The following is a 51570-nucleotide window of genomic DNA, read 5'->3' on the forward strand; positions in this document are numbered from 1 at the left end:
AGCACCAACCTGCCTTTCTCCTTCACCCCTTCAACCATCATGCCCTGGGAGGCCACAGTAGTCACTGCCTTTCCCACAACGGGCTTCCTCTCTGTGGAAGAAGACTCCAACCACCCCTGTTTTGACCTCAGTCTGTACTTCTAATCGATTCTTTCCAGAGTGACTGTTAACTCAAGCAAAAGACCAGGTGGGCAAAGTATCCCCGATGGGAACTGAAACTACCTGCTCAAGCAGTGAAGACTCTGTGTGATTGAGCCAAAGACAATGATCGACTGGATCTTTACCACCCACCCATGTGTACCCACCGACCTTTGTCCCATGTTGTTCTTAGATGAACCTGGAAGTATTTTCAGCATGTTAGAGATCGTCCTTAGACGCCAGACCCCAGTCTTCCCAGTGCTAGCCTCAATGAAATAAATTCCTTTCTTGTTTCACCACATCTCATCTCTCTGCCTTTGGATTTTGTCAGTGGCCAGTGGCCGAACCTGGTCTGTTTGGGACCCCCAGAGCCAGGTGCTTTGGCATCTTTGGGCTCCAGTTCATCTGACATCTGTAGGACAAGCATGTTCCAATACAATCAGGCACAGATTTCAACCTCCTTGATTCTGTGGCAGCCCATTCGTTCAATAATTATCATCATTTTTGTATGACCTCCCAAACTGCATGAAATACTTTAAAAATGCATGTGAATTTTAAAATTGCATGTTTGTATACATGCCTTTGGGAAAGAACATGTCTTTATTGAGTTTCAAAATAGGATAGAAGTCTCTAACTTCATAAATTTGGTCTCTGTCATGAAATATTATTGACCCTTCTAGGTACGGTTAGAATTTTCTTATGCAGTGGGGGTAGTTGGGAGGATGGGGAAGAGTAGCCCAGAGAATGTGACCCAGTCAGGTGCAAAAGAATCTGATTTTTTTTTTTTTAAGGCATTACCAGGATAACCAGGCATAATTAAATAGTCTTTTTTTTTTTTAATTTTTTATTTTATGACAGTGAGAGACACAGCAAGAGAGGGAACATAAGTGGGGAGAGTGGGAGAGGGAAGCAGGCTCCCTGCTGAGAGGAGAGCCCAATGTGGGGCTCGATCCAAGGACCCTGGGATCATGACCTGAGCCGAAGGCAGCCGCTTAATGCCTGAGCCACCCAGGCACCCCAAGAATCTGATTTTTGCTTTCAACTGAACTTCACCTTATGAGGCTTCACAGCCGTGCCACACAAAATACCTCTTTAATATTTTTATTGATAATATCTGGAGGGGATAACATCCAAAGGACGCAAATCCAAGTTGAAAAAGGCAACATCATGTGAAGAAGGGTCAAGTAACAGGACACTTCCCGGGAGCCTCACAGAAGTAAAATCCTCCAGAGCTGTGACTGATTCACATGTTTCTAGAATACTGTCACCTGTTCCCTGTGCATCTAGATAAAGCTTCAAACATTAAAAGGCACCTTGGAGATAAGCTCAATTCATCGTTCTCTCAAGTAGAGCAACTACTCTACATTTTACAGGTATGCAGTGCTGATGTCTACAGTAAGAAATGAAACTTTCTGGGGTTTTTTCCTCATTCATTTTCTTTGGATGGTTCATTTTTCTGAATCAACCACACTTCGTTATTTCTATCAAGCAACTTGAAAGGACTGTTGTAGACGGCTGTGTAGTAAACCTTCTCATTGAAAACTTTTCCTTCTTCCCTCAAAGTACTTGCTAATGTCAAAAGTTGTTCTTGATTTTTTTGAGCACTAGAGAATCCATCGAAAGCCCTGCGAAGGAGAAAGTAAATAACCATGAGTGATGTTCCTGCCGATGTAAATGTCAGTCTGAAAAGGACACTATGAAGGCTGGATCAGGTGCAGCTTCCCGGCCCCTCCCCCTCAGCAGCTGACTTTCCCAGCACCGCCTCGCCACACACGGAGGAGACCCAGGAAGAGGCATACGTCCCAGCTGCTGGCAGGCAGATTTGGAACTTTCACCATCTCGTGCTCTAACTCTTGCTTCTCAGACTTTCATGAGTGTGTACAGGTCACCTGGGAATCTTGCTCAAATGTAGACGCAGGAGGTCTGGGGTGGATCCCGAGAATCTGCATTGCTAACAAGCTCCCCATGATGCTGAGGCTGCTGGTCAGAGGAAATCCCCTTAGAAGACTCCCTTTCAGGCTTCTAATTTTTTATGGGATCATTCCCTTCCCCCCATCCCCCTTAAGAAAAGGGTAGGTGCCACATTACTGAGGACTATGATAGAGTTTCGACCCTATGAATTTATAGTCTAAGAGAAGAGGGGAACATTTTGGCAGCTCTTTACATATAGCCTGAGACGAGATTTAATGGAGACAGGATCGATATGCTTGGGAACACCGAGGATATTTCTGAATCAGGGGTAAGGGATGTTGTCTGGGTTCGGTCTGGAATGGTGGATGGCTTTGCTGGGCAGGAAAAGGGGAAGGAGAAGAAAAGCAACCAAAGTTCAAAAACACAAATTCATAGTGAGGCACAAAATGAGCTCTGAAAGGTGAGTCAGAGCCGGAAAGGGGAATCTCATATGATGGCTCAGGGCCCTTTTGAGATTATTGTGAAGGATGCTGAGCACAAAAGTGCCTTGATCGATCTGGGAAAGACAGATGGAAAAGAGACTGGAGGGAAGGAGCCAGTTCAGAGGTTGCTATGGGGATGGGGAAGAAAAGACAGTCAAAAGATTTAAATAACAAGTGGGAAAAGAGAATCGAAGTTTAAGTGTAGATTTTCAAGTATATAAACAAAACTATCCTGAGGTTAAATCATGACAGCACTCAGACCTAGCTAAGTTGTTGTTATGTATAGATGATGAATTTGACTTTGAAGAATAGGAAACAGAAAATCATGGATATTCCCAATATGGCTTCTTTTGCATAAGTTCTATTATCAATGTGCCAGCGGAAAAGCTTAGTCCTACCATTCTCCAGGTAAGATGTAAGGTCTCAAAGTACAAACCATGTGTATTTCATTCAACGATGTTCATGAGACACCTAGAATTGTTCCTGGCACACAGTATCTTTTAAACCCTCATCAAATAGTGTAGGAATCTAATACGCACATGTACATGAAATAAAATGCTGAAGATAAATTGATAAAACTGTTCTAATTTTCAGAATGTTGACCAATAATGATAATTCTGAACCATATGTTTACCTCCTAAATCTATTATTTCCTTAATGAAGAGCCAACGCTTAGTCTGTTCTGCCTAAAGGAAACTTGCTTTCAGATCCTATTTCTGCCCTGACATCAAATCTCGAATCCCCCTAGTTAGAAATCATCTTTTGTTCTCCGAATACATATTGTTCTACAATGACCCATCACAGCTTTATTCAGTACACAAACATATGAGTCTCTTCCCACGCACCTGCCTTGCTAGGAGCTGCAGGGTATGAACAGAGGACCATGCTCCTGAATTGTTGAGAAAGTTACAGTCTGTACCTCTATCACTCTAATTTAGAATAATAGAAGAACAGAGTGACTAGCTAACTGGAGAAACTGAGGAAGGCATCACAGAGGAGGTACCATTTGATCCAAGTCCTAAAGGACAAAAGTGGATGCTCCAGGAAGAGGAGAAATGAAGAGCTAGAACTAGTAGCAAAGTCAGGTGCACGTTTTAATATTTTACGGAAATCAACTCATTTAATCTTCATGGCAACCCTATGAGATAGGTTGTTACTATAACTATATATATTTTACAGAAGAAGAGCTTTGGGCAAGGAAAATCTGAGGAACCTGCCTGAGGTCACGGGTAAAGACATGTGGAAGGTCCTAGCCACAGTGATCCAGTAACAAAAAGAAATAAAAACCATCCAAATTGGCAAGGAAGAAGTAAAACTTGAACTATTTGCAGATGACATGATAGTATATATAGAAAGCCTGAAAGACTCTGCCAAAAAACTGTTAGATTTGATAAATGAATTCTGTAAAGTTACAAGATACAAAATCAATTTACAGAAACCTGTTGCATTTTTATACACCCATAATGGAACAGCAGAGAGAGAAATTAAAGAATCAATCCCATTTACAATGGCACGAAAAGCCATAAGATCCCTAGGAATAAACCTAATCGAAGATGTAAAGGACCTGTACTCTGAAAACTATAAAATATTGATGAAAGGGGCACCTGGGTGGCTCTGTTGGTTAAACGTCTATGTTCGACTCAGGTCGTAATTCCAGAGTCCTGGGATCAAGCCACATGTTGGAGGGAGGGAGGAGGTCCCTCCTCAGTGGGGATTCTGCTCCTTTCTCTCTCTCTACCTCTCTTCCCCCAACTCCTGCTTTCTCACTCTCCCTTTCTCAAATAAATAACATCTTTTAAAAAATAAAATACTGATGAAGGAGACTGAAAAGGACACAAAGAAATGGAAAGACATTCCATGCTCATAGATTGGAAGAACAAATATTGTTAAAATGTCTATATTACACAAAGCAATCTACATATTTAATGCAATCCCTATCAAAATACCAACAGCATTTTTCACAGAGCTTGATCAAACAGTAAAATTTATATGGAACCACAAAAGACCCTGAATAGTGAAAGCCATCTTGAAAAAGAGAACAAAGCTAGAGGCATTTCAATTTCAGACATCAAGTTACATTACAAAGTTGTAGGAATGAAAATAGTATGGTATTGACACAAAAATAGACACATAAATTAATAGAACAGAATAGAAAACCAGAACTAAGCTCACAATTATATCATCAATCTTTGACATAGGAGGAAAGAATATTCAATGGGATATTGGATCATCTCTTCAACAAAGAGTACTGGGAAAATGGGACAGCAACCTGCAAAAGAATGAAATTGCCACTTACTTGCACCATACACAAAAAGATTCAAAATGGGTTAAAGACCTAAATGTGAGACCTGAAACCATAAAATCGTAAAAGATAACACAGGCAGTAGCTTTCACATTGCCCGTAGCAATCTTTCTAGATATGCCTCCTAAGGCAAGAGAAACAAAAGCAAAAATAAACTATTGGGAATACATAAAATTAAAAAACTGCAAAGTGAAGGAAACAATCAACAAAACTAAAAGGCAATCTACAGGATGGGAGAAGTTACTTGCAAATGACATATCTGATAAAGGGTTAGTATCCAAAATATATAAAGAACTTAGAAAACTCACCACCTAAAAAAAACAAATCCAATTTAAAAATGGGCAGAAGACATGAACAGACATTTCTCCAAAGAAGACAAACAGATGGCCAACAGACACATGAAAAGATGCTCAATATCACTTATTAGGGAAATGCAAGTCAAAACTACAATGAGATACAACATCACACCTGTCAGAATGGCTAAAATCAACACAAGATACAACAGGTGTTGGCAAGGATGTGGAGAAGGGGGAACTCTCTTGTGCTGTTGGTGGGAATGCAAACTGGTGCAGACACAATTTGCACTACTAGTTATTTACCAAAAAAATACAAAAACACTAATTCGAAGGGATACATGCACCCTGATGATTACAGCCTGATTATCTACAACAGCTAAAACAGGGAAACAGCTCAAATGGGTGAATGGATAAAGAAGATGTGTTATATATACACAGTGGAATATTACTCAGCTATAAAAAGAATGAAATCTTGCCATTTGCAATGACATGGATGGAGCTAGAGAGCATTATGCTAAGCAAAACAAGTGAGAGAAAGACAAATGCCATGATTTCATTCATATGTGGAATTTAAGAAAGAAAATAAATGAGCAAAGGGGGGGGGAAGAGAGGCAAACCAAGAAATAGACTCTTAACTATAGAGAACAAACTGGTGGTTACCAGAGGGTGGTGGGTGGGGGAGGGGTGGGACAGGTGATGGGGATGAAGGAGGGCACTTGTTGTGAAGAGCTCCGGGTGATAGATGGACGTGCTGAATCCCCTGAAACTAATATGACACTGTATGTTGACTAACTGGAATTTAAATAAAAACTTAAGAAAAAGGAGAGATGTGGAAGAACATGGGCTGCTTGGGGAAGAGTGGGAAGGTTGCGGAACATAACTAGTGGGGAGACACGGCTGGGCCACGTTATAAAAGACATTGTGAACAATCTGAACTTCCCCCCACAGCAAGTGGAAAGTCACAAAAATTTCTAGTGAAGTAACGGGTTGGGGTTTTTGTTTTGCTGTTGTTGTAGTAAGAAAGACCATGGATTCCTATGAGGAGCACGAGGGGAAGGACAGGTTACTCCCAGCAGCCGGGAGGCTACTGAAGTGGAACAGTCAAGACCTGAGATGAAGAGACATCCGAGCATCTACTGAGTGTCCGGCATTGTGCCGAGCCCTGAGGGATACAGAGATGATTAACGTGTGGTTCCTAGTAGATGACGACCTGAAGAAGTCACAGGGAAGGGGAGAATGGAACAGAATTATGGATCATTTCCAAGGAGACTGGATCGGATCTCACAACCAGTTGTCAGGGAAGAGTGCACTGATGATGGCCTTGGAGTCCTTGCTGGGGAGGTTATCTGGTGGAGGAAGGTCACTGCTCACATACATTGAGGACTGGGAAAAGGCTCATTTGTAGAGCTGTTGAGTTTAATCCCCATCTACCCCCCCAATGGAAATGTCCAGCAATTAGGGTAATCAGGGCTGGATACACCAAATTTTGAGAGTCACTAGACACATGTGGTTGAAGTTTTATAAACAGATCACCCAGAGCAAGTCTGCTTTGATGTGGGGGTCAATGCGAGCTGTCAATATCACTTCCTGGGTGAGAGAGAGGAACAGGAGGAGAAGAACGGCAAGACAGCGACTTTCTGAGACATAACAGGATGAATCAGCATCAAGAGAACAGACGAGGCAATACATGAAGGCCCCAGGGGTCACACGGGCAAGAGCGGTCATCACATGACAGGCAAGGGCACTGCTGACGGTGACGACGGCGTTCCCAAGGAGATAGTACGGGCTCCTCCAGACTGTCCGTGGAAACAGAGACAGATTCCTTTAGCGGGTGAGTGGTAACAAGAGGGAGAAAGGAATAAAGTGACTCCAGTACGAGAGTCTTAGCATGTTCTGTGCATGTTTTATATTTCAACAGAGAGAATTTAAGAATGTGTTGAACAGGTACTGGAAGCCAGAAATAGTACAAGGAAACACTTGACTGAAGAGAGGCAATGACTGCCAGAAACAGCCAGCATCCATTGGGCTGGGGCACAGAGGAAGAGTCTGGGGCTATCAGAATCTAGAAGCTAGGAGGACGGGTACTGTGCCCTGTGTGTTAGGACTTTTGTTCAGGGTTACCTCAGTGGTAGGTGGAGAATAATGTGCATCGTGTCTTAGCTGTGTAAGGTGTGCAACAAGCTCTTCATTACATGAATTGATTGTATCTTGCAGTAGCCCCTTAGTAACACATAAAACTAAGCCAGGAGGGAAACACCACGAAAACGCGTTAGACCTCTTTTTTGACAGAAGGGTGAAAAGCCCGCTGAAATTGCAGAGGAGCAAAACCGAGAGCAGGCAAGGAAAGCTAGCAGTGGGCAGGGCCATAAATTATCTACCACTTACCGTACAAACACAGTCATTTCAGCTCTGTCTTCAATGAAGACATCTGACTCTGAGGGCCGGGGCGGATCGGATTGCTGCTCAGAGGGGATGTACAGGGAAATGGTAATGATAGACTCGCTAAAAGGACCTGAACCGGGCTCCACGTAGCTTGTCACCGGAGCTGTCATCTTTATCTTCATCTCTGGACCATAAAATAACATATTTAATGCCATGAAAAGACTGTGAAAACAGATTTAGTTTCTTTACGACTACTTCTAAAAACGTAACCTATTATTTTTTGGTTGGAGTTTCCTGACTTACATTATGTTACTGACTTAAAATTTACCTTTGAGATAATTTTCATCCTTAAAAAATAAGGGCAAAATGATTCAATTATCCTCTGGCCACATTAAACACTTTCTCTACTATTAATATTTTTGGTTAATAAAGTCTAGTTTTAGGGATGGAAGGGAAAATTAGAGATCATATAGTCCAGTCTTGGCTGTCTGTCTGTCTTTCTCTCTTTATTTCTCTTTCTCTTTCTTTCTTTCTTACAATTCAGAAACTGAGATCCCACAGGCTAGGTGACCTGCTAAAACACAAATAGCGAAAGAGACCAGCCCAGATATCTTGAGACCCTGAATCTTGGGTTCTTTGTACCTTCCTGCTTCCTGATGACTCTTAACCTACCAGTCACCAAATTACCTCGAAGCACTAGCCATGAAATGGACTTAACAGTAGTTACACAGAGGCCTAGCTCATCCAGCAGAAACAGACAAGAACAGAGGCTGAAAAGCACTAGCCTCCTCTAGACTCTGCTCAGGATCCTGAGCAGAGTCCCTGTCTTCACACACTAAGTCTTTGATGATCTCATTATTTTTCTATTCTAAAGTATCTCTCTTTAATAAGCTAAAACACAAGAATAAGCCAGGGGACTCGACCACAATATATATAATTATAAGGTAAACTGTCTTCACCTTTCTCATTTTTGCCTTGAATGTAGCCGTTCAGCTTTGTAAAACCGGTCTGGATGGCTGAATCCCAGTCCATGGACTCAACGGAAGTGCTGACCCACTTGGCGGGTCCATAGTGCCGGATCTCGTAACTTCGCTAAAATGGAACAGAGAAAACTGGGGGAAGCAATTCAAAGAAGGCAAGACGTGAGAGGCAACAGTCCAGGTTCTTTGATCTCAGGTCCACGTGGGATGGACCCCTGGTTCTGGTTCCTTCGACCTGGCGGGGCCCCTCCCCCGAGGCTCCCATCCTCGGATGAGAGACTGTGGAGGCCTCCGCCCCCCGCAGAGGTCCGGAGTCGCTCCGTTGAGATAACAGCTAGCATCTGTTAGGTCCTCTGGGCTGGAGAGTCCTCTGCGGGCTCTGAGACCTGATCAATTCCTTTTTCTTTTTTTAACCTCACAAGAAACTGAGATGTGGCCAGTTGAAATGGAGATGTGGCCATGACCTAGGGTTATGGCTAACTGACCGAATTTTCCCCTCTAAGCAGGAACGGACTGGGGACCCAGACAACTTTTTTAAAAAATTGAAGTTTTTACTTAAATCTGCAGGACCCTCCGGTCCCACTGCAAATCCTCCAGCGCGCTCCGGCCCGCACCCAACCGGCCGCGCCCGCGGGAGGCGCCTACCTGGGGGCCCGCGTCCTCCGGGACCGTCCACCCCGGCGTCTCCACTGCTTGGGCCGCCGCGCGCTCGGCTGTCGCGGGGTCCGGCTCCAGCACCTCCGCCATGGGTGGCGCCGTCGCTCGGGGGGAAAGAGGCTGACGAGCCGAGCCAGGAAGGGGCCGCCCCGCTGCGCGCCGCGCCCGCCTGCCCCGCCGCGAGTCCCCGCCCCGGCGCTGCCCGCAGCCCAGGTCACCCGGCCGACGCGCGTCCCTCCTCCCCGCAGTGCGGGGGACCCGAGTTCTCAGGAGCCCGCCTGCGCTTGGGCCGGGAGGGGGCGCTGCGACCGCGAGGGCCCCCCGATTCCCACGCCGGCAATCTGGCGGGGCCGCGTCCCCTCTGCCGGGACCCCCCACTCCTGCCCCGCCCGAACCCCGCAGCGGTGAGGGCGGGAGACAGGATTGCAGGGTTCGCTTAGGCCGGAAGTCCTTTGGGATTCCCTCCCGTCCCCTGCGCGCAGAGGTGTGGGCTGTGGAAGCCGGGGGTGGAGGACTCAGAGACTGGCTTGCGGGGTTTCTGGTGTAACAGGTTTGGGAACCTCTCCGCGGCTCCACCCGCTCAGGAAGCCTGTTCTGCAGATCGGTCGACTCCCGGGGATCGGCGTGAGCTCGGCCTGCACCCTGGGTGCACTCAGTGGAGGCGGGAGGGAGCCTGCTCGCCCGGTGGGAGGGTGGACAGGCTGCCACCTGGGACCTTGGCTGTATCTTCTGCCCCACCTCCCACCCCCTCCCGCCGTGGGCCCAGAGCTCTGTGCACGAATCGGATCCCGGGCGCAGCCAGAGACATGAGGTCTTACTCACACCTAGAAAGTGTCCATGGTGCCCAACAGCCACCAAGGTCCGCCGGGGGAGGAGTCAGATGGGGCTACAGCCAGGCCTGGAGACAATCTTAAACTGTCCTGGTTTAATGACCTTTCCCTGAAATGCTGAGGCGGTCCCACTAGAACTATCAGGCTGGAGGGAGGGAGGTGAAAGGGGGGCAGAGAAATGAGGGGGTACAGCGACAGGACTCTGTGCTTCTAAAACTTTGTGGTTGGATTTATTCTTTATTTTTCCTAAGAGCTTTACTGAGATATAATTCACATTCTATCAAATTCACCCATCTAATGTGTACCATTCAGTGTTTCAGTGTATTCACAGTTGTGCAACCATCACTACAATCAACTTTACATTTTTCTTAAAGACTTTTATTATTTATTCCACAGAGAGATAGAGAGCACAAGTAGGCAGAGCGGCAGGCAGAGTTAGGGGGAGAAGCAGGCCCTCGGCTGAGCAGAGAGCCTGCTGGAGGGCTCAATCCCAGGACGCTGGGATCATGACCTGAGCGGAAGGCAACCGCTTAACTGACTGAGCCACCCAGATGCCCCACTATAATCAATTTTAGAGCATTGTTATCACCTCTTCCTGGACTCCAAACCCCATACTCCTTAGCCATCACTCCCCAATTCCCCATTCCCCAGCCATAGGCAACTACTAATCCCCCTTCTCTCTCTATAGGTTTGCTTTTTCTGGCATTTCATATAAATGAAATAATGCAGTGTTTTAAGGTCCACTCTCTCAGGGCTTATAGGGAACAGAACCTTATTGCTCAGGGTTCTGGATGTGGAAAGTCCAAGATCAGAATGCTAGCAAGTTCGGTGCAGGCTCTTCTCCGGGAGGCAGACTGCTGATGGCGTCCTTACAAGGTGGAAGGGGCAAGGCAGCTTTCTCTGGCTTCTTCTATAAGGGCACTAATCCCATTCAGAATCCCATTCTCTGGCTTCTTCTATAAGGGCACTAACCCCTCCTGACCTATCACCTCCCAAAGGCCCCACTTCCTAATACCATCACATGGAGCATTTGGTTTTCAAAACATGAGTTTTGGGGGGATGCGAACATACAGACCATATAGGATGCAGCGTGTGGTCCTTTATTGCTGACTTCCTTCACTGAGCAAAATATTTTGGGTTTCATCCATGTTGTAGCATGCATCCTTGCTTCACTCCTTTTGGTGGCTGAGAATATTCCATTGGATAAATATTTTTCATCAGTTGATGGATGTTCAAGTGGTTTCAAACTTTGGGCTATTATGAAGGATGCTGCCACAAACATTTTTGCCCAGGTTTCTGTATGACATGTTTTCATTTCTCTTGAGTAAATTCCGAGGAGTGGGATTTGCTGGGTCAAATGGTAACACGGCATTTAACTTTATGAGGAACAGCCAGACTGTTTTCTAAAGTAGGTGTACCCTTTTAGATTTTCATCAGCAGGCTGTGAACATTCTGTTTCTTCATACCCTCACTAATGCTTGTTATCACTTTGCTTTTCGATTATAGCCATCTTATTGTGCATGCCTGATGTAAAAATAAGGGTTTTTTTTTTTTGAGCTACAATTTACATAATGTAAGATTCACTACTTTAAAGTATACAGTTCAGTGGATTTCAGTATTTTCAGTATGGTATACAACCACATCACTATCTAATTCCAGAACATTCCATCACTCCAAAAAGAAACCCCCATACAATTGAGCAGTCACTCCCAATCTCCAAAACCTCCTAGCCCCTGGCAATCACTAATTTATTTCTATCTCTGTGGATCTGCCCATTCTGGACATTTCATTTAAGTGGAAATAACATGTGTTCTTTTGTGACCGACACCTTTCTCGGAGTGTAATGTCTTCAGAAGTCATCTGTGTTGTTGCATGTATCAGCACTTCATTCTTTTTTATTGCTGACGACCATCCCATTGTGTGGTCCTACTGTTTTTAAAACAATTGATGTCCTCTTTCTCCTTTCCCCTTCCCTGTCCTAACAAGTGGACGCATGATACTTGCTAGTGTTTACATCAATTTTATCATTATGCTGATCTAAGTTTGAATTCTTTAGTGAAGGCAAAATAATGAATTTTGACTGATTTTTTTTTAAACAGTTTGATTATTTTAACTGCTATCACATGTGATCCTCTGCTTAAGTGACTTGGCAAAGTTGGGAATATAATTTTCTTCTCAGAAAGTTGCTTTTTTTTTTTTTTAAGATTTTTATTTATTTGACACAGAGAGAGAGATCACAAGCAGGCAGAGAGGCAGGCTGGGAGAGCGGGGAAGTGGGCTCCCTGCTAAGCAGAGAGCCAGATGCAATTCGGGGCTGGATCCCAGGACCCTGAGATCATGACCTGAGCCGAAGGCCAGGCCGAGGCTTAACCAGGCGCCCCTACTTCTCAGAATGTTTTAAGAGAAAAAGAAATAATTTACATTGTTTAAGATTCCTGTTGTTCTTTTCATCTGCAGTTGTAGAAAACCTGAGGCTGAATTTGGAGACATTCATTTAATAGGGTGTGGAATGCCCAATTAATGAAGATAACAGCAGGTGACTCAGTTATCTATATTTATAAGGTGATAATTAGCCACGTAGAAGAACAGAAGGAAGGAAAGAAAAGGATTTATTTCAGAATAATAGGATTTCAGTTAGCATGAATTTAATGAGATTCAGAAGGCTCAAGTTTTATACCCATATGTCAAAATGATCTAGCTAGTTTTCTTGTTGATTAATTATGGCAAAATTGTTCTATTAGCACATATTTAGTCACTGTTTGTATGACATTATGAAAAAGATACTCTGTTGAAGCTTTACAACACATGTGGTGGTGCCATTGGGGGAGAGAGTGGGGGTGAGAACAGGTTTCTCCACTTCACCCCAGCAGGGGAGGAAGCCCCACACAGCCCTGCAGCAGTGGCCGAAGTCAGTTCTCATGACTTGAAGCAGCTTTGTTCTATAAAGTCACCATGAGTGACACCTGGGTGGCTCAGTCAGCTAAGCTGCCTTCAGCTAAGGTTATGATCCCAGGGCCCTAGGACAGAGTCCCTCATCGGGCTCCTTGCAGTGCGGCGTCCTACTGCTCCCTCCACCTGATGTTCCCCCTGCTTGCACTCTCTCTCTCTGACAAATAAATAAATAAATCTTAAAAAAAAAAATCAAGCATCACGAACAATTGAATTAATGAATCCCGAACTATTGATTCCAGAGGAAATACAGATGTAGGTTCCTGTGAACCTCCGGTTACATCTTTGCCAACTACTCACTAAGTAACCTTGTTTTATATGCGTTATTGTATAAAGAGACCTTAGTTAACAGATATTTTTGGTTCATGAACATTGAGATCTTCACCAACAACACGTAGCTCGTACTTTAATGAAGCTTATATAACACTTGTATCTCCTCCACTTGAGTGCTATGTTCGGAGGCCATTTTAAGCAAAAAAATCAACAAGAATCACAAAAATGCAAAAAACCACAGACTAAATAGACTGCAAAAAAGGCTTGTTTACTGTATGACAGCTGAGACTAGAAGGCAGAGAGCTCCACCTTATTTAACCTGAGCTGGGAATGTGTGCCTCGCGTGGCTAGAATTTCTCACAGCTATCCACAGGCAGATGTCCACCAGTGACCGAAAAGGTGATGTGAGCATTGGAGTTCTGAATACAGACCAACAAGTCAGTGAACTTGCACGTACAGAATCTGTGAATGAGGAGAATCAATGATAAATACTTCCTGCAGAAAGTTACACAAGTCACTTCCATCCATATTTCATTGACCAAAGCAAATCATAGGCCTTGGTTAACCTCAAGAGGGTGGAAAAGTTCAATCACACTGTATTTTCAAAGAACTCAACTAACTATTGGAGAGAATTGCTAATGTTCATTACTGATACCGTTTAGTCATTCATTGATTAGTCCATCCTTAGAGCAGTTTTTCTTTTCCAAAGACATGGGCCATATGTTGGCCAACATGTTGTCCTTATAATGTGGCTTTGATACATCCTCCCCCCCCACCCCACCGCACCACCCCCCAAACGAGAGATGGAGGTCTATGCTTCCTCTCCTTGAAACAGGGAAGTTTTGTGACTCCAGGATAAGTCACCCTGTGTGACTTCTGAGGCTAGACCATTAAGGACTTCCACTTGATTTTCTTTGGGACAATTAATCTTAAAATCCAACAACTATGCTGAAGGGAAGCCCAAGCAGCTCTAGCTCGTGGAGAGCCCTGTGTCTGGGCTGACAGTACGCATCGACCCTACCCATGTGAGTGACCTTGTATTCAGACAGCGCCAGCCCACCACCACTGAGTCACTACCAGACATCCTTGATTCTTCCAAACTGAGGCCCCAGAGGTCGCAGGGTGGACATAAGCTGTCCTTGCAGTACCCACAGAATCTGGGAGCATAATTAAATGGTTATTTTTTTGTGCCACTAAATTTGGGGTGGCATGGTTTTCAGGATAATAACTGAAAAATTACCTTCTATGTAAAGTGCTATAGTAGATGTTGGTGGGTTTTAGTAATGCACAACCTGAGGTTCTGGTCTATCTTGGTCTATCTGGTCTATCCTATTAGTCAGGCATTGTTTACTCTGGGGCCACTCTTACATCCATAATATAATTAAATATTTGGTCTTTTTAGAATTGCCACTATCTCAAATATGGCAAATGTAAAATGGGTAGAAACTTGGTAGTCTAACAGGAAGTGTAACCTTTGAATTTGCCTGGCTTCTCCTTTAGTTTTGGTGAGAATTATAATACTCATCCATTATTGAGATATCAAGACAACCCGTTGAAGCCCCTCTTACACGAAGCACTTTACTCAGGGCCTGACACATACTTGCTTGAAGAAGTTGAATGAATGCCAGTCAGAATTTCTCAGACACATTGATAGTAACTCAGTGTTATCAGGAGCATCTGTGAAGCTCCTTTCTAATGGCCCACAGAAAATGAAGAGACCTTTATTAAATGTAGGGTTGAGGAATAGAAGGCTAAAGTCTAAAACTGAGAATGTCTTGAAAAGTTAAAATATTGATCCTAATCAATATGAGGCCTGATATCACTTCTGAGACTGTGGGGAGTAGTTATAAAAACAAAGGAGAGGGATCTTCATACTGATTTTAAAAGGTTCATGCTTTGAAATAAAAAGAGACCATGAGCTCTGCTGCAGCTAGATAGCTCTCACTCTCAAAAAGCTCTTATCTATGGGGCTTTTGGTGTTGCCATATATTATTACCTTATTTCTTGATTTAGAAGAAATGGAAGAATTGGTAGGAATGGGACTCGATTCCCTAATGACTTTTTTAGAACAGAGGTGTTCAGTGTTTCAGTGCTCCCAATTCTGAGAGGAGGAGCCACACAGCCCCAACCTAACATACACCTGTGAACCAAACAGCTCTTAGCCTGCTCATGGGTCCTGCAGAATGGTCTCTCCAGGCAGTTCCACACTTGACTTTGTTCAGGTCTGCATGTTCAGAATGAGTTCCAAGCATGGGAGAGGTCAGTGGCAGATTGACTTGGCTCCAGATAGATGGAGGAGAAGTTTAGCATTAATGCCCGGGACATCTCATCTTCTAGACCAGTGCTTCTCAAGCTGTCTGTGATGAAGAGCCTTCTCCCTTTAAGAAATACTTTCTAGTTCATCAGGAACCTATATGTGATTCTACTGCACAAGACTATAGGCAGCTCACTATGTGGACCTTAACCCATGAGTTTAACAAGAATTTAGTTGGTCGATACCATGCTCAGTGAGATGAGTCTACTGAAGATGTACATGGATTTTGTAAAAATGTTGAATTCCTATGACATTTTTAAACACTTACTATAAATTTCTCTAGTTATTTTATCTCAGATTGGTGACAAATAGTTTGTGAGCTAGCACCATTTTGTGGCTCATTCCTTGAAGAATATTGATTTAGGTGACCTTCCCAGTCCCCTGGTGATATTTTGGAAGGTTGTTATTGCTTCAATTTCTTTAATATATAGAGCCTTATGCAAATTGTTTCTTCTTGCATGAGTTTTTGCAGATTATATACTTTAAGGAATTGGTTCATTTCTTCTAGGTTATCAAATGGGCATGGAGTTGTTTATAGTATTTCTTTTTTTGCCCTTTTAACATCCATGGAATCTGATGTTTCCTTTTTTATTTCTGATATCAATAATTTGTATCCTCTCTCTTTTTTTTTTTAAATTTTTTCATTTATCTTAAAAAAGCCAGCTTTTGGGGGTGCCTGGGTGGCTCAGTGGGTTAAAGCCTCTGCCTTCGGCTCGGGTCATAGTCTCCTGTTGTCAGGCTCTCTGCTCAGCAGGGAGCTTCCTTTCCTCTCTGCCTGCCTCTCTGCCTACTTGTGATCTCTGTCAAATAAATAAAACCTTTAAAAAAAAAAAGCCAGCTTTTGGTTTCCTTGATTCTCTCTGCTGATTTCTTGTCTTCATTTTAATATTCATTGATTTCTTCTTTAATTTTTATTACTTGCTGTCTTCTTGCTTACTTTGGATTTAATTTGCTTTTCCTTCTAGTTTTGTAAGGTGGAAGCTTAAATAATGATTTGTGATCTTTCTTCTTTTCTAATATATACATTAAATAATGTAGATTTCCCTCTAAGCACTGATTTTGCTGCATCTGAAAATTTTGGTGAGTTGTATTTTCCTTTAAATTTAGTTTAAAATATTTTTATTTTCTCTTGAGTTTTCTTTTCTGTCCCATGTATTATTTACAAGTGGGCTGTGTAAGCTCTAAGTAATTCAGAATTTTCCTGCTACTGATTTTTTAGTTTAATCCCAGTGTGGTCTGACAGCATACATTGTATGATATCAATTTTTAAAAATTTGTTACACCGTGTCTTGTGACCAAGAATGTAGGTGGTCAATCTTGGTGAATGTTCCATGTGAGCTTGAGAAGAATGTGTATTCTGCTGTTGTTGGATGAAGTCATGTATAGAAGTCCATTATATCCAGTTGATTCGTGGTAATTTTTCAACACAACTATGTTCTTACTGATTTTCCGCCTGTTAGATCTGTTTCTGACGGAGAGGTATCTCTAACTGTAGTCATGGATTCATCCTTGATTTCTATCTATCAGTTTTCCTTGCAATTCTATCAGTTTTTGCTTCAAGTATTTTACACTCTGTAGTTAGGGGTATATGCTTTAAAAACTGATGATGTGGGCGCGTGGGTGGCTCAGTGGGTTAAAGCCTCTGCCTTCAGCTCAGGTCGTGATCCCAGGGTCCTGGGATCGAGCCCCACATCAGGCTCTCTGCTCAGCAGGGAGCCTGCTTCCCTTCTGGCCTCTCTGCCTACTTGTGATCTCTGTCTGTCAAATAAATAAAAAATAAATCTTTTAAAAAATGATGATGTCTTTTTGGAGAACTGACCCCTTTATCATTACATCATGCTACTCTTTATCTCTGGTAACTTTCCGTGCTCTGAAATCTGCTCTGTCTGAAATTAACACAGTGCAGCTATTTTTTGGATTAGTATTTGCATGGCATTTCTTTCTCCATCCCTTTATTTTTCTTGTACATGTGTCTTTGTATTTATTGTGGGTTTCTTGTAGACAAGAGAGTTGAGTCTTGTTTTTAATCTACTATGACAATATCTTTATTTCTTTTTTTTAAAGATTTATTTATTCATTTGAGAGAGAGAGAGAGAAAGATAGAGAAGGCATAAGCAGAGGGAGCAGCAGGCAGAGGGAGAGGGAGAAGCAGACCCTCCTCTGGGCAGGGAGCCTGATGTGGGACTCCATTCCAGGACCCTGGACCATGACCTGAGCTGAAAGCAGACACTTAGCCAACTGAGCCATCTAGGTACCCCGGTATCTGTCTTTCAATTGGTGTATGTAGACCGTTGAACTTTAAAGTATTATCGATATATAATATTGATTATATCTACCATATTTATTACTGTTTTCTATTCCTTCCCCTTGTTCTTTGCTTCTTTTTTGGTTTTCTTTTGCCTTTTGTCCTTCTAACTGAACATTTTAGAGGATTCCCATTTTCTCTCATTTCTTAGTATATTGATTATACTTTTTTTTTAAACTTCTCTTAGTTGCCCTAGAGTTTGCAATATACATTTACAACTAATCTAAGTCAACTTTCAAATAATACTCTACTGCTTCACCAGTGGCATGGGTACCTTATAATAACAAAATAGTCTTAATTCCTCCCTCCTGTTTCTTATATTATTTCTGTTATTTATTTCATTTATATGTAAGCTATAATCATCAAATACATTATTGCTATTATTATTTTGAACAAATTTTTACCTGTTTGATCAATGAAGAATAAGAAAATTTCCCAGTTCTGTTTGTCTGAGAAAGTCTTTATTTATTCTTCACTTCAAAGAATAACTTTGCAGAATACAATACAGAATTCAGACTGGTTTTTTTTCTCTCTCTCAACCATTGGAAATTGCACTCCATTCCACTAGATTATGTGGTTTCTGAAGAGAAGCCAGGGTAATTCTTAATCTTTGCTCTTCTACAGGCAAGGTGTTTTCTTCCTCTAGCCTCTTTCAAGATTTTTTAAAATTTATTTTTAAAATTTATTTTATCTACTTTTTAAGTAGGCTCCATGCCCAGCGTGGAGTCAAATGTGGGGCTTGAACTCATGACCCTGAGATCAAGACTTGAGCTGAGATCAAGAGTTGGATATTTAACCAACTAACCCACTCAGGCATCCCAAGATTTTTTTTTTTTTAAGTCTTTGATTTTCTGCAGTTTGAATACAGGACACCCAGCTGTAGTATTTTTGGTTTGTTTTTTTTTTTTTCCTTCTTTGGCATTATTCCTGCTTGGTGCTCTCTGAGCTTCCTGTATCTATTGTTTGACATTAATTTGTGGACATGTGCAGTTATTATTGCTTAAAATATTTCTTCTGGGCCTTTCTGCTATTCTTCTCTTTCTGGTATTCCCACTATGTGCATGTAACACCTCTTGTATTTGTCTCACAGTTCTTGGATATTCTGCTCTGTATTTTTTTTTCCTCTTTGCCTTTCTATTTTAGAAGTTTCTATTAACATATCCTTAAGCTCCAAGATTATTTCCTCAACTGTGTCCAGTCTACAAAGAAGCCCACAAAAGGCATTCTTCTTTTCTGTTTCAGTGTTCTTGTTCTCTAGCATTTCCTTTTGGTTCTTTCTTAGAATTTCCATCTCTCCATTGATATTACCTATCTGTTCCTGCATGTTGTCTACCTTACCCCTTAGAGCCCTTTGCGTATTAATGATAGTTATCTTACATTTCTGTTCTGATAAATCTTGCATATCTGAGTCTGGTCCCAAAGCTTGCTCTGTCTCTTCAAAAAAAAAAATTTTTTTTTTGTGGGGGGGTTTGCTTTTGTTCTTGTTTTTTGCCTTTTAGTATGCCTTATAGTTTTTGTTGAACAGTGGACTTAATGTACTGGGTAAGAGGAACTGCAGTAAAGTGGTCTTTCCTAATGTAGTAGTGGTTTGGTGGAGGGGGGGCAGGGTCTATAGTCCTATGATTAGGTCTCAGCCTTTGAGGGCAGCTGCTCCTCTGGGCTGTGAACCTCACAAGGGCTTCTCTGTTTTTTCTTTCACTCCCTTAAGTAGAAGAAGATGGCCAGAGAAGCTGGAATTGGGTATTTTCCTTCTCCACTGTAAGGCTAGAGCCACGTAGGGTTAATTAATCCCCAGGTTAATTAGGCTTTGATAAAACCCAGCTGATTAGGGCCTGTAAAACAGTTTCATCTGAGGGCACGACTTGTTTAGAACAGAGAGAGTGCTCTGGCCATTTCAAAATGGTTCCTTTCCTTTCTTGCTCTACCAGAAAGCATGAGAGGCTTTTCCTCAGATCTTTATTGTGAGAACCCAGTAAGCCTCCTGAGGCAAACTCACAGAATGTGGGGCCCCTCTGGACTTTGTAACTCTCTGATTTGCTCCCCTCTGAGCCTCCAGAAGTTTGTTGATTCCAATTTTGGCCTCCCTATGCCGGCACTGGTTCCTGAGGAGGCTTTTGCTCCTGGATTTCTACTCTGGTAAGTTGTGCTTCTGTTTCTCTCACTTTGGGACAGTGGTTTGTCCTGTGACCTCCGTTCTCTGATGGAGTCAAGAAGTGTTGATTTTCAGTTCAGCTTCTTCTTGTTGGGAAGGAGTGATGGTTCCAAGCTCCTTTCATGGCTGACCAGACATTAGATTCTTTTCCTTTTTATAAAATGATGTCATGCTGATATTTTCTGGTCTAGTGTAGGATCTAGTGAAAATGTCACTGTTTCTATTATACTGCCTCCCATTCTTTTTTTCTTTTTTCTTTTTTTTTTTTTTTTTTGCTGTTTTATACCTTTATTTGACAATCAGCGATTAGTTTTCATCCACATTAACTGTCTGTAGATTTTTGAAAGTGGTGACAGGTACATAGGTGACCAGTGTGTAGAGCTTGTTTGGAGAATCTTCATCCTCGTTACGTTTTCTGGACAACCGCACACGGATGCGGTACGGAACGTTCCTTATTCCTTTGTCCCAGACAGCTTTGTTGAGCCTTGTGTCAATGCGCACATCTGGGGTTCCCATCTCCTTCATGGCAAATTTCCGGATCTCTTTGAGTGCCCGAGGGGCACGCTTCTTGAAACCCACTCCATGGATGCGCTTGTGAATGTTGATGGTGTATTCTCTGGTCACTACCTCGTTGATGGCAGAACTGCCCTTCTTCTTCTCGCCACCTTTCTTCACGGGAGCCATTCTGCCGGGCCCGGGATGGAAAGGAAGAGCGCAAGGTATTGTGGGAGAGGGAAAGCACTGCCTCCCATTCTTAACCTTTTCTGGCTATACAATTTCTTCCCAAAATACTTCTCAGTTGCTAAAAATCTAGTTCTTTGATTTGTGGATTTTCTTCAGTCCTACTCTGTCTGGGAGCACTAGCAACAAATCCCACTGTGTTTGCCAGTTGTGTTAACATGTAAGCAAGGATGTAGTTTACTCTGTTGTTATTAATATTCTGCTTGCAAATCTGCTTTGGGGATTGAATTGCCTACAGCTGGATATTAGCCTGGTGGCTTCGGGCATGTACAGAAAATGTTGGGTTATAAATGATGGTTCAAAGCTTGATTTACAGCTCTAGTTTCCTCTCAGTCTGGAACCTTCCATCTATCCATAGTGAATTCAGCTGTGTTTTGTGGCCTAGTCAATGAATTGCTTTCAGCCTCGATCTTCTATTAGAATCACTTGCTTTATTTCAGTTAAATTGGCCTAGGTGGGTCCTGGTATTGGTAAGTTCAAGTAATTCTATCATGCAACTGGGGGTAAAATCCACTGCGCTATAGCCAGGGTCAGCAAACCTTTTCTTTAAAGGATAGTAAGATATTTCAGGCTATACAGATAGTAAGTATTTCAGGCTTTGAAGGTCCTTACAACCTCTGTTGCAACCACTTAAGTCTGAAGTAGCAACCATAGGCAAGTGAGCACTAACTTATGTTCCAATAACTTCATTTCTGGACACCAGAATTTGAATTCATATAACTTCATGCATCAAAAAAATCCTTCTCCCTTTGATTTTTTTTTTCCAACTATTTACAAATGTAAAAACCATTCTTGTCTCCAAGACGTGTAGTAACAGGTTACAAGCAGGATTTGGCTCGTGGGCTGTACTTTGGCAACCTCTGGTTAGGAGTTTATCTGCTGCTTCAGTTTGGTTCCAGAGGAGAAAAATCTTTCTTCCTCAGATCACTGATATATTTTAAAGGAGTCCTATCATTGACTAATTATTTTATTTATTTTTAAAAATTTATTCATGTATGTATGTATGTATGTATGTTAGCATGCAAGTGGGGGTGGGAAGTGGCAGAGGGAGAAGCAGGCTCCCTGCTGAGCAGAGAACCCCACGTGGGGCTCCATCCCAGGACCCTGGGATCATGACCTGAGCTGAAGTCAAGTGGTTAACTTATTGAACCACCCAGGCATCCCAGACTAAATCTGGAACTAATTGCCTCATGGTTGCAAGATGGTTGTAGTAGCCCCAGGTGTTACATGAGACATATTAACATCCAGCAAAGATGCACAGTATTTCCTCATCTGTGTGTGTATTTTTTGTTTTTTTAATGAGGCAACCTTTTCTAGAAAAACTCTCTCCTGCATTTATCTCCCCTTAGGTCCCAAAGATCTGATCAGTTCCTGGTAGAGGAATTGAGATCACTGTGATTAACTCTCATGATGCCTCCCCTGGCGTTGGGAGGGATCTGGTCTGTCTTACACAAGTGGCCTCAGGATCCCAAACCAAATCAGGGTTCTGTTAGCAAAGGAGGAGGAATGGAGGTTAGCAAAGGAGTTGGAAAAGAATAAACATAGTTTCACCCAGAACAAGATCCTTAGGATTTAAAAAAATAAAAATTTGAAGAAGGCTCTTTGCTGAGCTTTTCATTTCCATTTGTTTTACTTACTTCCTTTAATGGCCACCAGGGAATTTTTCAGTATAATTTTTCTGAGAGAAATTTTATTGATCTTCATTCTAATAGCTTATATTTTACATTAGTTCTTAAAGATACTATTATTTCTCTCAGATTCTATTTAGAAATAAATGTATCCTATTTGGGCTTACTTTGTTATCTTCCTAAAACCATATCACATTATATATCTAGCATAAAACTGCTTATGTAAAAAAGTAAAAAAAAAAAAATTTGTTCATTTTTAGCCATCGAAGTGTCACCTGGTTTTTGTCTTACGAAAAGAACAACAAACGAAGAGTTTTACCAACAAGATTAGAGTATCAAATACAAGTTCTAGAATCATCCACATCATTCTCCTGCTTCCTCTAATACCTCCAAGGGATTTCTGATCTGCATTCCATGTGGTAAAAGCCCCACCTCTATCTTCCCATTTGAAAATCATGGATGGAGATTTGTATCCCTTCCAAACTAAGCTGGGCTCCTCCTCCTGAGCAACTTGATGCCCAACCAGGAGCTTGGTCTGAAATTCCACATTTGCAGTTTTGTTAGAAGAACGTCTGGTGCAGTGGAAGGTGCTCTAGCCCAGAGGGGAGAGGCTTCTGATCCCAGCTCTTGATGAGGTATTTAGTTTCAGACAAGTTACTTAACTTCTCCTCATTCTAGTGTTGATACCTGTAAAACAGAAGTTTGGGCCATATGATTCATGAGGTCCCTGTTAGAGCGAGTCTAGGTTTCTCCTTACTGTGTGATCCGAAAATCTGACCTTTGCTTTCCAGTGTTAAGCCAGTATCTACTCTATTACTGCTGCTTGGTGTAGGCCACACAGTTGCTCATGGTGTCCCCTAAGATAATATCCTGCCATAGCACTGAGGGACAAGCTGTGATGCTCTAGTGGGAGACTGTCCCATCTAAAAGCTGGGTCCCTTTCCCATTTTAGGAGGCAAATTAGAACACAAATCAACAAGGGCTACATCAAGAAGGAGATAATTTTGGAGAGCTTTATTTGTTTTTTAGTCTGCACATGTCTCTCTGTACCTTCATTCTTAATATTGAGCCCCACTTTACCATTTTTTAACCACACAGCTGACCACTGCAGCTCTAGAGATATTTTCCTTCTAGAATTCTCCAGCCATCTTGAAGCCCTCACATAAAAGTGAAGCCATAAAACCCTGAAGAACATGCGTAGGAAGAACCATTGTATTTGGTGGCAAAACCCGTTTCCTTTGGCTTAGCAGCGTTTCTGTTTTCCTTCAGAGCTCGTCCACAGGCTTACCAGTAATTCTAAGGGTTTCTCAACTCACATAGAATTTTCCTATTTTTTTCCTCAAGGGTGTTAAGTATTTTAGAGAAGCCTAGCCCTCCTCACGACAACCTAAGGAACTTGAGAATGGTTAACCAGAATGATACCAGCTCGAAGCGCCCATTCGTCCAGGAGTCTCTTCGGTCCAGAGGCCTCCCCACCGCTCGCCTGGCCCGGCTGGCTCCCGGAGGGACTGCGAGCTGTGCTCTAGACTGTTCCCAGCTGCCCTTTCTATCCGCTTCTCCCGCTGGGGGAGCGCTCTTTACAGGGGGGGCCCGCCTCGGCCTCCCGGACCTCCGTCCCCGGGCGATTCCTGGTGGCCTCCTCGTAGGACCTCCGTCCCCGGGCGATTCCTGGTGGCCTCCTCGTAGGAGGGAGGCAGGCCCGTGGAGAGGAGGGCCGCCTCCCGGGGCACCGGGGAGTACGGGAAGTCCTGCTCGCCTCTCCCGGGGAAGCCCGGCAGGAAGTCGGTGGCCTCCTCTGCTGTGGGGTGCGCTGGGGGGTCGGTGCTGAAAACCTGCCCTTGGGGTCGGGGGGTCTTGCAGTGACGGTACAGGAAAAGCAGCAGAAAGGCCAAGAAGAGCAGGATGGTCGCTGGAAGAAGGATGCACAGGAAGGGTTCCACGTCGTCTTTGGTGGAGCTTATCTTCTGGGTGCCCTGGAATTCGGGAACGAGGCTGGGTTAGGAGAGGAGGAAAGACTTCGGCGTTCCTGAAGCTCCTCTCTTTGATCTTTTATTCCTATCTTCCTTACCCGCTATGAAAACCACCATGCTCTTTCTTTGTGCCAGTGGGCTTGAGCCCATGGGAAGTAAAGTAAATGGATGAGATAAAGGATGCATCGAGATGTCAAAATACATATTGACGACATCCTACCATAGCTCCCTGAAAGTGAACCAGGAGAGTGGGTTTTAGTTGTCAGCTCACTATGCATTCTTTGAACAGGAGCTCTTACTCTATGGACTTATTTTATTTAGAATTAGACCAATAATGTGGTATTGCCACAAAAAGTATCCTATGGAACTTAAATTATTAAATTAAATTATTTAATTATTTAATTATTCTGGAATGAATTCTGACATTAGGTGTTCATATGCCATATTAATATTTGAAATATGAATTGATCGCTGATGTTTATGATGAATGAAATTTTAATATTCCTTCCATTTGTTTTTGCAATATTGGTAGAATCAATATGGAAACTTGTGAACCCTTTATAGAAAAAGAATTGTAGGGGCACCTGGGTGGCTCAGTGGGTTAAAGCCTCTGCCTTCTGCTCAGTTCATGATCCCAGGGTCTTGGGATGGAGCCTCATATCGGGCTCTCTGCTCAGCGGGGAGCCTGCTTCCCTTCCTCTCTGCCTGCCTTTCTGCCTTCTTGTGATCTGTCAGTCAAATAAACGAAATAAAAATCTTAAAAAAAAAAGAATTGTATTCTATTGCAGCCTAAAATTTCTCTAAGTGGCTGTGTAATGATGAATTGCAGCCAAATTCCTGCAATTAGAGTATAATTGTTAGAGTATAATCTCAACAGTGTAAGCATATTTGGTGCTTTTTATGATATTCATCATCTGACTTCGCATCTCAGTCAGACTTCAATGCAAACATGAAATTAAATATCCCCGAAAGTCCAGAGACACCTAGGTGGCTAAGTCATTAAGTGTCTGCCTTTCGCTCAGGTCATGATCCCAGGGTCCTGGAACCAAGCCCCCTATCCGGCTCCCTGCTTCTCCCTCTCCCATTCTCCCTGCTTGTGTTCCCTCTCTCACTGTGTCTCTCTCTGTCAAATAAATGAATACAATCTTAAAAAATTAAAAAAAATTCGTGAAAGTTCAATAGTTAAAAAAAAATTGCAGATAAATTCTTTAGCAACCTAGGAGGTATTGATTTTACAATATTAGCTCACAAGGTAATGATGGTTCCTGACAGAGTAAAGAATGTAATCGCCATGAAATGATGCTTCAGCAGCAAGGCAGAGAAGCACCAAAAATACTGTCTCCAACTACAGAGATGTTACTTTAAATAAAGCTGCCAATAGTGAGGTATTAAAAACTTCTCTCTTATGTGAAGCATACAGCAACAAACGTGTTTGGATGCACTACAACAGAAGAAAAAAACCCTTGAAGCCTTACATTGTGTTTCAAACAAACAACCAAAATACTAAGCTTTTTATCTACTTATTTAATATAAAATATAATAATAAAACTATGAGAGTCAGGGATCTCTCCTTGATTTTTGGGGGGTAAGGACAACGTTTGCTGTACTCTTTTGCTGAACTCTTTTTTAAAAGATTTTATTTATTTATTTATTTGACAGTGGCCATGACCTCTTAAGAGACTGGCTTATCTAGTGGTGTTTGCATTGTCTCCTTTTCTTACTGAAGAATTATATGTTATGTTGATTCAAAATCAGATAGTTAATTTAGTATTTATATTGCCAGATATTTTGTCCTTGGTAAGGTATGAGTTCAGATATTTTAGCTTAAAGTGCGTAAAAATTTAAAGTGTGTTTTGTTTTGTTTTTGTTTTTGGAAACCAAGTATCATTTTTGGGGTTTGCTGGCTTTGAATTCTGGTAGGACTTTCTAATATTTGCATGACGACGAACCATTTATTAATCCCCTATGGGCCTGGATTTCCTTCTCTATGAAATGGAAATAATATCTTTTTTGAATGGTTGGGATGATGATTTAATGAATCAATGTGTGTAAAACACTTGGTGAATAACAGATATGTATTTTTACCTCAGGAACTCACATGGTTAAATTTACTAGAAAATAAAATACTAAAAATAACTAGAAGAAGTCTAGAAATTTATTGCTAAGGTTAGAAAATGCAGTGAAAATAAAACTAGCATTACTATGTTTACATTTTAATATATTTTTTCAGAAAAAGTATTTTAGTAACAATAGATTTTATGTGTGTGATTGTTGTTTTGTTTCTAAGTTATGGGTTCTTTCTGTTTTCTTATACATAATCTATCAAAACTATTAAGTTGAAACCTGTTGTGATATAATAGGACTTGGATTACAAAAGCTATAAGCATAGATGAACTCATAAATAATTTACTACCATTAATAAAAAGTCAAGATGGACTCCAAAGCAATTTAACTATGTTAAGGCTTTTTCTCCAGGTGAATTGCTAAAAATATTAAAGCTATTAAACACTATTCAACCTTGATAAACATGGATCATTATGCATGACTTAGTTTTCTTCATTCTCCATCAATTATGTGGACGATAATAGTTTCTAAACAGTTGTGGGTATCAAATTTTAAATACTCTGTATGTTGAAGATGCATAGAGTATAAAGAGACTTAAAGAGACTTAATGTTCTTTTTTAATGTAAATATTTTTTTTTTAATTTTTTATTTTTTATAAACATATATTTTTATCCCCAGGGGTACAGGTCTGTGAATCACCAGGTTTACACACTTCATAGCACTCACCAAATCACATACCCTCCCCAATGTCCATAATCCCACCCCCTTCTCCCAAACCCCCTCCCCCCGGCAACCCTCAGTTTGTTTTGTGAGATTAATGTTCTTTTTTAAAAGATTTTGTATAATAGACCCTGTCATTTATGGCTATGCCACTTATGGTATTATCAGTATTAGTTGCATTTTTTTTTTTTTTTTGAAATTAGTTGCCACAGTCCCCTCCTTTAATCAGTATTTCCATTGGTTGAGTTAAGTTTATCCAAATATCAAGTGGAACTAAAAGACTTATCTAAGATGGCAAATTCAGACAATTTTTTGAGATAACTCCTCTTGTGTTATCTCTTGTATCCTCTTCTAGTTAAGAGAAGCACAGAGCAACAGGACAAATTTATGATGATGGTCTCCTTAATCTTCTCTTTTACTAATTCTTGTTATATTGGTTTAAGTTGTTTTGGATTTTTTTTAATGCGGAAAACATGTTTACTTTTCTAGTCAAATGTTATTTATTTCTTAACTTTTAATATTTTTGATGCATATATTGACAGCATTCTTGTTCAGGGAATATTTTTCAAAATACTCAGTGAAGAGCATGACTGTTGAAGGATATAAAATCATAGTTAAATATAGGCAATTATAAATGTTAAATATAAATAATATATAAATATATAAAAATATCTTTCTGTAAAAGGTAGTTTGGGAGAATGTAAATACCAACCTCATCAGCTGATTTTCCAGACAACAAGAAATTAGGTTAATTTTCCTCTCTTTGTGTAACAGCAGTATCTCTCCTTTCCCTCCTGATCATGAAACTGAGTTCTTAGGTTTCTACAAATATTTTTCCTTTCTGCTGCCTCAAATTGAGGCTTCTTTGGTGATTTCCCAGACAAAGCAGAGCAGCTGCTGCGTTTCTTAGAGACAAAAACCTCCTTAACCCTCTGCTATCCTGCCCGAGGTAAGATAGATCCTTGGCTTCTCCTAACTCCTGGAAACACCATCATTCTAAAGCCACAGGGAGTCTCTTTGTTATTGTGTATGTAGACATTGCTTCACTGTGCAAAGAACAAAGTCCTAAAACCAAGGCATGAAGATTTGTTGACTCCTCCCTTCAGGTGTACTTTGATAAACTTGATCTATCTGGAGTTCTTGGAACATATTTGTTGCAAGTTTGACTTGAATCCATCCTTGGTCAAAGAATACAACTTTCCAATTACTTTCTTAGACCATGCCAGTCAGTGAATGAATATTTCTGTTCATAAAGTAAAATGTTGCTACTAAGTTTTAAGATCCTAAAAATCTAGGCATAGTTGGTTTTAAAACTGACAAAGACACTTTGGAGAAGAAAAGGCTGAAGTCATAGATACAGACCTGCAGCTGAGTTTCCAGAAGAGGTGGGCTTGGTTCACTCGTTAACCACTCATACGTCCCCCTACCAGCGTGGCCAAACTTCCTCCAGCTGCTGGCCATCAGTCCCCGCATGTTTCCATCCGACTGATGCACCGACCACCCTTCCACCTCACTGCCCAGATTCCAGCAATACTGCTTGCTCTTGGCCTGGATCCAGCTTGGATGTGCTCGGCTGATGGCTGTTGGTAAACTCGTTCTCTGATGAGTGGCAACCGGGAAAAGAAACCAACCAGAAAGACCTCTTGGGGCCGGCTGTATTTAAATTCAGTGCCTCTGCATTTGTTTTTGTGGCCTTTATCACTGTGAGGATTGGCATCAGATATCAGACACAGAATAGATTTCGGACAGAGACATTCTCTGCATTAGTGTTATTACAGTGCAGTGGACGGTCTCAGTGAGTAAAAGCTGTTTATATTGAGATATAAATAAGACCCTCTCCCTTCCCTCACCACATCCCTCTCCAGAGATAACAGCTCAGCAAGAAAAACTATCCAAGCTGAATTTCCTTTAATTATTTCTGGGTTCTATGATAGAGAGGGAAGGGATATTTGGTAGAGAAGCAAGAGTCCTTTGTAATATTTTAGTGAATTATTTAGATGAAAGTTGCTAATGATAAAGTTGTACAGCAGCCAGACAGACAATAGCTCAGATTGTTTGGAAGAAATATTTGCTGGTTTTGTTAAAAAAAAAAAAAAAATCAAATCACCAATACTTATTGGTAATCTTGGGAACTTTATAAAATTATTTATAATCTGAAAATAAGGATCTTTCAATTTGAATATTCACTGAGGTAACTTTGGGATGTCTAATTCAACATATTTGTGAAGACTTGAACATTTAAGACATGGTGGTTGGATTCTCTTTCTTTTAGTGGAAGAAACTTCAGTTTCAAATATTTATTCAATTCATGACAACTCAATATTGCAACTACCCACATCCTGATCTAAGCATCATTTCCATCCAAGCAGCTGTCTTGATGCTGAAAGAGTAACTAGGATTTTTTTTCTACATTAGAATTCTTCCTCATTGGCCATGGTATCCCATGGATAGGTTTCGGGGATGGAGTAGTGAACTCACTTCACTTGATACCCAATTTCTGAGGAAATGCCATTGTTTTCAATACCTTTTCTTCCCCCCCCCCTTTTTTTGAGGAAAGATACACATTTATTTATTTATTTATTTATTTATTTTTTACTACAGCACATCAAGCAAGTCTTGGGTACATTAACATATTTCTGGATGTCAGTTATTCCAAAATTTATTTCAAATGTAATATACTTCTGAAAAAATTTTCTTATATAACTTCACAATGATTTGAAGTTCATATGGAATGAGTTTAGCCAGAAGCATTTTGTTTTATTTTATTTTATTTTTTCAGTGTTCCAAGATTTATTGTTTATGCACCACTCTCAGGGCTCCATGCAGTACATGCCCTCCTTAATACCCACCACCAAGCTCACCCATCCCCCTGTTGCCCTCCCAAACCCTCAGTTTGTTTCTCAGACTCCATGGTATCTCATGGCTCATTACCCTTTCAAAGGCAGCATCCCATCTTGATAGAGTTTGGCTCTTTGCCAAATTTCTCATTTGTGGTAAGTTTTCACCAAGTTTCCCAGCACCTGGATCAGTATCCTAGTGCAGAACCCTTTATCACTTTCTCCTTTTAGTTCTTACCATGGAGTAAGTTGATTTGGTGCTCTCAGTTAAAATATTGCTTTGTCCCACTCATGTGTTCCTATTTTAAGCCAGACCTGTATCCCCACACTTGTGTATCCAAAGCATCTGGCCATCAGTGCACTATTTTGCTTTTTTTGCATATCTGTGGCTTTGCCAATATTGTCTCCTCAGCTTCTCCTTCACTCTATTGACTTCAATACCTTCACTTCTTAAGAAGCAAGTTGGAAATCTGGATCAAAAGCATTAAATAGGCACAGTGTAAATGTTGGACCCTCCTCTAGTAATGAATGAATCAGATACAAATTCCCGCTCTTCTAGAAATATTTTTGGGGACCAAGAGAAATCAAACATAGTATCAGAAGGTGATAAATGCTATGGAGAAAAAGGAAAAGCAGAGTATGGCGGATGTCAACTATGACCTCAGGAAAAGTAATATTTGCATAAAAAGCTGAAGGATGCAAGTGAATCAGCCATGAAGTTATCAGATGAAAAAATATTGCAGACTAAGGGAATAGTCAGTGCAAAGGCCCTGAGGCAGTCACATGCCTGGTGAGTTCTCAGAATGACTATAGGGTCAGGGTGGCAGGCGCAGTAAGCCAGGAAAAAAGTAGGATAGAAAAGAGAGTGAGGATATGTCGGAGACGGTAGGACAGAGGGTTTATAAGGCATTGTAAGAATTGTGGCTTTTACTCTAAGTAAAATGTAGGAGCCATTTTACTCTAAGTAAAATGCGGAGTTTTAAGCAGAGGAGTGATAAAATCTGACTTTCATTTTAAAAGGATCACTCAGGTTCATCTGTGTTGGAAAAAGTATAGGGATTAGGGCAAATGGAGGGAGACCAGCTAAGGCTTCTTTTAATAATTCAGGAGGGAAATAATAGACCAGAGTAGTAGCAAGGAAGTGGTAAAATCTAGGCATATTTTAGGAATAGAGCCAACAAGATTTCTGGAAGAACTGAAAGTGCTAAAAATGGGGGAAAAAAAATCAAGGAGGACTCTGTTTTAGGCTTGAGCAGTAGGAAGGATGACCATTCTCCTTTACAGAGAGGGAGAAAGACCGGATGGGGCAAGTTGTGTTGTTGTCTTGTTTTGTTTTTACACAAGAGGAATAAAGAGAGTTGAGTTGGGACATGTAAGTTTGCAATGTGTGCGAGTTTGGGTATTCAAATTTGGAGTTCAGGAGTGAGGATGAGGCCACAGTCAATAGTTGAAACTCATTGGCAAAGAGATGGTATTTGAAACTACAAGACTTACTGAGATCACCAAGAAGATGAGGGTCAATAGAGTGGGGAGGCAGGGAGTGGCCAGTGAGGTGAAAGAGAACCCAAGAAAGTGAGGTCTCCTGGAATCCAAAACAGGAAATGTTTCTAGAAGGAGGGGATGATCGTCTGTCTCAAAAGGTAGGTACTGTGTAAACAAGATGGTTGAGATTTATTACTGGATTTAACAAAATGAGCTTGGGGAAGGGGTGTCCTTGGTTATTTGGCCAGGAGGAGGAGTTTTGGTGGAGTGGTTGGAGCAAAGCTTGATTGGAATGGTTATAAGAGAGAAAGGGGGAAGCAGAATTGGAGGTAGTGAGTATCAACAATCTTGGGTAATTTTTGCTTGAAAGGGGAGCAAAGGAATGATGTCATAGCTGGATAGAGAAGCAGAGTTAAGAGTTATATATTCAAACAGAACAAGTTAATAGATTATAGAGAAATCATCAATATATGTCAACCCTCAACAGTTCTACTTCTAGGAACTCATCCTAAAAAGATAATCTGATGAACACTCAAAGATAATATGTTGTTGAAAGATGATTTAGCACACCTTAAATGTCTATAACAACAAACAGATTTTTAAAAATTCCACAAAATACTTATCTAGTAAGCTATCCACATATAAAGACAGATTATCACCTGAAAAGAAATACCAGAAAAATGTAAACATGTTTACCTCATATTAAGATGAACTTGCCAGAAAATTACGTTTATTATAAATTCTCATGTTTCTACATATAGAAAAAAGTCTATATTAACAATGGTATTTCTTCTATGTGGTGGAATTATGAGGTTTTTTTTTTTTGATAAAACTATGGATCTTTTTGCTGATCAGCATTGGCCATTTTTCTATGAATAGAGATATTCTACTTTCAAGAATTACCAAGACTTCTTGTTTTTTTTTTTATTTTTTTATTCTGCTGGTCTGTGGAGCAGTTGGACCCAGTGCAGTCTGCTTTAGTTGTGAGACATAGTTCATCTTCTGGGTCAATAATGGAGAAAAATCCGAGAGAACTCCTGGTTACGGAAGATTGAAATGAACTAAAGATGCCTATAGAACAGTAGTAGGTCTTTTTCCCCCATATTTAAATCTAAGCTAGTAAATACATTTGAATTTTAGCAAACTGGTCAGTGCCCTCTCTCAGGATGCTATTATAGGAATTAAATAAGCTTGTATTTGATTAGGAGAACTGAAAACTAATCAGTAGATGGCAGGCAGTACTGTGATGAATCACTCTGCCTGAACCAGAGTTCCATGGAGACCAAGGGTTCACTTAACGGTCAGCAGATCTGGCCTTGGGTTTTGTTTGACTTTGTCCCTGATAATCTGGAAGGAAAGAGTCCTAAACAATGTAACTAAATCCGCTAGCAATAATGGACTGAGCGAGGAAGATATGCCAGAAATGATTTTTTAAAAAAAACTGAACAAGTATGACAATAGAAAAGGAAAAATTATTGCTTTGAAGTTTACTTTGGAAAAATATGAACACATGGAAATGGAAAATTTCCATTTTGAACAAAAGATTAAAAAATATTTTACGAAGCTATAATTAACATAAATTAGAATCTTAGTGTTCTTATATGCAAATTCTGGTGAATCTTAGCCTAAAGATCTTCTGTGTTCTGTTTGATGAATTTTGACAGTTTTATTCACCCTTATAATCACCATGTAAAACAAGATATAAAACCTTTCCATCACCCCAGAAATTTCCTTTTTCCTTAAGTCAACTATTTTTAAATTCCTGTCTACAATGGAAAAATAACTTTAAAAATCTCAATTCCTCCCCCAGATCAAAAGCAGGATATGAAATGTATAAGCTTACTGTATTTTCTGGTTATGAACTTGGGTATCTTCAAGCATTTGGCCTTTACTTTTTCTATACCTGGAATCAAGGCAAATCTAGTATATTTAAAATAGTATAATGATCACAAATGTTTGGAAATCAGATTGATATTCTTGAACTTAAAACTGGAACTAAGTAGGTAGATACATTTAGATTAAAAATCCTTATGTAATTTGTCTATGCATGATTTCTTTATTCATACATATGACAGGGAATGGGTTAGCTGGGGTGGAGGAGTTCCAGTATTTAATCCCTGAATTTTCATATATTATTATGTTATCTATTTTTTTTCACAACTGTGAATTATAAGAATTCTTCCTAATTTTGCAGATTAGGAAATTAAGGATTAGGTAATATTGGGGGAAAATTTGCCAAGGTTTTCCTAGATTCTATAATTCCTGGAGCCAGATCTGGATGTCCCCATGTCTCATTGTCTGCAAAGCAAAGCAAGTTTAAGATGATGAGGGCTGTTCCTCTTCTCCAACATGTAGAACTGGCAAATGTTGTATGACTATAAATACGAGGCCTCTTACAAAAAATCAGTTGCCTTCAAACTCCTTTCTCTACCATCATTTCTTTTTTTGAAATGGTTTGCCTCTGTCACCATCAGCCCAGACACATGTGGCTGGCTCCCATGCCATACACATGCTTTCATTAGTTCACAGGTTGTAGTCTGTGTTGAAATTGTCTGAAAGTCTTTCTTGACCTCCCCAATAGAATACAAACAATTGTCTTTTAAGTCTCTTCTTAGAACTCCCAGTCCAGGTGTGACGCGCAGTGGGCACTCAAAGGCTTTGGGAAGAATGAAGTTGTGGAGTCTCCTTTTACATGTAATCTCTATTGCTCTATTCAACACTGTTAGACGACCTCACTAGAGGGTTACTGGGTTGTATGTACTGGGGTGAGGAGGCCTTTTGGGTTGACCTGGGAGCTGCTGGAACTACATCTAGGTACTGGACCTGTTCCCTGCTCTGTGGCGGTCTCTGCTCAAACTCCACAGGGCTGGCCCTTGGAATCTGTGGGTCTATACACTGTGCTGCGCCATTCACTTGAGCTCATTCAAATCCCCTGAAAAATGCTCTCAAGAACGCACATTTAAGCAAGGTCACTTAAAATATCCAAAATACTCTTGGGAAAATTTTAATCTGAACCCCACATTTAGCAAGTAGTTTAGAGTGGAACAAATAACAGAAGTGGTATATATTTGGGATAGGACAGCTCCCGAATAAACAGCAGCAACTGTTGGCCATACAGAAGAACCTCTAGAACATCCATTAACTCTGATTTAAATACATGTTTTGAAGTCCTCGTTTGTATCAAGATCTTCTCCCTCTGGTTTGGAATACTATCCTATGATAAATGCTTGATAAATTTGACCTCATGGTTTAAAATAAGAGAAATGAATTCCAAATACATCTTGGTTGTTTTCATGTGAGGCCTGATCATGGAGACAATGTCTTTTCCTTCAGCAAGCATTTTAGTATTTTTGAAATGATGATGTAATTAAAGTCAGTGTCCAGGTGCCCAGAATTTCTTCCCCTATAGACATCAGTCAGTACTTGTGCAAGTGTGCCCAAATGATAACAACAATGAAACCTGAATATCCCCTATCCCTCCCTCCTACAAACATACACTTAGGCGAGCAGAATGAAATCTTCAGTGGGTTTGTGATTCCAGATAGAATTATGGAAATTCTTTTCAGGGGCAACCAGTTGGCAGGACCATTTGGATTGTGTGAGAATTTTATTTATACCTTCGTTCACTTTTTGTGGTTAATTAACCCATAGCAGTATTTCTGTTTACTGTCTCATTTCAAGAACTTCCATATGTATAAAAAATGGGCCTTTTAGCAACATTTCCACACACATAGATCTAAAATATTGTCCTGTTTATTCCAGATAGTATTTTATGGACAGACTTGAGCAATTTAAGAATATATTTTCTTTTTTTTTTCCTTCAAAATTTTATTTAAATTCTAGTTAGTCAACACACAGTGCAATGTTTGTTGTAGGAGGAGAACTCAGTGATTCGTCACTTACATACAACACCCAGTGCTCATTGTAATACACGCCCTCCTTAATACCCATCACCCCGTGAGCCCAACTCCCACCCACAGCTCTCCATCAACACTCAGTGTGTTCTCTATCTGTAAGAGTTTCTTATGGTTTGTTTCCCTCTCTTTTCCCTCCCTTCCCATATGTTCACTGTTTTGTTTCTTAATTTCCACTTTTGAGTGAAGTCGTATTTGTCTTTCTCTGACTTATTTTGCTTAGCATAATATGTTCTAGATCCATCCACTTCATTACAAATGGCAAGATTTCATTCTTTTTGATGGCTGAGTAATATTCCTGTGTGTGCATGTGTATGTGCCACATCTTCTTTATCCATTCATCAATCAGTGGACATGTAGGTTCTTTCCACAGTTTTGCTATTATTGATAATGCTGCTATAAACATCAGGGTGCATATGCCCCTTCAACTCGTATATTTTTTTATTCTTTGCATAAATACAAAGTAATGCAACTGCTGGGTTGTAGGGTAGTTCTATTTTTAACTTTTTGAGGAACTTTCATATTGTTTTCCAGAGTGGTTATACTAATTTGCATTCCCATCAACACTGAAGAGGGTTCCCCTTTCTTTGCATCCTAGCCAACACCTGTTGTTTCTTGTGTTAATTTTAGCCATTCTGACAGGTGCAAGGTGGTATCTTCTCATGGTTTTGATTTGTATAAGATGTATTTTCTTTTAACACGAAGTTGGTCCCAAGTCAAGCTAATCAGAAATGAGAAGCTTCTGTTTATGTAGGCCACAAACACTGCATTCTAGTTTAAGGTCCAAAGAACACAGCACAGTTATACATGTTATTAGATGTTTTTAAGAGATTGGAGGATGAAAACAAGAGAAAATGTCTGACCTCAAGGCAATTACCTCTTTTTCTCTTATTGTATTCTGGCATAGTTAGTGTTTTTTTTTTTTAATTAACATATAATGTATTATATGTTTCAGGGGTACAGGTCCGTGATTCATCAGTCTTACGCAACTCACAGCATTCACCATAGCACATACCCTCCCCAATGTCTATCACCCAGCCACCCCACTCCTCTCACCCCTCTTCCCTCCCGCAACCCTCAGTTTGTTTCCTGAGATTAAGAGTCTCTTCTGGTTTTCTGCCTCTGTTTCATTTTTTCCTCCCTTCCCCTGTCATCCTCTGTCTTATTTCTCAAATTCCTCATATCATATGATGTGAATGAGATCAAATAATTGTCTTTCTCTGATTGCCTTATTTCACTTAGCATAATAGTCTCAGTTCCATCCACGTTGTTGCAAATGGCAAGACTTTAGTTTTTTGATGGCTGCATAATATTCCATTTGTATATATGTCTCACATCTTCTTTATCCATTCATCTGTTGATGGACATCTAGGTTCTTTCCACAGTTTGGCTATTGTGGACACTGCTGCTATAAACATTGGGATGCATATGCTTCTTCGGATCACTACATTTGGGTAAATACCCAGTAGGGGCACAATTAATTTTAATCTGTCTTTTATAATAAAAATATATAGGGGCTTCTCAAAATAAAGTATGGGGAAATAGTCAAAGTAGCAATCTTTCAATGGAATCTCTTTGTCAGAAATAGACATAAATTACACCTCATCTGTTATCTGTTCACAGCTGACCTGTTATATCCCTAAGAAGCAAATAAGGCAACAACTTCCCAGGAGAGCTTGTTCATGGCCCTGCATTACATTTCTCCTACTGATCCTGCTCTATTTTGAGGTTTTAACCAAGAAGGAAAAATAAAAGATGAAAGAAATAACAAAGGATATAAATGATTCAAAATGTGGGTAATCAGCTTTTGAATAACCATTGAATTCTTTCTTGTCAGACTTTTATGAGAAGTAGTCAGATTTGAAATGACATCAATGCCCATATGCAGGAGAATGGCTGAACTGTGGTGTATCCAGACAAAGGCATACTATGCAGCTGTGTAAGAGAATAAGCATCTCCATGGATGCAGGATTGGGGATGTGGTGTTAGGGATGATAGGGACAATACCTCTGGGTATACTTTTTTGTATAATTCTGACTCTTAGAAGCTTCATAAGGTTTCATATATCCAAAAACTTATTTTTCTATAAATTAATCACTTTTATGTCTTCAAACTTACTGATATCATTGATATTAATTCTCTTTAAATCACACCTGTATCTATGATTGTGTCTTTTTTTTCATCCCCAGTTTCATTTGTGCTTCCTATTTTTTCATCTTTGAACAAGATTACAGATTTGTCAGTTCTATTAATCTTTTCTAAAGACTATGTTGGATTTCCTGATTCTGTCTTTTTTTTCTATTTTATTAATTTTCACTCTATTTCTTCTCTTTTTTTCTTTGAATTTATTTTGGTGCCCTGATGGCCCTAAGTTTCTTGAGATAAATGCTTAACTCTGGACATTTTTAGTCGTATTTTCTTTATGAGCAGTTAGGGCTATAAGTTACCCTCAGACTATTGCTTTAGGTGCATCCTCCAAAATTTATTATATAGAACTCTTATTATTTCTGAATATTAAAAAAATTCAGTTATTTTTATTTTACCCAAGACTTAGACATGTATTTAATTTCTATCAGTCAGAGGATTTTCTTTTTACACTTTTTTAAAAAAGATTTTATTTATTTATTTGATACACAGAAAGAGAAATCACAAGTAGGCAGAGAGGCAGGCAGAAAGAGAAGGGGAAGCAGGCTCTCCACTGAGCAGAGAGCTGGATGTGGGACTCGATTCCAGGACCCTGAGATTGTGACCTGAGCCAAAGGCAGAGGCTTAACACACTGAGCCACTCAGGTGTCCCTGACATTTTTATCAGTATTTTGAAGATGTACTGATGGCCTCAGTAGCTGTTGTTAAGAAGCTAATTATAATTTCTAGGTCCTTTACCTGGTCTGTCTCTTCTGTCTGGCTGTCTTTAAAGTTTTTTCTTTGGTTTTTAATATCATTATGCAATTAAAGTTGAAGATATTTTATTTAAATCTTATTATAAGTTGTGTTTTATACATCTATGGTTCATGGATTCCATTCACTTTTGGAAAATTTGGACTTACTCTTCTATTGGTTTTTTTTTTTTTTCATTCCTTTCGAAACTGTTACTAAATATATTTTAGATTTTTCATTCTATTGTCCATATCTTTTAACTTCCCTTCCCAGGTTCTGTATCATTCATTCTGCATTTATTGACTGGCTAGTAAGTTCTCTTCTCCTCAGAGTCTGATTAGCTGTAAAACATTTCCATCCTAAGTTTTAAATTTGAACAATGACATTTTTCATTTCTAGATGCTTTGGGGTTTTTCCCCTTGAAAGTGGTTGTCAACTTTTTATAGTCTGTTATTCCTAGATTTTATCTCTGGAACCTGCTATTTCTTATAACTTCATTTCTTCATCTGGTCATTTAAATATCTGAATCCTTTAGAATCAAAGTCTGTTTTTGCTTCATTTCTCTTAGAGTGAGAATGTATTTCTCCTGTGTAGTTTTTAAAGTTGGGAGCTCATAATTTGTTGAACCTGATCTGTGAGAATCCTGATACTAAATTGAAGGTGTTTTCTCTAGAGGTGATTCGTATTCAGTACTAATGGGTCCAACACCAAGATGGGATCACTTGAACTAGGGAATTCTGAATTAAATGTAGGAGCTGCAGATTCAGCTTGTTTGCCTTCGTGGAAACCTCAGGCTCAGCCTTCCATTTCCATGGTGACCTCTGCTCTAGTTTCATATACACATCACCTTGCCTGTCAGATTCCCAAGTGCCCTGCTGTGCATTGCTATAGAATGGAATATTTCTTAATCTTATTTGATCATGGAGCTTTTTTGGGGGGGTGTACTCATTTTCAGATAGTTTTCTGGTGAACATTGTTCTAGTCCAACCCCTTCATTTAATAGAGAAGAAACTGAAGCTGTGTGACTGGGCCAGTGTTTCACAATGAGTCTGTGCTAGAGTGAGGGAAAAATCCTTTACATCATGTAACCAACATGATTTCAAACCCTGGAAAGTCCATAAATAGAACATCCATTTCTTCTCTGGTGAAAGTATTCTTGTATGGGACATGTCTCACCATTGGGCATGTTTCTAAGAGCTGACTATCTTGGGGCAGATTGATATTTGGGGCAGATATTGTTAAAATATATGAGAAAAATCTTACATTGTTTTGGTAAGGGGAACTGTGAGATTGATGTTCTCAGCAATAACAGGTTTACAATAACAGTAAGAGGCTTAGATATTGTTCTGGGTTAGGGGTATGTGCTGTGTAGTTTCTTAAGCATTAGGCTAGGTGATTTAGAAATATATTTGTATACTCTAGGATATTGCTGTGGAAATATGAAGGGGCAAGCAATTAATAATTTCATGGCTCAATTTATCCAGATGAAAGCCTTTGAATTGAAATATGCATTATTTAACAGCTCCCATTCTTTGACATACAATTGGGATACTGGTGATTTAATTTGGGGACATTGGGTTTGAAATGCCAACTTTAATCTGCATTTTCACCTTAAGTCTCATTCCTTAAGGCAGTATTTATAACTCAAAATTTTGCTGAGTTATATTTCAATTTCTTGCTTTTATATATTGTACTTTACACATATTTTTAAAACTCCTGCTGGTAGTTCTTCCTGTAAATAGATATTTATTATGCTTGTTATAACATAATACACAGTTTATATTGAATTGAAATTTGGAACCCTTTATCCCTTAGTCACTGAGTTATACTATTGTTTGGAGGAGTCTTAGGTAGTGGAGTCTAAGATCAGGGTTTCAAATTCTAAATTAACCACCAAATAAGTGGTATAGATCCTTTATTACTCAGCAGTACTTTTGTCATTTGTTGAGCGAGCATTTCTATTGAGTTTTTAAAATTTTATTAACATTTAATGTATTATTTGTTTCAGGGGTACAGGTCTGTAAATCATCAGTCTTACACAATTGACAGCATTCACCATAGCAATACCCTCCCCAATGTCCATAACCTAGCCACCCTATCCCTTCCCCACCAACCCCAAGCAACCTTGTTTGTTTCCTGAGATTAAGAGTCTCTTACAGTTTGTCTCAATCCCAATCCTATCTTGTTTCATTTTTCCCCTCCCTATCCCCCATAATCCTCCACCCTGCCTCTCAAATTCTTCATATCAAAGAGACCATATGATAATTGTCTTTCTCTAATTGACTTATTTCGCTTAGTATAACACCCTCTAGTTCCATCCATGTCATCGCAAATGGCAAGATTTCTTTTTTGATGGGTGCATTGTATTCCATTGTATATATACACCATGTCTGCTTTATCCATTCATCTGTTAATGGAGATCTAGGTTCTTTCCATAGTTTGGCTATTGTGGGCATTGCTGCTATAAACATTCGGCTGCTCATGCCCCGTCAGATTACTACATTTGTATCTTTAAGGTAAATACCCAGTAGTGCGATTGCTGGGTCATAGGGTAGCTTTATTTTCAACTTTTTAAGGAACCTCCATACTGTTTTCCAGAGTGGCTGCACCAGCTTGCATTCCCACCAACAGTGTAGGAGGGTCCTCCTTTCTCTGCATTCTCACCAACACCTGTCATTTCCTGACTTCATAATTTTAGCCATTCTGACTGGTGTGAGGTTTTGGGTTGTTATTTCCCTCATGCTGAGTGATGTTGAACACTTTTTCATGTGTCTGTTGGCCATTTGGATGTCTTCTTTGCAGAAATGTCTGTTCATGTCTTCTGCCCATTTCTTGATTGAATTATTTGTTCGTTGAGTGTTGAGTTTGATAAATTCTTTATAGATTTTGGATATTAGCTCTTTATCTGATAGGTCATTGGCAAATTCTTCTCTGATTCTGTCAGTTGTCTTTTGGTTTTGTTGACTGTTTATCCTTCGCTGTGCAAAAGCTTTTGATCTTGATGAAGTCCCAATACTGCATTTTGCCCTTGATTCCACTGCCTTTGGTGATGTTTCTAGGAAAAAGTTCTTGCAAATGAGGTCAAAGAGGTTGCTACCTCTGTTCTTCTCAAGGAGTTTGATGGATTCTTATCTCACACTGAGGTCTCTCATCCATGTGTGTGGTGTAAGGAAATGGTCCTATTTCATTTTTCTGCATGTGACTGTCCAATTTTCCCAACACTAAAAGAGACTCTTTTCTCCATTGCACATTCTTTCCTGCTTTGTTGAAGATTAGTTGACCATAGAGTTGAAGGTCCATTTCTGAACTCTATTCTTTTCCATTGATCTATGTGTTTGTTTTTGTGTCAGTACCATACTGTCTTGATGACTATAGCTTTATAATAGAGGTTGAAGTCTGGAATTGTGATACTGCCAAATTTGGTTTTCTCTTTCAAAATTGCTCTGGGTCTTCAGGGTCTTCTCTGGTTCCATATAAATTTAGCATCATTTGTTCCATTTCTTTGAAAAAATTGATGGTTATTTTGATAGGGATTTCTTTAAATGTGCAGATTGCTTTAAGTAGCATAGATATTTCCATAGTATTTGTTCTTCCAACCCTTGAGCATGGAATGTTTTTCCATTTCTTTGTGTCTTCCTCAATTTCTTTCATGAGTACTTTATAGTTTTCTGAATACAGATTCTTTGCCTCTTTGGTTAGGTTTATTCCTAGGTATTTTGTAATTTTGGGTGCAATTGTAAATGGGATTGACTCCTTAATTTCTCTTTCTTCTGTCTTGCGGTTGGTGTATAGAAATGTGACTGATTTAATATCCTGACACTTGACTGAATTCATGTATGAGTTCTAACATTTTTGGAGTGGAGTCTTTTGGATTTTCCCCATAAAGTATCATATCATCTGCAAAGAGTAAGAATTTGACTTCTTCTTTGCTGATTTGCATTCCTTTAATTTCTTTTTGTTGTCTGATTGCTGAGGCTAGGAGTTCTAGGACTATGTTGAATAGCAGTGGTGATAGTGGACAGCTCTGCCATTTTCCTGACCTTAGGGGAAAAGCTCTCAGTTTTTCCCTGTGGAGGATATTTGCTATGGGTTTTTCATAGATGGCTTTGATGATATTGAGGTATGTACCTTCTATCCCTACCCTGTGAAGAGTTTTGATAAAGAAAAGATGAACTTTGTCAAATGCTTTTTCAGCACCTATTGAGAATATCATCTGGTTCTTGTTCTTTCTTTTATTAATGTATTGTATCACATTGATTAATTTGTGGATGTTGAACCAATCTTGAAGCCCAGGAATAAATCCCTGTTGGACATGGTGAATGATCTTTAGAATGTACTGTTGGATCCTATTGGCTAGTATTTTGGTGAGAATTTTTGCAGCCATGTTAATTAAGGATATTGGTCTGCATTTCTTTTTTTTGATGGGGTCTTTGTCTGGTTTTGGGTTTAAGGTAACGCTGGCCTCATAAAATGAGTTTGGAAGTTTTCCTTCCCTTTCTATTTTTTGGAACAGTTTCAGGAGAATAGGTATTAATTTTTCTTTAAATGTTTGGTAAAATTCCCCTGGGAAGCTGTCTGGCCTTGGGCTTTTGTTTTTTGGGAGATATTTGATGACTGTTTCAATCTCCTTACCAGTTATGGGTCTGTTCAGGTTTTCTATTTCTTCCTGGTTCAGTTCTGGTAGTATATGTGTCTCAAGAAATGCATCCATTTCTTCCAGATTGCCAATTTTGCTGGTATATAGTCGCTTGTAAGATGTTCTTATAATTGTTTGTATTTATTTGGTGTTGGTTGTGATCTCTCCTCTTTCATTCATGATTTTGTTAATTTGGGTCCTTTTTCTTTTCTCTTTGATAAGTCTGGCCTGGGGTTTATAAATCTTATTAATTCTTTCAAAGAACCAGCTCCCAGCTTTGTTGATTTGTTCTACTGTTCTTTTGGTTTCTAGTTCATTGATTTCTGCTCTGATCTTTATTATTTCTCCTGCTGGGTTTGGGCTTTCTTTGCTGTTCTTTCTCCAGGTCCTTTAGGTGTAGGATTAGGTTGTGTATTTAAGACCTCTCTTATTTCTTGAGAAAGGCTTATGTTGCTATATATTTTCTTCTCAGAACTGCCTTTGTTGTGCCCCAAAGATTTTGAACAGTTGTGTTTTCATTTTCATTTTTTCCATGAATTTTTTAAATCCTTAATGTCCTGGTTGACCCATTCATTCTTTAGTAGGATGCTCCTTGGCCTCCATGTATTTGAGATCTTTCCAACTTTCCTCTTGTGGTTGAGTTCTAGTTTCAAAGCATTGTGGTCCAAAAATATACAGGGAATGATCCCAATCTTTTGATACTGGTTGAGACCTGATTTGTGACCCAGGATGTGATCTATTCTGGAGAATATTCCATGTGCACTAGAGAAGAATGTGTATTCTGTTGCTTTGGGATAGAATGTTTTAAATATATATGTGATGTCCATCTGGTCCTGTGTGTCATTTAAAGCCTTTATTTCCTTGCTGATCTTTTGTTTAGATGATCTGTCCATTTCAGTGAAGGGGGGTGTTAAGGTCCCCTACTATTATTGTATTATTGTTGATGTGTTTCTTTGATTTTGTTATTAATTGGTTTATATAGTTGGCTGCTCCCATGTTAGGAGCATAGATACTTAAAATTGTTAGATCTTGTTGGACAGACCCTTTAAGTATGATATAGTGTCTTTCCTCATCTCTTATTATAGTTTTTGGCTTAAAATCTAATTTATCTGATATGAGGGTTGTCACCCATTTCTTTTGATGTCCATTAGCATGGTAAATTGTTTGCCATCCCCTCACTTTAAATCTGGAGGTGTCTCTGGGTCTCAAACGGGTTTCTTCCAGACAGCATATTGATGGGTCTTGTTTTTTTTTTTTTTATCCATTCTGATAACCTATGTCTGTTGATTGTGGCATTAAGCCCATTTACATTCAGGGTAATTATTGAAAGTTATGAATTTTGTGCCATTTTATTGCCTGTAAGTTGACTGTTACTGTATGTTGTCTCTGTTCCTTTCTGCTCTGCTACTTTTAGGCTCCCTCTTTGTTTAGAGGACCTCTTTCAATATTTCCTGTGGGGCTGGTTTGGTGTTTACAAATTCTTTCAGTTTTTGTTTGTCCTGGAAGCTTTTTTCTCTCCTTCTATTTTCAGAGGTAGTCTAGCTGGATATAGCATTCTTGGCTGCATATTTTTCTCATTTAGTGCTCTAAATATATCAAGGCAGTCTTTTCTGGCCTGTGAGGTCTCTGTGGATAGGTCTGCTGCCAATCTGATATTTCTACCATTTTATGTTACAGACTTCTTATCCCTAGCTGCTTTCAGGATTTTCTCTTTGTCACTGAGACTTGTACATTTTACTATTAGATGATGGGTGTGGATCTATTTTTACTGATTTTGAGGGGGTTTCTCTGTGCCTCGTGGAGGAGGAGGAATAAAGGCTTATTCCCTTTGCCAGATTAGGGAAATTCTCTGCTATAATTTGTTCCAATATACCTTCTGCACCTCTCTCTCTTTCTTCTTCTTCTGGGATCCCAATTATTCTAAGATTGTTTCATCTTATGGTATCACTTATCTCTCAAATTCTCCCCTTATGGTCCAGTAGTTGTTTGTCTCTCTTTTTCTCAGCTTCTTTATTGTCCATCATTTGGTCTTCTATATCACTAATTCTCTCTTATGCCTCATTTATCCTAGCAGCAAGAGCCTCCATTTTTTATTATATCTCATTAATAGCTTTTTTGATTTCAACTTGTTTGGTTTTAGATCTTTTATTTCTCCAGAAAGAGAATTTAATTCTCCAGAAAGGGATTCTCTAGGATCTTCCATGCTTTTTTTCAAGCCCAGTTAGCACCTTGAAAATCATTATTCTGAACTCTAGTTCTGACATATTACTAATGTCCATGTTCATTTTTTTTTTGTGGTGAGTTTTTCTGCCTTGTCATTTTATCCAGATAAGAATAAATGAATGACAGAACAAAACACTAAAAGGGTAGCCATGACCCTAGAAAGATATACACAAACCAAATCAGAAGAGACCTGAAACTGGGGAAAGAAGAAAGGAGGATAAAATAAACACACACACAGACACACACACACACACACACACACACACACACATAAAATATATAATTAGATATATATAAATATTTTTATATTTATATATATCTCTAACATATATATATATATATATATATATATATATATATATATATATATATATAATGCATGCTAGACTGTGAATAGAACAGAGCCACACACTTGATTTGGGGTATATTTTGGTCTGTTAGAGGAAATTATCTCCCAAAATTTTAAAGAAAGAAAAACATATATATACAAAAAATAAGGGTAAATACGATGAAGGGATGGAATATGACTGTAAAGATGAAAAGATGTAAAGAATCATGGGGAAAAAACTATGAATTCCTATGTGTTGCTTTCTTCTAGCTCTGGAGTTCCACAGTTTTCATTGATCAGAGAACTTGGTCCTGGATGGATGTTCTTGCCGATCTTCTGGGGGTGAGTCCTGTTATAGTGATTAGCAAATGTCTTTGCTGGCCCTTGCCAGGGGCCAGGCTAAGCAATCTGCTCCATTTCACTCTCAGAAGCTATTGTTCCCTCAATGCTTTCTGTATAGCTTTGGAGGACTGGAATGAAGATGGCCACCTCCCAGTCTTTGACCTGTAGGAGCTGAGAGCTTAGGACCCCATGCCTTAGTGGCTGTCAGAGAAAAGCCATCAATCCTTCCCATCTCCCTGGTATCCAGCTGCGCTCTGTGCTCACCTGGTCTGTGACCGAGCATTTTTATCTCTGGCTTGTGGCCCCATTTGGAGTCTCCAAACCCAACAGATCCCTGCTGCATGCTCCCCTGCTTCTCCTCCTAGAGGATGAAGGAGGGTGTCTCCCAAGATCTGCCACTTGTGGGGTCCCACTCAAACAGCAGTGGCCTGACTGCCTCAGATCATGGTTTAAGGTAACCCCGAGCCGGGAGCCCACTCCTTGGCTCTGTATCTGCAGATCTCTGTATCTGTATCTGTATCCCTGCTCTGATACCTGGGTGCTCTGCTGTACTCAGACACCCCTGGTCTTTTTGTGACTCAATAAGTCCTGAGACTACACTGTTCCCGTGAGGACTCTACTCCTGCTTAGCCTCTGGAGCAATGTCCCTCAGTGGAACAGATTTCTAAAAATTCTGATTTTGTGTTCCATGGTTCTCTCACTTGCTGGGGGCTGGCCCTTCCTCCCGCAGCTTATCGTCCCATGGCTTTGGATTCATTTCTCCACACATCCTACCTTCCAGAAAGTGGTCAATTTTCTGTTCCTAGAATTTCTGCTCTTCTTCACTTCTATCTCCTGTGGAATTTGTAGGTGTTCAGAATGGGTTGATAACTAACTAGCTGAACTCCTGGGACCTGATAATATTTAGGTCTTCTACTCTTCTTCCATCTTGCTCCTCTCTCCCTCTGTTGAGTATCTTTTATTAGTAGCATTAGTATTTTATTATTTTTTGAGTTTTAATTTTAGTTCTAGTTAATCTACAGTGTCATTAATGTCAGGTATACAATATAGTGATTCAACAATTCTATACATGACCCAGTGCTCACCATGAGAAGTGCACTCTTTAAGTCCATCACCTGTTTCACCCATCCCCTTCTCCCTTCTGGAAACCATCAGTTCCCAGTTTCCTATAGTTAAGTCTGTTTTTTTATTTCTTTTTCTCACTATCTGTCTTCCCCCTTGCTCATTTGTTCTGTTTCTTAAATTCCAATATGAGTGAAATCATATGGTATTTGTCTTTCTCTGACTGACTTATTTCTCTAGGTCTATCCATGTGGTTGTAAATGGGAGGATTTCATCCTTTTTTAGTGCTAAGTAAAAGTTCTGTTGGATATTTGTTATGTTTTAGGCAGTATAAAACAGTCTCTGCCCAGGAAAGCTTATAGTTGTGTGTGGGACAAGCAAATGAATAGTTAGAATGTGACGTGAAGCATTTTGGGCAAATGTATGCTAAAAGAGCTCCTAGAACCATAAATGAAGCCATCTATACTAAACATGGATTTGAGGAATGGTCTTTTAAAATAAATATACCACCAGCTCCTTTCTCAATCCTTTCCAATCATTTACCACTATCTTTAAATCCTTTGCCAACTGCCTTTCTTTCCTCTTGGGCTCAGTTTTTCTCTCTAAAACAACTATTAAGCAAGAACTCTGTCCTATTTTCACTTTAGTCAACTTTTCTCATCTTTTCTTATCCACCATGATGGGGATTGTGCTAAGGAAGTGCTGTCCTTTTTGTCCAAAGCAAGTTCTGCTGCCCTAGGTCCACCTCCAACCTATGATCCAACCCAGTCTCCTCCCTCTTGAGATCCTGTTCTCCTTTTCCAATATATATATCCTCTCTCTCTCTCTCTCTCTCTCTCACACACACACACACACACACACACACACACTCCTGTCCCCTTCTCTAATAACATGGGAGGCCACTTCTACCCCCCATCCCTAGCAGTCAATCTTGAGCCACTTTCTTTCAAATAATTTCGCCTTGGTCCATAAGCACTAGATTATCTCCCATCCTGAAAAAAATAGAATAAGAACTTTAATTTTTTCCTAGGTCATTGTTCCTTCAGTGTATTCCATGTTGTTCAGAAATAGTCATCATTCCTGCCTTCCCTTCTCCCAATTGTTCTTTGTACAGTTTGTCTTCTGCCCTCACCCTTGTCCTGAAATTAGTCTGATGAAAGTCATTACAACTTTCAAATGGGTGGTAGACCACTTCCAGTGTTTATACTACATGGTGTTCAAACTGAATGCTCTCTTCTTGAAGGGCTCATTTACTTGACTTTGGGATATCCTGACTCTGCTGCTCTTCAGTCTAGCTGGTGGTTGTTTCTTATATTTCTCTGGGAGCAATGCTTCCCTGGGCTACTGGTTTTGCTCAGCTAATATTACCCAATGGTGAACTTTCCAAAAAATCAAATTTAAATAAAATAGCCAAATAGGTTAAATAGAAAATACTAGAAAAAAATTCCTATGCAATAATTAACCCAATGATTAATATCATTAATAGCAACATAAATTGATATCAATCCAAGAAATATTAACTGAGACTTAAGGACATTTAATAATAAAAGGGTCAATTTGTTAAGGTAACAATCTTGTGCTTGCTTTGGCATCACATATACTAAGATGGTATAACAATCCTGAATATATATACCTCACAACCACACTTCGATATATGAGACAAAAGCAAAAGAAATTAAAAGAAGTAATGGACAAATTCACAATTATAGTTAGAGATTTTAACATTTCCTCTCAGTATAATTGACCTAGTTAGTATTTATAGAACATTCCATCCAACAACAGTAGAATAGGAATTCTTTTCAGGATATATGGCATACTCAACAAGACACACCATATTATGGGCCATAAAAATTCCTAAATAGAAAAGATTTGAAATCATGTCCTTTGGAATTTAAATTGGAAATCAATAAGAAGATATAAGGAAAACAAATACTTGAAAATTAACATGACTTTTAATAACAAGGATTAAAGAAGAAATAACAAAATGAAATATTTTGAACTATTACCCTAAAAACTTGAAAAAGGAGTGAATTAAACACAAAGTGAGAATTAGAAGGAGACTAATAATATAGTATTAGAAATCAAAGAAATAGAAAATAGACAAAAATAAGGAGAATTAATGAAATTAAAAGCTGGTTATTTGAAATAAATCAATAAAAGTACCATTTATCCAGACTGGTCAAGAAAGACAGGGCAAAAATTGCTAACTTTGGGAATGACAAGGGAGTATTACTACTTGAGATATTTAAAAAACAATAAGGAAATATTATGAACAACTTCAGACCAATAAACTTGACAAATGAATTAATAAACTCCTACCAAAGCTCACTCAATACATAGACCATGTGATTTAGCAATTACATCCCTAGGAGTCTATGGGAGAGAAATGAAAATTTGTATACATGCATGTATAGCAGCATTGTTCATAATAACTGAAATGTAGGAACAACCCAATGTCCATCAACTGATGAATAATAAACAAAATGCGGTTTGCCCATACAATGAATATTACTTAGCTATAAAAAAGAAATGAAGTACTGATACATGGTACATGTTATAATAAAGGTGAATGTTGAAGACGTTAAGCTAAGTGAAAGAAACCAGTTATAAAATACCGCATATTGTATGATTCCATTTATAGGAAATCTCCAAAATAGGCAATTTTAGAGAGAATGTAGAGTAGTGATTGCTTTAGGTCAGGTGGAGGGGGTGGTGATAGATAAAGTGTGTGGGGTTTGAGGTGATGGAAATGTTCTAAGATTTACTGTGATGATAGTCCTGAAACTTTTTAAATCTAAAAATTGCATTGAATTGTACACTTTAAATGGGTGAATAATATGGTATGTGAATTATAGCTCAATAAAGCTGTTATATGAAGAAAAAAGTAGATAACCTGAATAGCCACTATCTACTAAAAGAAATTAAATTCATAATTTAAAACCTTCCCCAAAAGAAAACTCCAGTCCCAGATGTATTCATTGGTGATTCTACTTAACATTTTAGGAAAAACAGCATCAGTTTTACAAAAGCCCTTCTAAAATCTAGAAGAGAAAGACAACACTTAACAATTAATTCTATGAGGCTACCATCACTTTTTTTTTTTTAACTATTCAGTTAGCTACTGTATAGTACATAATTAGTTTTTGATGTAGTGTTCAATGATTCATTAGTTAAGTATAATTGCCAGTGCTCCTCATAGCAAGTGCCCTCCTCAATACCCATCACCCTATTACCCCTTTCCCCACCTCCTCCCCTCTGATGCCCCCAGATTGTTTCTGGGGTCCATAGTCTCTCATGGTTCATCTCCCTCTCTGATTTCTCCTCTTTCAGATTACCCTCTTTTCCCCTATGGTACTCCTTGCTATTGTTTATGTTCCACAAAGGAGTGAAACCATATGATAATTGTCTTTTTCTCCTTGACTTATTTCTCTTAGCATAATCCCCTCCAGTTCCATCCATGTCGATGCAAATGGTGGGTATTCATCCTTTCCGATGACTGAATAATATTCCTTTATGTATATGTACCACATTTTCTTTGTCCATTCATCTGTTGAAGGTCATCTCAGCTCCTTCCACAGTTTGGCTATTGTGGACATTGCTGCCATGAACATTGGGGTTCACATGCCCTTTCTTTTCACTACATCTGTATCTTTGGGGTAAATACCTAATAGTGTAATTTCTGGGTCATAGGAAGCCTACCATCACCTTGATACCAAAGTCAAAGGCATGGCCAGAAAAGAAAGCTACATACCAATATTACTAGTGAATATAGGTGTAAAAATTCTTTTTTTTAGATGTAAAAATTCTTAACACAATTTTAGCAAATTAAATCCAGCAATATATGATAATAATAATAATACATCATGAGTATTATGGACAGAATTGTGTCCCCTCCAAAATTCATATTTTGAAGGCTTAACCCCCAATGTAACTGCAGTTGGAGATAGGGCCCTTAAAGAGATAACCAAGTGTCAGTGAAGTCATAAAGCTGTGGCCCTTATCCCATAGGACTGATGTCCTTATAAGAAGAGGGAGAGGGGCACCTGGATGGCTCAATGGGTTGAGCCTCTGCCTTTAGCTCAGGTCGTGATCTCAGGGTCGTGGGATCAAGTCCCACATTGGGCTCCCTGCTGCTTCCTCCCCTCTCTCTCTCTGCCTACTTTTGATCTCTCTCTGTCAAATAAATAAATAAAATCTTTTATAAAAAAGAAGAGGAGAGATGCCAGAGATCTTTCTCTTTGCATATGCACAGATGAAAGGCCATGTGAAAACTCAGCAAAAACCTGAATGTCTGCAAGGCAGGAAGAAAGGTCTCACCAGAAACCAATCCTGCTAGCGCCTCAGTCTTGGACTTTCAGGCTCCAAAAGGTGAGATAGGAAGTTTCTATTGTTTAAGTCCCTCAGTCTGTGGTATTCTGTTAGGGAAGCTCCAGGAGACTAACATAATCACCAAATGGAGTATAGCCCAGGAATGTAAGTTTAGATTAACATTAAAAAAATATTAAGCTAATCTTTCACCATATTAACTGACTTAAAAAAAAAAAGGAAAAAGAATTTGATAGCCTCAACAGACATAGAAAGAACATCTGACAATCTTCAACAATCACTCATGGAAAAAGAAATGTTTCAGGAAACTAGGTGTGAAAGAAACCTTTCTCAACCCGATGAAGAACAGCTAATATATTTAATGGTGAAAGACCAATGCTTGTCTGCAAGGGTCAGGAATGAGGCAAAGATGTTCTCTGTCACTACTCTTATTCAATATCTTATTGCAA

General features: G+C 39.6%; 3 protein-coding genes across 3 annotated transcripts; all 3 read right to left on the bottom strand.

Annotated features, from left to right (window-relative positions):
• Window positions 1–997: 997 nt before the first annotated feature.
• HEBP2 (heme binding protein 2) lies at window positions 998–9483 on the bottom strand. The gene is made up of 4 exons (XM_059176334.1): window positions 9137–9483; window positions 8471–8603; window positions 7515–7695; window positions 998–1763 (listed from the first exon to the last, which is right to left on the bottom strand). The coding sequence occupies exons 1-4, from the start codon at window positions 9236–9238 to the stop codon at window positions 1565–1567; spliced, it is 615 nt and encodes a 204-aa protein (XP_059032317.1). The 5' UTR covers window positions 9239–9483; the 3' UTR covers window positions 998–1564.
• A 10740-nt stretch (window positions 9484–20223) lies between these two features.
• Window positions 20224–20691, bottom strand: LOC131833751 (large ribosomal subunit protein eL31-like). The gene has a single exon (XM_059177443.1). It carries the CDS (start codon window positions 20653–20655, stop codon window positions 20278–20280), a length of 378 nt encoding a protein of 125 aa, XP_059033426.1. The 5' UTR covers window positions 20656–20691; the 3' UTR covers window positions 20224–20277.
• Window positions 20692–23917: 3226 nt separating this feature from the next.
• Window positions 23918–28567, bottom strand: SMIM28 (small integral membrane protein 28). Its single transcript, XM_059179280.1, has 2 exons — window positions 28457–28567; window positions 23918–24313 (listed from the first exon to the last, which is right to left on the bottom strand). Exons 1-2 carry the CDS (start codon window positions 28565–28567, stop codon window positions 23918–23920), a joined length of 507 nt encoding a protein of 168 aa, XP_059035263.1.
• Between the last annotated feature and the right edge of the window lie 23003 nt (window positions 28568–51570).

This window comes from Mustela lutreola, chromosome 6 (genome assembly GCF_030435805.1).
Source record: "Mustela lutreola isolate mMusLut2 chromosome 6, mMusLut2.pri, whole genome shotgun sequence".
In the NCBI taxonomy this organism is placed as follows: Eukaryota; Metazoa; Chordata; class Mammalia; order Carnivora; family Mustelidae; genus Mustela; species Mustela lutreola.

Bases quoted from the DNA above. Each gene is read 5' to 3' on its own strand.
- HEBP2 (XM_059176334.1), bottom strand. From the start codon at position 9,238: ATGGCGGAGGTGCTGGAGCCGGACCCCGCGACAGCCGAGCGCGCGGCG. The intron at 7,696-8,470 runs GTGAAGACAGTT...TTTATGGTCCAG, and splicing joins TCAAGGCAAAAATGAGAAAG to AGATGAAGATAAAGATGACA. The intron at 1,764-7,514 runs GTAAGTGGTAGA...TCTCCTTCGCAG, and splicing joins GAAATGACTGTGTTTGTACG to GGCTTTCGATGGATTCTCTA.
- LOC131833751 (XM_059177443.1), bottom strand. From the start codon at position 20,655: ATGGCTCCCGTGAAGAAAGGTGGCGAGAAGAAGAAGGGCAGTTCTGCC.
- SMIM28 (XM_059179280.1), bottom strand. From the start codon at position 28,567: ATGCGGGGACTGATGGCCAGCAGCTGGAGGAAGTTTGGCCACGCTGGT. The intron at 24,314-28,456 runs GTCTGTATCTAT...CCCGAATTCCAG, and splicing joins TTCTGGAAACTCAGCTGCAG to GGCACCCAGAAGATAAGCTC.